The 71,545-nt window shown below is 44.3% G+C and overlaps 2 protein-coding genes across 4 annotated transcripts; both read right to left on the bottom strand.

Moving 5' to 3' along the window:
- Positions 1–13,956: 13,956 nt before the first annotated feature.
- Positions 13,957–34,353, bottom strand: LOC115078098 (transient receptor potential cation channel subfamily V member 6-like). The gene is made up of 15 exons (XM_029580738.1): positions 34,225–34,353; positions 30,239–30,336; positions 29,957–30,079; positions 24,100–24,240; positions 23,688–23,786; positions 21,945–22,117; positions 20,175–20,321; positions 19,711–19,923; positions 19,429–19,515; positions 19,271–19,347; positions 18,714–18,879; positions 18,351–18,417; positions 17,984–18,252; positions 14,990–15,096; positions 13,957–14,706 (listed from the first exon to the last, which is right to left on the bottom strand). The coding sequence occupies exons 1-15, from the start codon at positions 34,347–34,349 to the stop codon at positions 14,478–14,480; spliced, it is 2,121 nt and encodes a 706-aa protein (XP_029436598.1). The 5' UTR covers positions 34,350–34,353; the 3' UTR covers positions 13,957–14,477.
- Positions 34,354–46,346: 11,993 nt separating this feature from the next.
- Positions 46,347–69,156, bottom strand: LOC115078182 (endothelin-converting enzyme 1-like). Of its 3 annotated transcripts, none has more exons than XM_029580927.1 (18): positions 68,734–69,156; positions 64,214–64,352; positions 63,306–63,515; positions 62,488–62,612; positions 61,048–61,194; positions 60,039–60,104; positions 58,500–58,688; positions 58,041–58,183; positions 56,533–56,656; positions 55,268–55,378; positions 53,247–53,345; positions 52,090–52,167; positions 51,769–51,872; positions 50,803–50,913; positions 49,943–50,010; positions 49,488–49,651; positions 48,443–48,538; positions 46,347–47,926 (listed from the first exon to the last, which is right to left on the bottom strand). In XM_029580927.1, exons 1-18 carry the CDS (start codon positions 68,758–68,760, stop codon positions 47,750–47,752), a joined length of 2,178 nt encoding a protein of 725 aa, XP_029436787.1. In that variant the 5' UTR covers positions 68,761–69,156; the 3' UTR covers positions 46,347–47,749. The 3 variants fall into 3 exon arrangements, with proteins under 3 accessions (XP_029436787.1, XP_029436788.1, XP_029436786.1); XM_029580928.1 differs by having other exon boundaries at positions 56,533–56,659; positions 63,360–63,515; XM_029580926.1 differs by having other exon boundaries at positions 56,533–56,659; positions 68,734–69,154.
- Positions 69,157–71,545: the final 2,389 nt, after the last annotated feature.

Genomic DNA, 71,545 nt, shown 5'->3' with positions numbered 1-71,545 from the left:
TACAAGCCTTACAATATTCCTGTATTAGAACAAGGCAACAAGGCTCCATCACCCCAGCCACTGGACATCTCTACAGAAAGCCAAGATGCAGCAGGAGCCTGTGGGGTGTGGAAGCTACTCTTTCTATAGCTTTACCCTGGACCATTGGGTGAGGCAAAGTGTGTGGCGGGAAGTGTTTGAGTGGGAGGTTGCCAAGAAGATCATACTTGATGGTACCCTAGTGAGGAAACCACACCCAGAACATATCTGGCCTATTAAGTTAAACGTTCCTGTCTGAAGGACTGGGACCCCAATGTTTACAAGCAAAGTTTAATATCCTGATTCTGTTTCTATGCTGTTGGTGTGTTGTTTTCTCTGCTTATTTTTCAGGCCCCAATTAAGGGAAACCATTTAAGAGCATTGAAGAAGGCAGTAAGAAAATGAAAGGATATTGAGAGGAAAATTTATATCATATGCTTTTGTCATAAAAAAAGAAACCAACCAGTATATGGCAAAGCAGAAGGAATTGTTGCAGGCTATAAACAACTTAGAGTATCAGCTTAAGAATGATTCTTCTCCTAGGACCTATGAAGTTCTACAATTATCCAGGGATGAGTTACTCAAATCACAAATGTCATTAATTGATAAAAACTTTTACTTCACTAAGCAAAGGTATTATGAGTGTGGAAACAAGCTGGGGTCTCTGCAGGCACACCTGATTAATACTAGAAGTTCCTCCTTCACAAGTAATGCCCTTCAGGGATCTTCTGGTCCCTTCACAGGTGTTACAGAAATGTAAAACTTATTATCAACAGCTGTATGGGGACCCAGGCACAATTCCTGTTGAAGAAAATATACAATTTCTGAATTCTGTTCAACTGCTGTGGCTTTCTGAGGAGGCTAAGGCAAAACCGGGGGGATCCAATCACAGCATTTGAAATCAAATAGGCTATAAAATCCTTGGCAAAGCAAAAGAACCCGGGACCAGATGGTTTTCTGTTGGAATATTATAATTGTTTTAAAGTGAAACTGGTTCCCCTCTTACAGGAGCTCTTTAATTTTCTGGGTACACCTAATTCTCACTCAGGGAATTTGCTAGACACACTCATTACGTTACTTCCCAAGCTGGGCAAGGACCTCTTGCTCTTTGGGTCATTCAGACCTATATCTTTAATAAAGTCTGATATTAAAATATTGGTTCCAGCCATATTGTTGTTCCTGGAGAAATATGGTATTTTGTTTGGATATACAAGTCACTAAACAAAATCTCTCCTTTTGTTCTTATGGCCTAAAGGTGCTCCCATTTAGAGGGAATTTCTCCATGGTGGAAAATAGTATTACATATTTGGGTATAGTGATTCCTTTAAAATTAGCAGAATATTTTTATGGAAGATGTCTTTGATTGTATATCATTTTTTAATTGGTGTTTTGTTATGTGATTGTGTTTTTTAAGTAACATTGTATAAAATGATGTACACCACTGTGAACACTAGAGTGGTAAAGCTGCAGTATAGACATTTTGTAAATATATAAATAAATAGAATTTGTATAAGCTAAATTATCTCAAAATAATCATGAAACTTCATGCTGATTTGGGCCATTGGACTGATTTTCTCCTCTCACTCCTGGGTAGAGTTTACCTGGTTAAAACAGTGGTTGTCGCATGCCTTTTATATCTTTTTTAGCATATACCTTGTAATATTCCACAAAAGGAGTTTCAGGATCTCAACGGAACCATATCCTCCTTTTTGTGGAAGTGGAAACAAATACAATTATTGACTTTATAATGTCTGAAGAATTGTGCGTGGGTGTGTGCGTGTGTGTGTGTGTGTGTGTGTGTGCGTGTGTGTGCGTGTGCGTGCGTGTGCATGTGTGTGCGTGTGCGTGTGTGTGCGTGGGTGTGTGTGCGTGGGTGTGTGTGTCAGTGTGTGTGTGTGTGCGTGTGTGTGTGTGTGTGTGCATGTGTGTGTGTGTGTGTGTGCGTGTGTGTGCGGGTGTGTGTGGGTGTGTGTGTGGGTGTGTGTGTGTGTGTGTGTGTGTGTGTGTGTGTATTTCTTTATTATCTTGCCTCAAGGTTAGTGGGTATCAAAGATTGGTTGGTAAATGTTAGCCCAGCTAGTTGGGTTTTGCTGGAGAGTTCTCAGCTGAGACTTTGCTTCTTACCTTACTAAATTCCTCTCCTAATTATGCTGAATCCTATTAAATCACATACACTTAAAGTGTGGCATCATTAGCCTTTCAGTATGACCCCATCTCATGCCTTCAGGGAAATCGTCCCTGGACCTGGGGGAAATGGGGAAGGGAGGGTTTAAGTTCTTTAGACCACATTTGGGTGGGGAGGTCAATTCAGGAGTTTTCAGGAGCTTCAATCTGAATTTCACGTTGGGGAACACTCATGGTACATATTCTCCCAATTGCAGAAGGCATAATGAAGTACCTGGTGGGCTGCTGCATCCACGTATGGGTCTGGAATCTTTGTTAATTCAACCCAAATTTGAATTCCAGAATGTATATGTTTTTGATGGATGGCATTTTTGATTCAGTGACATGTCCCACAATTATAGAGAAGAGGAATGAGGATTTGTCTTTAAATTTGGACAAGGACAATTGGAAAGACATATGGAGCTCGATTCTCAAAGTGTCCTGCTGTAATAAGATTCAAGAGTTAATGTTTCACTTGTTACATAGAATATACAGATATACCTTATACTTTTGACAGGGATATGGTGAATCTGCTTCTCACTTCCTTAAGTGGTGGGAATGTCTCTCTCTTTTTTTTTTTTTTTTTTTAACAATTTTTGGCAACAAGTTGAGAGTTTTATTGTAAAAATACTGGGTCAGCATCTTCACATTAATGCCTCTCTGTGTTTATTGGATAGATGGGAAGATTTAGATTTGATTAAATCTGCTAAAAACATGCTGCCCGCATTACTATCACTTACTATTGGAAGTCAACTACTTTGATTGTTCATTGGAAGTCGGTAGTGGCCGACATCTCAATAGTGGAAAAGAAGTCCTTCTCTCTTCTTAATAAACAGGAGGCCTACGATACCATATGGAAGGCATGCACTGAGTGATATATCAATGTGTTATCTGCTTTCAACATAAATGCCTTAATAACTTATGCTTTTATTGTACTCTTGTTATATTGCTCATGACATGGCATCCTTCTCTGCAATATGTTTAAATCCTTGTGGGTGTTGCAGTTACTGTCTTATTCTCTTTGTGATGTTATATATTATTGCATCTCTAAATACAGAGATATTAAAAAAAAAAAGAAGGGTCAAGGGTCCTACCTTAAGAGGAGACTGGTTAAAAAATATTATCTGTGTTTTTCACCACCTGACTGGACAAAGCCTTACCAACAATTTGGGGCATTATTCCATGCACCTGAACTTTACTTTATATTTCAGGGAAACACCTGGATCATTCTCTAAGCTGTCTTGGTTTGTAAAATTGTTTATTCTGGGAAAAAAATCTGCCTATTGGAAGGGAGGTGTTTTTGATTTTGGGAAAATGTTGAAAGAAAAAATATTGAAAAATACCTTATATAAAAATAATAAAACCCCTATAAAATGGTTTCTGACTTTCTCAGTCTTATATATGTGTATACTTTACTAACCTCATCTTATATTTCAGGCGTATGGACCTGGAAGCGACTATACCCAGTTGTAATATATTATTTGACTACAGGTGAAATTACTTGATTTATTTGTCTTCTTGTTGTTTCTTCTATTTCTTCCTTGATTTATAGGAGTATGGAAGCCATCAGAGTTGTATGTGAGAAGCTAACGGAGAGCTATGGGGAGATAGTCCCAAAGTAATGAAGTTTTTGAAGATTTTGTAAAGTGATGGTGGAATTTTATTGTGCACCCCTCAGCCACAAGTTTGTTTAGTGAATATAGACCATAATAAAACATCTGGATGAAATGAAATTCTTTATGTTTAGTGTAAGTAGAGATCACCTTCTACTACGTTGAAGTAGTGAGTTTTGTTTATGTTTTGGGGATGGAGTGTTTCTAATGATGACCACAGTGTGAAATATTCTATATCCTAGAGCGCTGAAGTTTCTGTTTCAGGTGGAAACATGTTTTGAAGATAACGAGTGGAGTAACCTTCTTTAAGGAGAAAGATATATCATCTTTAATCTGCTTTGTTCCTTTTCAGGTGACAACTGGGACATGTAAATGTTTTGATTTAAGACAGAGGATGGTGAGAGAATCCTGATGCAACTGGATTGTGGCCGAATCCGTCCATAACCCATCAGTGAGTGTGCTTTCTATTAATGCGTTTTCTTGTGTTTTTGCATGATTATTGGGAGGCTTTGTGATTAAACGGTATCATTGATGAGTAGTGACCATTATGTTAATTTTTTTGTTAATTGTAAATTTTGTTAATTGTAAATTTTTTAATTGTAAATTTTGTTAATTGTAAATTTTTTTGTTAATTGTAAACATTATGTTAATTTTTTTGTTAATTGTAAACCTTTTTGTTAATTGTAAACCGGATTGATTTGTATTGCATACAGGAATTCCGGTATATAAAAATTAAAAATAAATAAATAAATAAATAAATAAATGTGGAGTAATGGGACACCGTTGGGGAAGGTTATGGGGTAAGCCATTTTCCAAGGGGGGGCTGACAGTTTTTTCTTGGATGTTTATGGGGAGGCGTGTTGGGGCCTGTTGGTAAATTTGGATTCTTTGATACAGGGATGATGTGAAAGTATTCAGTCTGTATATGCATAATTAAATAGTTATTTCAGTTGGACAAGAATCTGTGCAACAGAGTGCATATACCAGATGTAGAGCCTGTTGTGATAAGTGTAGTCACAATAGAAATGGGTTATATTTATGCTCAACAACAGAGAAGAGCCATTAAATTCCAAATGTCAAATCTCATAGAAAGGAAGGGAAACAAAACCCATAATATTCAAGAGATAGTCCTAAACAATTCACACAAGGTGTCAGCAAGCCTGTCAATGTGCCCTGTGGTGCACAGACCACCTGGTCAATTCATTCATCCACCCTGGGAAAACAAGTCTATTTTTTCAAAATTTTTAAGCTGCACATTAGAAACATATGTTTGTAGACACATTCTGATGAATGACAACAGTCTGCTTATTCCTAAATGGAACAATAATTACAAGTTATAGCTGTTGAAGAAGCACTGTATGCAAAACATTGGCCATGTTAGGCCGGGTCCATCTCTCTTTCTATGTGTCCCTGGGTTCAGTCTTGGGGATCTGTCCCATAAAGTGGTGCCCAAAAAGGGACCTTATGTTGCAAGTGTACCAGTGCTCTAAAGTGGAAAAACATTTTACACTGTTTCTGACTTTTTTCTCTGTGTTTGGAGTGAAACCACTGTGTTTGGTGAATCTCGACATTGGTTAAAAATGGCTGCCATTCCTGCCATGAGGACCACCTGCTAGAGCTTAAGCACACTAAATGTGCAAGTCAGGGAATCAGCCTGCAGCGTCAGTCAGCGAGCTAATTGGAAGTGTTAGTGGGACAGTGCAACGACATCCCGCTGGTTACCCTGGTGCCGCTGTGCCAGAAACATCTGAAAAATGCCTCCGTTTCCAACAGAGGCCAAACCAGGGCACAAGAACCTGGCAATTACCCAAAAACTAAGAAGATCCCATGCTACTGATGCAATTAATAGCAGTGGCTATTCCCTAAGTAAAATTGATTAATAGCCGTTAATGGACTTCTCCTCCAAGAACGTATCCATTGAATCTTCATTCAATTTATCAACTATCAGTAAAGAAGATGGAAACCACAGTGCTGCTCAGGGTGATTTTTGCTGCTACAGCTGGGGACATCCTCAGTGCTGTTTACAGAAATTGAAGAAAGAGTCTTGGGATTTTGCAAAAGGGCCTGGAAGCTAAGCTCCTCCCCCCCTCCCCAGTGAGCCCTGGAGCTCAGATTTCTAAAGCTGTCCATGGAGGCTGAGAGGAGATCGGGGTCCTCACTCTCTCTGTGCCCCAGGGTTCAGACTCGGGGATCCATCCCGCAGGGCTTGCACATAAGGCATACATTCTCATCCTTTCTCTTTTCAGAGCTATGTTGGATTTGCCTAGGTCCGGCATGGGTTGTTTCCCCATCTATTTCTTTCTTTCTATTTTTGTTAGGAGAAAATTCCTTATGTAAAAACCTGCATTTATTGATTTTTTTTGTTTGTTTGGGATGAGAATGAATTGGAGAGCTGCCTCACTGCTGACATAATCATTTTTTTTAAACTTAGAAACATAGAAACATAGAAATGACGGCAGAAAAAGACCAATTAGCCCATCCAGTCTGCCCAGCAAGCTACCACACTTATTTTCCCATACTTATCTGTTTCATTAACCAAGTTCAGGGCCCTTGTTGGTAACTGTTTCATTCAAATTTCCTGCCATCCCCTGCCATTGATGCAGAGAGTAATATTGGAGTTGCATCAAAGGTGAGCATAAAACTTAACGGTTAAGAGTAGTAACTGCCGCATCAAGCAAGTTACCCCGATGCTTGTTTACCCAGACTGCACAGATCCATGCCTTGTTGGATGTTGTCTGAATGTAAATCCTCTTTTCCACATTTCCCCCTGCCGTTGAAGCAGAGAGCAGCTCTGTATATGCATTCAAAGTGATGTATCAGGCTTAATTGGTTTAAGGTAGTAAGCGCCGTAATAAGCAGCTACCCCCACGTTTATTCGTTTACCCAGATTGTGAAGTTCAGTCCTTGTTGGTTATTGCCTGAATGTAAATCCTGTTTTCCACTTTTCCCCCTGCCGTAGAAGCAGAGAGCAGCACTGTATATGCATTCAAAGTGATGTATCAGGCTTAATTGGTTTAAGGTAGTAACCGTCGTAATAAGCAACTACCCCCACGTTTATTTGTTTACCCAGATTATGAAATTCAGTCCTTGTTGGTTATTGGCTGAATGTAAATCCTGTTTTCCACATTTCCTCCTGCTGTTGAAGCAGAGAGCAATGCTCTATATGCATTCAAAGTGATGTATCAGGCTTAATTGGTTTAGGGTAGTAATCGCTGTAATAAGCAAGCTACCCCCAAACTTATTTAGTTCATTAAGCAAGATCTATGAAAAGTGCAGATGTGATTAGGAAGCATTAGTTTGCTCAAAACCAATATGTCTTAGGGCTGGATTTTCTATTGTCGCACAGCTTTGTGAATCCCGCGGTAATGGGGTTGGGGGGACGAAGTGGGAGGCAGGCCTGCGAAAGCCGGCAGCGATCGCACCACCACAGTGCTATTGCTGCCGGTTTTCCCACCCAATAGCGCCACCGTGAAAGGTGGTGCTATTGGGTGCGCTACTGGTGGCGATAACGGGTCTTACCTTATCGCCTCCAGCGAAGTTACTGCCGAATCTGCCCCGATGCTGCCTGACTCCTCCCATTCTGGTCCCAGCTCCACCCCTATCAAGGTATCACACGCGGAGGGACTTTTCGCGTGTGATACGGATAGAAAATGACTCCTTAGTTGGAGTTAGTTCTGGTGAACCATTCTTATTGCGTTATAGGCCAGATCTCGCCGTTGTGGCCCTTACCAAAGGTGTATTGTACTACTGACTCATCATTGTTGCACTATTTTATTCTGAAGGTTTATAAAAAAAACTGTGAGCCTATTGAGGAAGGAGAGAAGGCAGACTAGACTCATTCTGTTCGATCATGAGGATTGGCAGGTTGCTGGAATATGTCTGGACTGTTTGCTCCTAAACTAGAGCAGGATGGTAAATGGCTCATGGAAACCATCAGGGGATGATTTACGAGATAAACCTCATTAGTAAATTTACATCTCCTGGTATCCTCAGTGGAAGGAGTATGGTATGGCATGGCAGATTATCTTGTTAAGGATGGTCAATACATCCAGCAGGTTTTGTTAACTAATAAGTGTTATAATTAACTCAGAGATTGAGACAGGCATGGAGTATAGGGTCATAAAAATTGCTATACTGGGATGTCCAGTAAGCTTTTCCACCAGTGCTGAATCCAGGTCAGAAATATCTGGCAGGATTGTAAATGTTGAGAAATTCCCCGGTGCTTACGCTCGGGATAATCTGTGGATTTTTCAAAGAGCAACCTAATTGTGCCTCATGGAGATTTCTTCCATGATGTTTTCTAAATTCTTACCTGTACTATATAGTATTAGTTATGTCCTTTTTACTATTGTTTAAATGAGATGTCAGTTTCATGTTGTGGCCTCTAATCCACTTCCTTTTTTTACTGCCCAAGAGCTTCAATAGAACGTTCATTCCCTTCCTCATCTTCTCCTTACCTTTCTTATGCACTCTTTGGTGGCTCTCCCCATCTTCCGCCCCCTCCCCCCAAACCTTGTCCCTTCTTAAATTCCTATACTCAAACACTTTATGCACAGAATCGCCTCTTTCATCATCAGACCCATAGATGAACTCACCACTCGTTGGTATCTCTCTGGACCAGTGCGGCACACTGTGCTATTCTGTGCCCTCCCTTTTCACCAATGATTGCTTCTTTATGATAGTTTCTACCGTTTTGCCTGGCACAGATGTCAGACTCACTGGTCTGTAGTTTTCTGGATCACCCTTTGATTCCTTTTTAAAAATTGGCTTTACATTGGCAACCTTCTAGTCTTCGGGTACCATAGATGATTTTAATGATAGTTTACAAATTACTAATAGTAGTTCCACAATTTCATTTTTCAGCACTCTGGGATGTATACCATCTGGTCCAGGTAATGTGCTACTCTTTTGTTTGTCAATTTTCCCTATTATATCTTCCATGTGCACTAAGATTTGTTTGTTTGAGTTCTGCTGAATCATCATGTTTAAAATTATGAGAGGTCTAGGTGTTTAAAATTATGAGAGGTCTAGAATGGGTAGATGTGAATCGGTTATTTACTCTTTTGGATAGTAGAAAGACTAGGGGGCACTCCATGAAGTTAGCATGGGGCACATTTAAAACTAATCGGAGAAAGTTCTTTTTTACTCAACGCACAATTAAACTCTGGAATTTGTTACCAGAGGATGTGGTCAGTGCAGTTAGTATAGCTGTGTTTAAAAAAGGATTGGATAAGTTCTTGGAGGAGAAGTCCATTACCTGCTATTAAGTTCACCTAGAGAATAGCCACTGCCATTAGCAATGGTAACATGGAATAGACTTAGTTTTTGGGTACTTGCCAGGTTCTTATGGCCTGGATTGGCCACTGTTAGAAACAGGATGCTGGGCTTGATGGACCCTTGGTCTGACCCAGTATGGCATTTTCTTATGTTCTTCTTATGTTCTTATGAATATCATGTCTGGCATGGATACGACCCTTAACCAATAAGCCTTCATACTGTTGATGCAACTTCATCATGGCTCTCTGCTTCAATGGCAGTGGAAAAAGGGAATTGGATTCAAACAGCAACCAATGAGTGCCACAACATTTACAGTCTGGGGAAATAAATAAGCATAAGGATATCTTGCTGATGTGGCAGTTACTACCCTTCCCCAATAAGCCTGATTCTTTGATGCAACTCCAACCTTGCTCCCTGCTTCAACAGCAAAGGGGGTAACAGGGAATTGGATCCAAATAGCAACCAATGACCACTTTTATGGTCTGGGAAACTGATAAGCATGGGGGCAATCTGCATGGCGCAGCAGATACTGGGATAAGCATAAATTTGCTGGGCAGACTGAATGGACCATTTGGTTCTTTTCTGCTGTCATTTCTATGTTTCTATATTTCCTTGTACAGAAAGTGATGAGCTGTATTATAATTGGTCACATTCATTCAGTTAGAACCATAGTATCTTCAATTATTTTGCTTCCTGCAGTGAGCCTCAGATTCAAGCTAGGCACTTTATTGAAGCTAAATTCATATCTAGACTTTCTGACACAAACTAGCATATTTCAGTGAAGTAGCCTGTCCTTCACGCCAGCCTAAAGATTTTCAATTGTTCTAGGTCACTTCAAAGACATTCTGACTATAGTGTTACAAGTTTAGTCAGAGAATAAAATATGTACTAATGCTCATACAGTTACTTCTGATTTCTTTTTCCACTCTCTTTATTGAAGAGATAAATCTTTCTGGGGAAAGATGTAAAATAAAATGTGTGATTACAAATGTTTCCCAGCTCTCTTTCAGTATCACTCATTTCATATGTCTCCTGTACAAAGGTTGAGTAAATTCCTCAAGTTTCAGCCACTGTATTACAATTTGCTGTTCTATCGTGGCTCTTACCTGGGTTTATTCATGGTCTTCCACAATTGTATTTCTAAATTCACACACACACACAATTTATTTATTTATCATAGTAACATAGTAATGACGGCAGAAAAAAGACCAAAATGGTCCATACAGTTTGCCCAGCAAGCTTCCCAATGTAGTAACTGCCGCTCCGTGCAGGTTACCCCCATGTTTCTCTTAAGGGTAATAACTGCCACTCCGTGCAGGTTACCCCAATGTTTCTCTTAAGAGTAGTAACTGCCGCTCCGTGCAGGTTACCCCCATGTTTCTGTTAAGGGCAGTAACTGCCGCTCCGTGCAGGTTACCCCCATGTTTCTGTTAAGGGCAGTAACTGCCGCTCCGTGCAGGTTACCCCCATGTTTCTGTTAAGGGCAGTAACTGCCGCTCCGTGCAGGTTACCCCCATGTTTCTGTTAAGGGCAGTAACTGCTGCTCCGTGCAGGATACCCCCATGTTTCTGTTAAGGGCAGTAACTGCCGCTCCGTGCAGGTCACCCCATGTTTCTCTTAAGGGTAATAACAGCCACTCTGTACAAGTTACCCCCATGTTTCTCTTAAGAGTAGTAACTGACACTCCGTGCGGGTTACCCCCATGTTTCTGTTAAGGGTAGTAACTGACGCTCCGTGCAGGTTACCCCCATATTTCTCTTAAGAGTAGTAACTGCCGCTCCGTGCAGGTTACCCCCATGTTTCTCTTAAGCGTAGTAACTGCTGCTCCGTGCAGGTTACCCCCATGTTTCTGTTAAGGGTAGTAACTGCCGCTCTGTGCAGGTTACCTCCATGTTTCTCTTAAGCGTAGTAACTGCTGCTCCATGCTGGTTTAGCTTTCTTATTTATTCCCATCCTCTAGCCTTTATGGATCCACAGTGTTTATCCCACGCCCCTTTGAAATCCTTCACAGTTTTGGTCTTCACCACTTCCTCCGGAAGGGCGTTCCAGGCATCCACCACTCTCTCCGTGAAGAAATACTTCCTGACATTGGTTCTATATTATCTATCATATTGTCTAGGTGGTTTACAATAAAAGACATCCACGGTTCTCACATTTAATACAAAAGTAAAATAAACTAAAGAATAAAAAAGAAACTGAGAATAATAATTAAAGAATAAAAAATGGATAAAATAAAAGCTCAATTTTCATTCACTTTGAATTATGTCCCTTCCTTTTCTGTGCTTATGCTAAGGTTTTCTGGCTGTTGCGTCCGTCGGTCGCTCTGCCTCACCTCTTTTTTGCCTTTCTCCTCCTCCATGGGTAAGATGGCTGCCTCCGGTGCCGAGTGCCGAAACTCTTGGCGTCTCCAATACAGCATGGGTGTCCCCGTTCGCCATGCTCCTTCCCGTGGCCTCCTAGGGTGTGCACGCGCATGCTGCCTACACTTATCTACACATCATGGCGGGAACCTCGGGGGCGTCCCCACCACATGACGTCAATATTTAAGCCTCCGCTCCGCTCCTAACGAACGAGTTAGCAAGGACTTCGGTTTAGCTACTCTGACCGCTTCTAAGCTGCTCGCTTAGACTCCTCGCTACCCTCCGGGGTATCTTGCTCCTTGGGAGCCTCTCGCTTCCAACTACCCTTTGGGGTTTCTACTAACTACTCAGACAACAGCTCCTCGGGGGTCTCTCTTCTCTTTTCAGGATCATCTGCGCTCCTGGGTACTCGCTCCTCGAGGGTCTATCCAGCTCAGGGTATCCTGCACCACAGACCTCGGGTCCCACCTTCATCATCTACCAGAAGGATTCCTGCTCTACTCTTCAGTGAGTTCCTCTATGCTCCAGCTCTCCATTTCCACCCTTCAGGTTCGGCTTATCCCACTCTGCGGAACACTACCAACCTAGGACATCTGGGTGAGACCATCTACATCTGAGACTGTCTGAGCATATTGGCACATTGCTGGACTTTGGTGCCATCCATTCCTGTGCAAGTATCATCTATCTTCAGCAGTACAATAAAGCTTTTCCGCTCAAGTGTCTGCTCTCTCAGTTCAGCCTCTCGCTGTGGTTCCCCACGGGGCCCCTCCCCATGGGAGGAGTCATCACCACTGCGACTAAGAGTCCACATTATGCCTCAAACCCAACACTGGCACTTTAGAACAGGTTCTGGAAGAGCTAAGGTATAAAACGTGTCTGCTCTCTTTGCCAGCTGTCAGACTGACTGAATTCTCTCTGTAACAGTTTGGAGAGAAGCTTACACTGACGATGACATCAGCTTAAAAAGTCCCAAATGATTTTTTGAGGAAAGTTTTAATATGGTTTTCTCATAGTGGCACCCATCTTCTTTATATTAAATTACTGGAATAAACTTTTAACAATTTTGAGTCAAAATAGAGACCTAAGTGAGACCTAGATTAAACAATTAGCTGAGAACTTCAGCGTATAATTCCACTGGCCTTTTTACTGTAGCCCCTCATCCTCTTCTCACAAAATGATGGGGAATTAACAGCAACCTTCCGTAAAATGGAGAGTGTAGTTTTGAAAACGTGGATTGGATCCGAGGTTTTACATGGAAGGGAGTCTTAACTTTTTCAAAAATTTGACTTATGAACCAATTTTTTTCCCCAGCTCGTACCACTGGACAATTTAAAGTAGTTCCCCAATATCCCAGACCCTAATTTATGTGAAGAAATAAGTCACATGGTCCCATAATAAAATTAAGCTTTCCTCAACAGATTTTTCCCAAATTAAAATCATTTATAAAGTCTTCTAACTTCTCTTAGGTGGACACTGGTGTTTTGTCACAGAATTTTCTTAGTTTTATAACTGTTTTGGGCCACTTTTTACAGCATTCCAAATGCCATCTTTTGAATACTTTGAAACCTTTTAAAAATCTTTTAAACAATTATTAAGAAGGGAATGGTGAATAAAACGGAAAATGTCATAATGCCTCTGTATCGCTCCATGGTGAGACCGCACCTTGAATACTGTGTACAATTCTGGTCGCCGCATCTCAAAAAAGATATAATTGCGATGGAGAAGGTACAGAGAAGGGCAACCAAAATGATAAAGGGAATGGAACAGCTCCCCTATGAGGAAAGGCTGAAGAGGTTAGGACTTTTCAGCTTGGAGAAGAGACTACTGAGGGGGGATATGATAGAGGTGTTTAAAATCATGAGAGGTCTAGAACGGGTAGATGTGAATCGGTTATTTACTCTTTTGGATAATAGAAAGACTAGGGGGCACTCCATGAAGTTAGCAGGACAACATCACATTGACAGTACAAGGTTTGTTCTCAGACAAATTACTCTGCAGTTAAAAATTCAAGATAAATCTCAAATGTTAAATCTCTCCCCCAGGTCTGACAATTGGTGGCAATATGATTTGTTCATGTTCCAGTATGTAAGGGGCAGGGGCTGGGGAATATGGTAGCATGATCTGTCTATGACAGTGTGAGGACTGATGGGAGCAGAGATCAACTCTCCAGTGCCAGAGGAAGGAGAGGAGACGAGAATACAGTTGCATGGTCTGTAGGGATGTGAATCGTTTTTCTAACGAATTGAAATATCGTACGAAATTTTCTAAATTCATTAATATATTGGGTAAAAAAAGAAACGATCACTTTTCCCCCCGAATGTTTGTAAAAATCGGGAGTTAGTGCATGCTAACTTCCGTTTTTCGGGTTAGTGCGCGCTAACTCATGTTAGCGCGCGCTAACAAAAAAACGTTTATTTTGTTACTTTTTGCTATTTTTGTTAGCGCGCGCTAACATGAGTTAGCATGCACTAACCCGAAAAATGATTTTTTCACTAAAAAAGAAAAAACGGGGATCCGCAGTAAAATGAGATTTTCCCATGGCCAGATGATCCCGAAAGCGGGAATGATTGGGCACCCGATTCACATCCCTACTGTCCATGCTGGTGGAAGGAATGTTCCCAAAGGAAAGGAGGAGAGAGGGAGGGTGTGTTAGGAGGCTTCTATGACCATGGGATTTGTCCATAATGCAGTCATTTTTGTAAAAAATAACTCCCCTCACATAGATTACTACTACCACAGATTATGGAATTCATGCCACAGGAAAGAATATTCCACTGAGCAAAGGGATGGTGGAGAGAGATTACGACAGGCAAGAGTTTCCACATAATCTACATGATCTGTTCCAGATCAAGGGTTATTCCAATGGCAATGGAAAAGGTTTGTGCCTTTTCCATTGCCATATGAAGGGGTAAAGCTGGTGCAGGATAGGACAAACATGATGTCCATAATGTTCTGTAGACTTCTACTCCACACCCGCAGACCTGCACAGCTGCCGTTAGACTTGGTAGGTTTTCTCTTCATCCTCAATGGCATGGTTGACCTTCCCTTAAAGATGGTTGATGGCTGCAAGCCTCAGGGTCTGCCAATCTTGGCTGCATGTTCTCATGGAAGATGAGTTCCGGGAGAGCGGTGGTGGCAAAATCTCAGATTCTTCTTTATGATGCAGAGGGCATGGGCAATCTTCCTGCTTTGTCTCTTCCTTGAATTCTGGGGTCAGGGAGGCATTCACATACTTTTGGATTTTCTGTTCGGCAGGGTCTTTGCGATCTTCCATCCTACCATAAAGAGATGAGCACAGAAATTAATTTTTGACACCAGTAGTAGCACTGGCAAGAGACACCCCCTCCTGTTCAGGGTTCAATTTTTCATGTAACAATAATTTCAGAAGAGCCCAAAATTGTATGGAGTATGCTTCTCAATCTCCTGTTTTGGCTCCAAGGACGCAGTTGAGTTGGCTCCAAGGACGCAGTTGAGTTGGATCTACTGTGAAAGAATGGGGCATTCTTTCACAGTACATGGCTTACTCAGCACACCTAGACCCACAGCTGTTGGATTTACCTGAGATACCACCTGTCACCTAGGCCGTAGTCCTTCCCGCAGATCCCCAAGCGAGGCCACAGGCATCGTGGGAGTTTCCTCTCCAGCAGGACCATGGTTGTGACCACCTGTAAAATAAGGAAGAGTCACACATTTAACTTTGGTTAGTGTCTTCAGATGGGTTTATTTTGTGCATACCACAGCAAGAATTGTCCTTACACTTAAACCAAGATATGCTGATTATGATTTCAGTTTCTCTAAATTTACTGCTTGCTGTTCATAATGGGGTAGATTTTCAGACGAGCGCGAATAGCCTACTTTTGTTTGCGCTCCAGGCGCAAACAAAAGTACGCTGGATTTTAGTAGATACGCGCGTAGTCGCGCGTATCGGCTAAAATCCTGGATCGGCGCGCGCAAGGCTATCGATTTCGTATAGCCTGCGCGCGCCGAGCCGCGCAGCCTACCCCCGTTCCCTCCTAGGCCGCTCCAAAATCGGAGCGGCCTAGAAGGGAACTTTCCTTTGCCCTCCCCTCACCTTCCCCTCCCTTCCCCTACCTAACCCACCCGCCCGGCCCTGTCTAAACCCCCATCCTACCTTTGTCGGGGGATTTACGCCTCCCGGAGGGAGGCGTAAATCCCCGCGCGCGAGCGGGACTCCTGCGTGCCGGGCCGCGACCTGGGGGCGGGTACGGAGGGCGCGGCCACGCCCCCGGGCCGTAGCCACGCCCCGTACCCGCCCCCAAAACGCTGCCCACACGCCCCCGAAACGCCGCGACGACTGGGCCCGCCCCCCGACACGCCCCCGACACGCCCCCCTCCGAGAACCCCGGGACTTACGCGAGTCCCGGGGCTCTGCGCGCGCCGGGAGGCCTATGTAAAATAGGCTTCCCGGCGCGCAGGGCCCTGCTCGCGTAAATCCGCCCGGTTTTGGGCGGATTTACGCGAGCAGGGCTCTGAAAATCCGCCCCAATACTTGTATTTTGCCAAAGAAAGCTTTTTTTTTTTTTTTATCTCATAGGGTGTAGATTATCCAGGCAACATATTATGATTGGAAGTTCTTTTTAATCTGGTCGGTGGTACCATAGGCAATTTATACTGTTTCAATATCTTTCTGCCTCATTTTCTTGGTCTCTGATTGCATCTCTGGCATTTGAGGATCTCCTTGCTCTCCATTTGTAATACAGAATAGTCAGTTGACACTGATTCTTTTATTAGCAAATACCATTCTTCTGTTTTTTATCCTTTACTAGTATATCAGCTTTTAGACCTCAATCTTATTTTCTGATGGTATGGAGTTGTCACAGGTAACTCTAGTTCATTCAACTTTGATTATTATTTTCTAAGCACAGAGTCAGGAAATCATCAAGTATCAGAGGATGCAAATTAACAGGGAGAGGATCATGGCATCCAGCCAGAGAAGCCCTAGCATCGTAAGAACATAAGTGCCAAACTGGGACAAACCATCAAGCCCAGCATCCTATCTCCAATAGTGGCCAATCAGGAATCACTTGGAAGTACCCAGCAGATCCTGATCCTTCCTAGGAGAGAAGCAAAATGGCTGCCCATTGAACGACACGCTGAAAACACTCCTCTTGTCTTAGAAAGATTTCCTTGTACTTTTACAGTGATGCCTCATACAAAACAAAAGGCAAAGCTCAAGGGAGCTGAGCCTTTAGAAACTAAGGTACCTGAATTGCTTCAGAAGAAAATTGAGGAATGTTTTTCAGTGAACCCCACTCAAACACCCGGGGGCAGATTTTCAAAGGGGTACACGCGTAAGATAGGCGCGTACCCCCCTGAAAACCTGCCCCAAGCTCCCCCTGCGCACGCTGAGCCTATGTTGCATAGGCTGCCGGCGCGCGCAAAGCCCCGGGATGTGCATAAGCTCCCCGGGGCTTTCCTGGGGGGCGTGTTGCGGCCGGCACATCATCGGAGGTGTTCTGGGGGCGTGGACGCAGCCTCTGGACCAGCCCCCGGACCGGACCATGGCGCACCAGCAGCCTGCCTCGGGCAGGCGTAACTTTCGCGATAAAGGTAGGGGGGGAATTAGTTAGGGCCAGGGGGCAGGTTAGGTAGGGGAAGGGAGGGGAAGGTGCGGGGAGGGGGGTGGAAGGAAAGTTCCCTTCGAGGCCACTCCGATTTCACAGCGGCCTCGGAGGGAACGGAAGCAGGCTGCGCGGCTCGGCACGTGCAGGCTGCCGATTTTGCGCAGCCTTGTGCGCGCCGACCCTGGATTTTAAAGATTTTAAAAGATACGCGCGGCTATGCGCATATCTATTAAAATCTGGCGTACTTTTATAAAATCTACCCCGGTGTGAAAGTCGCTTTGGAGGGGGACTTAGAGTGGAGTTTCCTTGCTATGGCTGATGAGATCTCGTTGACCCCAGGGGCACCGGGAACACCAACACCTCCCGGAGCGGTCATGAAAATAGACGCTCCAGCAACGGAGGAGCTCCAAGTGAGTAAATATTCAATGGGTTACAAGGATTATTACCTAATATGGACCCTCTGTTTTCTGCTTCTCCCCCCTCCCCTTTAGCTTTGTAAAATTTGTGGGTCTCATGATTTGATTCATGTTTAATACTAGAAGAATGTTATTTCTTTATTTCCTGTAAGAGTTGCGTTGAAACCCATATTACAAATGCAAGGTTTTCCTTGTAAAATGTTAAACTGCAATAAAAATAAAATTAACAAAAAAAAGGAAGTACCCAGCAGATCCTAATGGGGAGATCCATTGCCTATTGCTCATTTCCAGAAGTGGTGATCTCCAAGTCTGCCTGGCTAATATCTGCTAATGGACTGGTTCACCAAAACTTGACTAAACCCTTTTTATACCTGGCTATGCTATTGGCTTTGAACATATTAGCTGCTTGTATAAATCAGCTTGTATAAACCAGCACCATGACATTATTTAATAATATGATATGGCCCATATTGTTCCTGGTGAATATGGCAAGCTCCTCTCCTACAACAAATTCCCAGAGTTACCATGGCAGGTAGGCTGTGGTCTCTTACCTGGGCTCTCCAAAGCATATCTCTCTCATGTGCCACTTGCGAGTGAGTGTCACGCATCATGGCAATGAGCAAGTTGAGCATGAGGAGGGTAACCATGATGGCATATGCAGAGTATACAATGCTGAAAATGAACGGCAGGTCCACACTATAGTTGGCTGGAGCATTGATGTCCTTGAGGAAGAGTTCAAAGGTGGTGAAGAGAGACATGGGGTAGCTGAAGTATTTCCCCTGCTGACTGGGGTTCTGAGTCTGGAAAATTATGTAAAAAGCTGGTGGAACAAAGGAAATTGAGGAATGAGAAGGGTTGAGAAGTAGTAAATAAACAGGCCCACACTATCTGTAGGGGTAAATCAAAATTCTAAATTACCTCCAGCAAAAGCAAGTATCACAACAGCCATGAACAAGCAGTACCGCATAATGTCTCTAAATATCATCTGTATGGAAAAATAAAGTCACTATCAGTGCAACTGTGATCCTGTCTCCTAGCCTCCTATCACTACTCCCAGGACCCGTTACTCCCCATGTACCCACTCCCTGGTTCTGCCTTTCATAGAAACATTGAAATATAATGGTAGAAAAAGAAGGTAATGCTTATCTAGTCTATCTATGTTCTCAACCCCATCCTCTACTTTCCTCCCTCCATCCCTTGGCTCCAATCCCGTTCCCCTCCCAGGATCTGATCTTGACTCCTCTTCTCTTCCTTCTCCAAGCTCCCCATCCCCCTTTATACCTTTTGGATCATGATAGACAAGGGTCCAAGCATCTGGAATCCATAGGTAAAGTACGTAACATAGCACCAGCCCAGCACCATGGCCAGAGTCATTGGGGCAACTTCTCCATCTGTATTTGTGAGACGCATGGCCAGAATGACCAGCACCATGCAGGCATAAGAGATGCTAGAAAGACAAGAAATATGCATTGGAGGTGGTGAGGGGCCAGAAATGCACAGGGATCCTACAGCAGAAGGAAACTGTGGCAGGGGGCTTCCTTTCTCTCACCTGCATAATACTCTACTCTACATAGCCTTTCACCTTCTGCAGAATAGAATGTCTTTCTCTCCTTCTCCTACAGAGAGCGCTCTCTCTCTCCCTTCTCCCCTCCTCTGCCAACATAGGCTCAGTCCTGGCACAGGATGCCCCCTTGCTGTTCACTTCCCTACCATTCCCCTTGAATGGCAGTTACAGATGATGCCAACTTATATCATAATGTGCAATGCCCCCCCCCCCCCAGCATGTGGCTATGACCCGCAAGATATTTGAAAGCTAAGAGGAAACAGAAGTAACTTACATTATAATGTGGAATGCCCCCCCCATCACCTTCTTCCCAAAGAAGCGCATGGCTCCAATCCCTAGGATATCTGGAAGCTAAGAGGAAACTGGAGTTAGGAACAGAAGTGGAAGGGAGAAGTGGTGAGGGAAAGGGAGTGCAGAGAAGGGTCTTCTTACCTCCAGAAAAAAGATAGCAATGGCACCAATCAGGCTCACCAGCTCCCCTGCCAGCCGGAGGTTATCCCCGTAAGTGATGTACGCTTCCTACTAGGGAAAAGACGATGACATGGTAACCAACATGTCCAAACCTGACCTCTGTGCCTGCCCGCAATGCCATGGACACCTCCCACTGTCCCTTCACTGGGTTTAGGATGAGTGCAGTGATCGATTTTCTCACCCATCCCTATATCTCCCCCTCCTCTCCTCCCAACCCCCCAGAGCAGGGGAGAGAGAGCGCACCTGAAGTGTTTTTTGCATATAGATGGTGATGTCCCTGGTGTTGTTGAGATTGGGTTGTTTGGACTTCAGTGGCCGATAGATGCAGCACATGGTGAAACAGATGATATACAACAGGTAGAGAGTGGCTAGGCAACTGAAGTAGGGACGGCCAAAGGTCTGCCACTTCAGACTGACCAGTTCCTTCATTGGGGTCATATCCAGGATGTGGTAGGCCTAGCAAGGGGAGGGAACACAGAAAAAGGTTGAAGGGTAGGGAATCAAGAAGTGGGGAGAGAAAGGAGAGAGAGGGAAGAAGAGAAGAGACTAAATTATTAATCATAGTCACTGACATGGAGCTGAGCCCTCCGCAGTGCTAGAGTGTCATAGATGCCCATTCACTGCCCCAAGCTCTTCTACTAGAAATGCCCAGCCTTACTGAAGATGTCCAGGCAGTCAAATTTCTGACTGCTGATCCCTCACTGTACCTCTTTTTTCTTTGCAGAAACAACAAGAGTCAGAACGGAGAGATCGTCCTCCCAAGAATCAATTCCAGTGAGGTCATACAGGGTGGAGGTCAAGGGGCCAAATGTCCACTGTATGTGTTTTCTGTTCTGCAGCAAGTGTTGGAACATCTAGTGATGGGAAAGAAGAGGTGAAAGGATAAAGCAGGCCCTGGTGCCATTAGATGACATATGGATATCATTAATCATATGGATATGGATATCATTAATCACTGGGTCTGTTCTCAAACTGAGCCCTATACTTTAACACTGAGATACTTCCAGCATTTCTAAGTTCAACTAAAGTGTGAAAGGTCTTATAAAGTGCAGCTATCCCTTAATAGTGGGCACATTTCAGAAGGTAGAGGGCAAGGCCAATTCAAGTAGGTGTGTGCAGTGGTGTGAGTGGCATGGTGATGCTGACCAATGATAATGTGTGGTTGATGTGGTATAAATGGAAGTGTTACACATGGGCATGGGGCTGGTTATCTGAGGAAGGGGGGGGGGGGGGCTGAAGGGTCCATGCCATCTGAGTGATTGGATTTAATAGCAAGTGCTTCCTCCAGATTTGCTACAGCTGCTGAAAGTGAACTGATTGAGAGAAACAGCTGGTGCTTCCACCTGAAATGTTACAGTGGCTGTGAGAGGGGAGAACTGAAAAGTGGAGTCATATTGAAGAGAGACTTTTGAGGTGGAAACTGGAGTGGCTACGTGAGAGAGAGAGAGAGAGAGAGAGAGGGAGAGAGAGAGAGAGGGAGACTGGAGCAGTCCATGGTTGCAGAGACCGAGTGAGGAAAATTGTGGACTGGATGCCTACAGGACTCAAGGGGAAGTTGTGCTTGGGAGAAGACCAGATGGGTCGGGAGCTGCATCTGCTCACAGAAGGGGGTGACTTGCCTGGGGAGCCCAGTATGTGGTGTGTGAGTAGTGAAACCTTGGAGGAGAGACTGAGGTGGGAAGTAAAGACCTAAGGAAAGCTGTGTAAAGAGACTGTATGGAAGTGGTGTTGGACCCAGAAAGGTTCTGGAGAATACAGATGAAGAGTACAAATGCAACTTCTAGAGAGTAAAAAGGCTGAACTGTGATTTTTGTGGGTTGACGTGTGTGACTAGAGAAATGCTGAGATGTTTTTCCAACTCCTACAAATGATTTTTTGGTGTTTTACAATAAAGTTTCTCTTTTATGGAGCAAAAGAAAAGTGTGGACAAAGGACTTTGTTTGAGGTGTCCACAGCCCAGTTTGATCCTGCAGATGGTTCTGCCCCCAGTCCATGTCCTGAGAGACACTGTTCCCCACCTTGGCAGATTTGCAAAATTGCTCTCCAAGGCTAGAAAAACTGACTCCCTGGGATGGTGGGGTTACACAAATATGGTAAGAAAAGACCATATGTTTCGGGAGCAGCAGGGACAAAATGTTATAGTTAGTGACATCAACAATCATTTTGCCTAGTTCTGAATATCTATCACATTGTAGATTTGAGTTTGGGTGATATCAACGTATACAAAAGATTGTCCTCATCTACCGCAGATATATGGAAAAAAAGAGACAAATTGAACTAAATATGGTTGTCCAAGCTGCCTGTGCTCTCTTCCCCAGCCTCTGACCAATAGATAAGCTCTCCCAGCTGCCTGTGATTCTTCAAATTGAGTCTAGGAAGAGGGTGTGCATGACCCTGGTTGGAGAGTTGAGTGTACAATGCAGACTCTGCAGGGACCCCATGCTTGGGAGAGGGCTGAGAAGACATCCAACACTTACCACGGTGTTCCCTTCCACAGCTGCCAGCTTCAAGGGGGTCAGGAAGTTGTTGTTCAGGACCATGTCCAGTGGCAGTCCCCTGTCCCCCTTGTCATAGGTGAGGATGAGGTCATAAATCTGTGTAGAGAAGATTTCACTAGGCTGGAGGGTCAGGTTGTGAAGGACGGTGTTCCCTGAGGAGAGAGTAGTGGGGTTAGAAATCCACAGGGCTACATGGCGAGACATCTACTTCTCTTGCTATAGTATCATTACCTGATGCCATCCTATCATCTTTTGAACTTCTCTTTGAACACACATGGTTCCAAGAGATTAAAGATGAGCACATAAGTCCTACTTTGAAAAAGCAGAGGAAGGTGGAGTCGGGGAGCCTCAGATCTGTTAGTTTTACATTGGGTAATATATAGAGTTATGGAAACTCTGCTAAAGGAAACAATAGTGAAAACTGGTTGAAGAAAACAGACAGCATTTATTTCAAAGGGAAGAACCTGTTGGACACATTTGATTGAGCTCTTGTGAGAAGGTGATGAGTCAGGGGTCCAGTGTATGTAGCCTTTCTGGCTTTCAGCAAGGCTTATATATATATATAGCTCTCTGCTTCAACGGCAGGGGAGAAGAAAAACTGATACTTCACGCATATCCAGAATAGCTCTCTGCTTCAACGGCAGGGGAGAAGAAAAATTGATACTTCACGCATATCCAGCATAGCTCTCTGCTTCAACGGCAGGGGAGAAGAAAAACAACCAATAAGGGCTGAATAACATAGTCTGGGTAAAACAAATAAGCATGGGTGTAGCTTGCTTATTGCAGCGGTTACTTCCCCTACTACCCCTAACTAATCAAGCTTGATATTTCACTTGGATGCAGCTCCATCACTGCTCTCTACATTAATGGTGGGGGTGGAAGGGAAATAGAACCAAGAGCTAAGAGAAACAGATAAGTATGAGAGAAAAAATGTGTGAAGCTTGCTGGGCAGACTGGATGGGCCGTTTGGTCTTCTTCTGCCGTCATTTCTATGTTTCTATGTTATATCACTGTTCCATGTAAGACTAATAGGCCAACAAGCCAGTATGGGAGTAGGGCAGGAAAAACTGTTGGGTAAGAAAGTGGCTGAGCAAAGGAACTCCAAAAAAGAGAGGTCAGCAGGGAACATTGGGGCTTAGCGCTGCGGCCAGTTCTTCTCACTGGCTCTATTAGTGACATAGCGGAAGGGATCTGAGGGGAAAATCTGCCTGTTTGCAGATGGCATAAACATCTAACAGGTTAGACACTGGGAGGGGTAGAAAAATGAAAAGGGACTTGAACAATCTAGAGAATAGCTGTGTGAATGTATCAAAGCAATAGATAAAGCTAGCACTATCAGCAGGAAAAAAGGAGGTAGTGTTGTCCATGTATAGATCAGTAAGTAGACCTGACATTGAGTATTATATTCAGTGCTGGACGTTCCACCTTTGCAAGCACATTTCAGATGTCGAGCAGTAGGTTGTGGTTAGAGCCGTGGGCTGCAAACCAGGAAACTCAGGGTTGAAAGCCCAAAGCTGCTCCTTGTGACTTGGGCAAGTCACTTCAACCTCCATTGCCTCCAGTACAGACTTAGATCATGAGCCCACTGGAGACAGGGAAGTACCTGAATATAATCCACTTTGAAGTACTGAAAAGCAGAATATAAATCAAATAAATAACACCTCAACATGAGGTGCACTTACATGCCACACTCGACCCCTCCCCTTAACCCCTTTCTCTTACCTAGAGAGTCCTGTACTCTGAGGTCAGCACCATTCTCAATGAGGACCCGCACTATCATCTCATTCCCCATGCAGGCTGCGAAGGACAGGATGTGCTCACCTGCAGAGAAACCAAGGGAAGAAAAATAAAATATGAAGAGACACAGGACATAGACAGGTCAGCGGATGCAGAGACAGTGCTCTACAGCAGTTTCCCAATCCTCTCCTGGAGGCACGTCTAGGCAGTCAGGTTTTCAGGATATCCATAATGAATATGCATGACAACCAGTGTATGTAAATCTGTCTCATGCATATTTATTGTGGCAATCCTGAAAACCCAAGTGGGTAGGTGTGCCCTCAGGAGAGGGTTGGGAAACACTGCTCTACAGGAAGGGATGGGAATATTACAGGCATCCTCCGCCCATGGTTCTCACCAAAGTAAATGAGATTGTCAGGACTGTATCTGAAGAAGGTACCGGTGGCTCGGGGAGAGGAAACGTCCGCCCCCCTGCTCACCAGCTCCATCACCAGGTTTAGATTCTGATTCACTGCAGCGATGTGAAGCGCTGTCTGCCCTGTAACACAAGGACACAACAGAGAGTTCAGAGCAGTGTCGGAGTATGTTTGGGTCTCTTCCTGTGCTACCAGTTCTGGGTGCTGGACTCTCTGTAGATTGCCTTACCTTAACATAAGAACATAAGAACATGCCATACTGGGTCAGACCAAGGGTCCATCAAGCCCAGCATCCTGTTTCCAACAGTGGCCAATCCAGGCCATAAGAACCTGGCAAGTACCCAAAAACTAAGTCTATTCCATTTAACCGTTGCTAATAATAGCAGTGGTTATTATCTAAGTCAACTTAATTAATAGCAGGTAATGGACTTCTCCTCCAAGAACTTATCCAATCCTTTTTTAAACACAGCTATACTAACTGCACTAACCACATCCTCTGGCAACAAATTCCAGAGTTTAATTGTGCGTTGAGTAAAAAAAAACTTTCTCCGATTAGTTTTAAATGTGCCACATGCTAACTTCATGGAGTGCCCCCTAGTCTTTCTACTATCCGAAAGAGTAAATAACCGATTCACATCTACCCGTTCTAGACCTCTCATGATTTTAAACACCTCTATCATATCCCCCCTCAGCCGTCTCTTCTCCAAGCTGAAAAGTCCTAACCTCTTTAGTCTTTCCTCATAGGGGAGCTGTTCCATTCCCCTTATCATTTTGGTTGCCCTTCTCTGTACTGTCTCCTTTGCAACTATATCTTTTTTGAGATGCGGCGACCAGAATTGTACACAGTATTCAAGGTGCGTTTCCGTTTTATTCACCATTCCCTTTCTATTAATTCCCAACATTCTGTTTGCTTTTTTGACTGCCGCAGCACACTGAACCGACGATTTCAATGTGTTATCCACTATGATGCCTAGATCTCTTTCCTGGGTGGTTACTCCTAAGATAGAACCTAACATCATGTAACTACAGCATGGGTTATTTTTCCCTATGTGCATCACCTTGCACTTATCCACATTAAATTTCATCTGCCATTTGGATGCCCAATTTTCCAGCCTCACAAGGTCTTCCTGCAATTTATCACAATCCGCTTGTGATTTAACTACTCTGAACAATTTTGTATCATCTGCAAATTTGATTATCTCACTCGTCGTATTTCTTTCCAGATCATTTATAAATATATTGAAAAGTAAGGGTCCCAATACAGATCCCTGAGGCACTCCACTGCCCAGTCCCTTCCACTGAGAAAATTGTCCATTTAATCCTACTCTCTGTTTCCTGTCTTTTAGCCAGTTTGCAATCCACAAAAGGACATCGCCACCTATCCCATGACTTTTTACTTTTCCAAGAAGCCTCTCATGAGGAACTTTGTCAAACGCCTTCTGAAAATCCAAGTACACTACATCTACCGGTTCACCTTTATCCACATGTTTATTAACTCCTTCAAAAAAGTGAAGCAGATTTGTGAGGCAAGACTTGCCCTGGGTAAAGCCATGCTGACTTTGTTCCATTAAACCATGTCTTTCTATATGTTCTGTGATTTTGATGTTTAGAACACTTTCCACTATTTTCCTGGCACTGAAGTCAGGCTAACCGGCCTGTAGTTTCCCGGATCGCCCCTGGAGCCCTTTTTAAATATTGGGGTTACATTTGCTATCCTCCAGTCTTCAGGTACAATGGATGATTTTAATGATAGGTTACAAATTTTTACTAATAGGTCTTAAATTTCATTTTTGAGCTCCTTCAGAACTCTGGGGTGTATACCATCCGGTCCAGGTGATTTACTACTCTTCAGTTTGTCAATCAGGTCTACCACATCTTCTAGGTTCAGCGTGATTTGATTCAGTCCATCTGAATCATTGCCCATGAAAACCTTGTAGAGGACCAGCCTAAGACTTTATCCAAAGATGATGTTTTGCATGAACTTCTGGATACCAAGAATGGGTCCGTTCTCCAGGTGTTTAACCTTGAGTGGATTGGCTGTCAAGATCACACCTGAAGAAGGGCCCCGTGTATGGTCTCCACAGCTCACATGCCACATCTTATGTTGATTCAATACAAGATATCAAAACCCTGCAAATTATCCACTTTTCTCAGTGACAAATCTGTCTCTCTCTGTTCAGTTGGGATTAGTGAAAGATACACAGAGGTCGGTATTCAGAGGCTTTGCTTGGGTAACCTTTGGAATCAGCCATTACAAAACCTAAGATTTGAATATTCCCCACTGCTGTCTGGGATAACTCATTACCCACATAAAATTTAGCCAATTAAAAGGAGGTGTTCCAGGGATGTGGCTACATTTTAGCCAGTGAGTGCCGATATCCAGTGCTAGCTGGTTAACGTTCACTGGGCAGGTTTGGTTGGAAAAATATCTCCCTATATGTTACCCAGATATCTTCACCTGGGTCTCTCCTAGTGGATTCTAATCTTGTCACTCTCAAACTTATCTGCCCTATGGGATATGCATGCTTTTCTCTATCTAGAAGAAAGGCAGGGGTGAGGGCTTATTGCTCAGCTACATGGACTGTTGGAAACCAAAGTTTGAGGACCTTAGTGGAAATTTACCTTAAGAATTGCTGTTATTCTCATTTGTTTAGTTTATTGCACCTCAAATTGCTACAATCCAGATTTCCCCTTTTTTGAACGGCTTCTCATAGCTAAAACCGATCTTAATAAGATGCTGGTGATACTTTATTCCCTGGCTTGGTTTCAAATTGTTTCATAATTGTCGCATAAACAAGGTTATTGTTTGGATTTAGAGTTTATTAATGGCTCTGTCAGGCACGACTGTGTCAATTTACTGCTGATTCAAGATGTCCTTTGGTCAGTTCAGTTGCTAACAACAACATTCTTAGGGCTCCAATCGGCCTTTTTATAGACGTAGTCATGTAGACTGTTCTGAAGTCACTGACCACATTGCACCTCTCTTGGTCTTCTCTGATAATACTGATTTGGATGCCAGTGTCGCCAGATGGGATTCTTCAATTCTAACTGTGCTTAATTCGCTAGCACCCCTCAAAGCTATAAACCCTTGTTCTAAAAGTCGACATTCCTGGATTACTCTGGATCTCAAACCCTCTAAGCAAGCCTTGAGAAAAAGTGAGCGCCTCTGGTGCAAAATTCGTACCTCAGACTCTCTCCGCACCTATTAAAAGCTGTTACATGAGTATGAGGTGTAAACACTTGAAGCAAAAAGGAATTACTACTCTGCTCAAATTAGGAAGATTAGCTATAACTCCAAGGATCTCTTTAGTGTTGCCAAATACATTTACAGATTGTATTCCTAATCCCTCTGTGCTTTCTGATACTCCTCCTGACTCCTTCTCTAAGCATTTTGCTCTGAAGATCGAAAAACTACGACTTAATTTTCCCAATGTACCCCCTTAAAGCGAAGAAACACAAGCTGATCGGTATAAAGCAGCCTTTATTGGAAAAAGCCCATTAAAGCACCACACTTGATGATTCCCTCTTGTTGGTACTCATTTTCTAACACATCTCAAATCAAAGTTATGCACATTATTTCTTCCATGAACAATATCTTTGTCCTGTCAGTAGTGGCTCCACTGCTTTGCTCAAAGCAACTAAAGACAGTATTGAGCCTGTTCTTACATCACTTGTCAATTTATCTTTAGATCATGCATATGACCCTGGTCCCTCGAAAAAGCAGCAATTTGACCGTTATTAAAGAACCCAACCTCAATATCTCTGATTTGAACAATTGTAGACTGATTTTGTCATGACCTTTTATGGCCAAGTTGTTGAATCTGTTGTGTTACAACAACTTACTGAATTTATCAAGGAAAAGGAAGTTTTCGACCCCAACCAATTTGGCTTTAGACAAAGTATGAGCACAGAACTGTTACTACCATCTTTACCAGAAATGCTTAAGAGAGGACTTGACAGTGGACACCAATATGCCCTTGTGTCTCTGGACATTTCCTCAGCTTTTGACACGGTCAATCACTCCATCCTCCTTCATTGACTACAAGAGCATGGAATAGCTGGTGTGGTTTTAGCTTGGTTTTCCTCTTTTTTAGACAATCGTGCCCAACAATTCAAAGTTCAGAATCAAATGTCACAATGGTCTTTTCAGGATTCTGCCTTATCTTCCATACTAATTAATATCTATTTAGCTCCTATCTGTAAATTCTTATCTAGCCTATGTGATGCAATTTTTTAATATAGCTTCTGCCCACCTGGCAAGACACAGTTCAACACATTTAAATCTGCATTTCTATAATTAAGCAATGGCTGCTTCAGAATAAACTAGTTCTTAATATGAAAAAAATCTGAATTTCTTCTCATTCAAAGAACATATTCCATGCTTGAATATTCTTCCATTACTCTTAATAGTTCGACCTTTATCATGAGTCTAAAGCATCAAGAGTTTAAAGCATCAAATCAGTTACTAGAGCTTTTTTTTTAAATAAACTTCAAGTTTTCTCTGTTCTAAAGTGTTTGTTACATGATCTGGAGTTTCATACCATGGTTCGAGCATCGATTTTTTTCTCTCATCAATTATTGTAATGGCCTTTATCTTGGCCTCCCTGACACTACTCTGCAACCTCTTCAATTGCTTCTCAATGCTGGTGCTCATTTGAACTGTAGTGTCAAACGGCATATGCACATCACCCTGACACTTATACATTTGCATTGGTTGCTTTAATGAAAGAAAATTGAGTATAAAATTGGTCTAATTGTTTTCAAACTGACTTACTTGAGCTCTTGCCACTGGTTAAATGTCTTACTCAAAATGTACCAACCTTCACAGCAGTCAAAATCTTCCCCGAGAGACCTACTTGATGTTCCATCTCTAAAATGTGTCCATCTCTTTGTAGCTAGAGAGTCTGCCTTTTCAGTGACAGCTCCTACATGATGGAATTCCTTTCCTGTTGAATTGCATCTCAATGTCTGTATTAAAACATTTAGAGGTCTCCTGAAAACCTTCCTATATAAGAAAGCTTACTTTTGATTATACCAGGCTAATTATTAACTTTGAAGTCACCTTTCCCACTCTAGGTTTCGGGTTTTTGTAATCTTTGTTTTGTTCTTTGATTTCTATTGCATTTTATGAAAAACATTTAGATTTTATGAATATTTTATATTGTACATCACTTAGGCCTTTTTGTGTTATGTGACCAATAAATCTCAATAAATGTGAAATGTAAATGTATTCAGTGAAACCTTTATCAGTTCACTGAATATCAATTTCATTGAGCTCTGGGGCAGGTAAGTTTCTGTCCCTCCCATTTATCATATTCTCTCTCTACATCCAGTGCACCTTTCTCTCATCTACATCCCTGTCTGCCTCTTAATATATTTAGGTAGCCATGCCTTTCTCTTTCTATATAATATTCAACCATTGTGCATGTGTGCACGCCAATCACAGCCCTACAAATCTTATTGGCCCAATGGATATCGCTCTCTCTCTCTCACACTGCTCATTTTCCCTCTGACTATGCCTCTGATCCATCTGTCACTACCTCCCCCCCCCCACCCTCAACAAATCACTCACTGACTACTAATAACGCACACATTTATTTATTTAATTATTGGACATTTATAGCCCACATAATGAACCAGTCAAGCTAAGTGGGTTACAATACAAGCTTAATAAAAACAACAATACCCTGAATGCTTCTTTACAAAAGTAAACACATTACATCAATAATCAATCATCGATAGATTCACCAAAGGCTTCCTGGAAAAGAAAACCTGAGGTTTCATCTCTTCATTCTCAGTGAAGAGAAACTTGAGTTCCTTGGCTCATTTTAATTTTACCTTCATAGAGCTCAGATGATATGGGCTCGTTGATGAGATCGGGAGCCACCTCAAGGAGGGCCTTGGCAGCCTCAAGATTATCGTACAGAACTGCCACATGCAGAGCTGTCTCACCCACGGCGCCTGGGGACCAGAGAAACACAGAGGACCTTATTCATCCCATCCTCACTCACTGCACCTCAAGGCCAGAGAAACTGGAAGTGGTCAGAAGGAAGAGAGCCATGCCAGACCTTGGATTGGAAGGGAGTCAGAGGGAAGGGGGAAGGGAGCTTGGACACCTACCTCTCTCGAAGGGGTCAGTCGATGGGCAGTTCAGGAGATTTTTGATGGCTTGGACATTGTCCTGTTTGGCAGCCAGAAGTAGTGGTGATTCCTGTATCCTGTGATGAGACAGCAGTTATTAATAAACCCAGCAGAAAATCGAGAAACGTGACCCCCTCCACTCTTCAAAGTATTGACGTGAACAGATCCACAGGTTAATTAATACCTGAATGTTGCTCAAATGACCACAGGGGGGAAGCATTGCCAAAGAAATTCCCACATCTGCAATTCAGGCATGACCACAAGATGCCACCAGTGAACCAACAGCACAAGATCTCTCTGGTATGGGAAAATCATATTTAGCAATGCCCATCTTAAACTAAGCATCAGAGGCCTGAACCATTGCAGGCAAATGGATTTTGCAGGACATTTTGTCCTTGAAATGCTCACATTTAAGCATGATAAATTGACCTCAGTAAGTAGGGCAGCTTCAAAATTCGGTGTCCCCAGGCAAATGTCTATGTTGCGTATGCCTAAATCTGGGCCTGGTTATAATATCGCCACCATATGAAGTAATGTTGTTAATGTCAAAAACCTTGATTATATGCTCCATATACCTCCCCCTCACAACAGCTCTCCCCTCATTGAACTGCCAAGACTGATCTTTCAAAACCACTATTACTTGGATATTTTAACCTCCATGTAGAAGAAGTAACTGCAAGCGCCAGCTTGTGAAACATTTCTGGAGGCGACGACTGCTTGTGGGTGGGAACAGATCATTGACCGTCCAACTCACAAAGCAGGGCTTACACCATAGATCCATTTTTTCTTAATCCATCAGTGTTTTCTTTTATTTTAACAAATGTATTAATCACTACTTGTTCCTTGGTCTGATCACTTTTTAATCGATATTACAGCTGGTTTAACTGTGGCATCTGCAGAATCTTTGACCTAAGAGTCACCTATGCACAAACAGGGCTATATCCAGAGCTTTGTAAGGACAAGCTTGCACCACTGATGTTGGATTTTCTGAACAATATACTTGAAAATATGATTAATATTTAGCATAATATTATCCAAAGTGTGGCTGACAAACTACCCCCAAATTAAAAAGGATAAGATGAAGAGCAAAAAGCCCTTGGTATACCCACTCATTGCCTTTAAAGAAACAAGTCCTGCTGGTTGAGATCGACTACAGTTGAACAGTCTGGAGCCTACTGGCATCAATTATCTCAATATAGAACTGCAGTTAATGCAGGAAACAAACCATACTTATCAAGGCCTCTGGAAACAAGGCTCAGGAATTATTCTCTACTGCTAAGCAGCTCATCAGCCTGCCATCCAAATCTAATAACTATCCAGCGGCAGGCTCCTTATTGGAACTAAGCTTGCCAAGTTTTGTATTACCTTTCCTGCTAGTAACCCTGTTCCTATGAACAATGATAACACACCACAAATATGCTTGGGTGAATTTGAATAAGTATTCCAGTCTGAAATTCTACACCTGTACTCACCATCTTGTGCCACTGCTCTTCTCAAACCTTTCTGAAACAACATCATTGATCTCATCTCAAGTATGGACACTTTGTCCATGCTTTTGGTAATCTTCCTTCTACATTAAAACAAGCCTCAGTTCAGCACATTTCTGAACAGTCCTCCAGGTACTAGTTTCGACAGGTCTTGCCTACTGCAACTTGTTATAAATAGGCCTTCCACAGAGCGTAATTACACCTCTTCAAATAATCCTAAATGCTGTTGCACGCAAGCCTACTGCAATGACCTCTGCGAGCACGTTTCCCCTGCATCACAATCACTTCACCAGTTACCAGTACAGTGGTGAGAACAACATAAGCCGGCTGTCACAATACATATAATCTCCTCAACATTGCAACCTTTCCTTGGATTAGTTTGAGTCCAAGGCTTTACATTCCTTCGGTCCTCCAGTCAAAATCTCCTGGACATTCCATCTCGTGCAACACAACTTTCAACGACGCATGAAAAGGCTTTTTCCATAGCCGGTTTGGTTTCATGGAATTCCCTTGCCCCTCCTCTGTGCAGTTTAAAAGACTTTAATGAATTTAATAAAGCTTTAAAAACATTTCTGTGTATGGCATCCTTTCCAGAAATGCCTTTGTTCCCAGCAGCGCTTTGCTTAACATCCGGCAGTGCAATGTATTTAATGCAGTTACACTGATATTTCTGTTATTTAAAGCAGCAATCATTACTGTCCATCCGAAAGTGATGTTTTTATCTCACCTTTATTTCATATAGGTTTCTATAAACTCTGTCCCGAACTTTGGCGGGAGCAGGTAACAAGTAATTATAACTAAACTAAAAGAAATAAATAAATCTAGGGATTCACATCTAGTCCAAAGGCATCACCACGTTATAGAGTTAAAAATGCAGCACCATGAATATTTCTTCATCCATGGAACGTGTTTTCATCCTGGCATAAAATTAATTTAGTGGTGGAAAAACCCCCCAAAAATAATTGAAAATAAATTGGGGCCTGCAGGAGAGACAGGATGCATCTGGTCTTCTCATGTGACCCCTATGTCCTTTCATGCTTTCAGGGCAGACCTACTCAGACCAGCAGCTGCCCTCTGGTTGGAGGAGTGTTTGCCCCATCCCCTCATCTTCTCTTCCCCCCATGTTACATCCCATTCTCTCGCTGTCCAGGAGTGAGTCTAGGATGTGAGCATCTTGGGAACTCATCCCCTCTGCTCCGCTCAACCCTGGGAGAGCCGGCATCGGGCAACTGTCCCCATCCGCATTCAGTTCAAAACCTGTTTTCTGTTGTTTACAGACTTACTCTGGGGAATATCACCACACTTAGCTAAATATCTTATCCCGTATCAACCAGCATGAGCACTACATTCTCCCCAACGTGAGCTTTCATCAGGAGATGAGTCAAGAACTTAGTTTATCCTGCTTAGCCCCAACTCTCTGGAACTCCCTTTCTTCGTCTCTTCATTCAGAAAAAGAATTTTGTAAATTTGAGAAAGATCTTGCAGCCTGGCTCTTCAGAAAGTCTTTGAGACCTAGGCACTGGCTCTGTATTGTTCATATCAGTTCCATTTGTACTGATATTTTCTTCTTTTTTATAATGTACATACATTTATTTCATTGGTTTTATGATGTTGAGATCAGTTTCCAGAATGGGACTCGTCCTATTGAAACGTTTCTCAGCTTTAGGAGGTATACAATTCTTTTACAATGATTTAACATTGTGGGGTAAATATCCAGCACCAGTCCAGTTTAGTTTACGGTGAATATTTATTTCTTTTATTATTTTATTTTGTACCATAGTCCTACCTTTGATCTATTTTCAATTTAATTTTATTGTATTGTTTCTTCATCTATTTTCTTTCTGATACACACAATTTGGGTCTTTTTTTTTACCTTCTTTGATGTTTATCACTTAAATGGGTTATAAAAATCACAATTATACAATTTTGATTATTGTTTTAAATATTTTACATTATAATTTATTTTCTGTACATCGCCTTGATTGTATTATGTAAAGAGGATTCATCAAATACAATAAAGTGAAGTGAAGCTTGCAGGACAGGGGGCCAAGCAAGGTGAGAGGTCTCAGGCTGAAGCACCAGGGGATCCTGTGAGGTACAAAACACTGCTGGCACCTTCCTTAACTTTCTACAAACAAAAGCGGGACAATGAAAGGGTTGTAGCTCCCTTTATATTCAGCCCTGCGTGCAGTGCATGCGATTTCCAAAATAATAGATGTTTGGATTAGGAGAGAGGGAGGTTTTCATCCACCCCTTCTCTCCCCCTGCTTGTAGGGGAAGTGAAATTCCGAATATCAGCAAAAGAGACAGGGAACAGAGTCTCTCAGTCTGCAGGGAATTTCAGGAGTCAGGAAAGATGAGCTGAGGCCAGGGATCCTGATCAGCAGGAAGAGCAGGAGACCGGAAAGGAGACAGGAGAGAGGGGGGAGAGATCCGGCCAGGGCAAGCAAGAAGGGAAAATGCTAAAAGCTTGCTCACCTCCACTCTTGCAGCAGATGAATCTTGTCCACATCAGCCCGACGCCTGACCTGCATCTGTCCGCTCACCCCGTTCCAGATGTGGGAGACCATGGCCCGGGGCCTCTGGCTGAAGAACACTTCCATATTCTCGACCACCGCCTCCACCTCAAAGACAGCAACAGAAACAGTGCCCCAGGTGCAGCCAACTCAGGGGTGCAAACTGCACTGGCAACGCCTCTGCCTTCCGTCTCAGCTCTGCTGTCTGGGGAGCCAATCCTCTGCCACCACCACTCCCCACCCCTGGTCTCTGTCCCAATGGGACACAGGCAAAGTCACAGATCCGTCCAGACCTTGCCCAGAGGGTCACTCCAGGGGCAGCTCCTGGGGCACTCTCTCGTCCTGCAGGTGTTTCCAGATGTTCCCTTCCCTCCTGTGGCAGGCAGGTAGCTGTCGCAGTCCTGAGGAAAGCTGGATTCCTTTCCCCAGTGTGTGCTAAACCTGTCCAGATGTAAGGATTATCCACACATGCACATCTGCAGGCTCCTTATGTGAGCTTCCATGAAAGTTTTAAACTGTGGCTCAGGTGTATGTGAAGAATCCGAACCTGTCCCTTCTTATAAAGCTCATCAAGCATGTCACCTGTCAGCAGTTTCAGGAATTCAATATATGCACAGACACAGAGCCTTTCATACAAACTGTATCCCAAAGCGCTTTATAGACACAGACACAGAGCTTTTCATACAAACTGTATCCCAAAGCACTTCATAGACACAGACACAGAGCCTTTCATACAAACTGTATCCCAAAGCACTTTATAGACACAGACACAGAGCCTTTCATACAAACAGTATCCCAAAGCGCTTTATAGACACAGACACAGAGCCTTTCATACAAACTGTATCCCAAAGCGCTTTATAGACACAGACACAGAGCCTTTCATACAATCTGTATCCCAAAGCACTTTATAGACACAGACACAGAGCCTTTCATACAAACTGTATCCCAAAGCACTTTATAGACACAGACACAGAGCCTTTCATACAAACTGTATCCCAAAGCGCTTTATAGATACAGACACAGAGCCTTTCATACAAACTGTATCCCAAAGCGCTTTATAGACACAGACACAGAGCCTTTCATACAAACTGTATCCCAAAGCGCTTTATAGACACAGACACAGAGCCTTTCATACAATCTGTATCCCAAAGCACTTTATAGACACAGACACAGAGCCTTTCATACAAACTGTATCCCAAAGCACTTTATAGACACAGACACAGAGCCTTTCATACAAACTGTATCCCAAAGCGCTTTATAGATACAGACACAGAGCCTTTCATACAAACTGTATCCCAAAGCACTTTATAGACACAGACACAGAGCCTTTCATACAAACTGTATCCCAAAGAGCTTTTTAGACACAGACACAGAGCCTTTCATACAAACTGTATCCCAAAGTGCTTTATAGACACAGACACAGCCTTTCATGCAAACTGAATCCCAAAGAGCTTTTTAGACACAGACACAGAGCCTTTCATACAAACTGTATCCCAAAGTGCTTTCTAGACACAGACACAGCCTTTCATGCAAACTGAATCCCAAAGAGCTTTATAGACACGGACACAGAGCTTGTCATACAAACTGTATCACAAAGAGCTTTATAGACACAGACACAGACAGAGCCTTTCATACAAACTGCATCCCAAAGAGCTTTATAGACACAGACACAGAACCTTTTATACAAACTGCAGAAGGAACCATGTCAGACACACTAAAAGAGGCAATTGTAAAATCTATTTTAAAGAAAAAAAACAGTGATCCGAGCATTGTGAACAATTATAGACCAGTATCTAACTTTCCACTAATCGCAAAATTAATAGAAAAATCTATACAAACGCAGCTAGCAGAACACATAGAGAACAACAATATCCTATACCCATCACAACATGGCTTTCGCAAAAACTACAGCACAGAAACTCTACTGCTCGCTCGCCCTAACAGATAACATCATGAGAGGCTTTGACAGCGGTAAACGGTACATCTTAATGATACTTGACCTATCAGCGGCATTCGATACTGTAAATCATAACATTCTACTAACATAGAAACATAGAAAACAAGGAAATGACGGCAGAAGAAGACCAAACGGCCCATCCAGTCTGCTCAGCAAGCTTTGCACTTTCTTTTTTTCTCATACTTATCTGTTACTCTTGGCTCTTAGTAACCTTGGAGTGATAATTGACACAGAACTTAACCTGAAACAACACATATCGTTAAAAGTAAGGGAAGGATACACCAAACTCATGACTCTTAGAAAACTAAAACCTCTACTTACAACTACTAACTTCCGTTCAGTGTTACATGCTCTAATTTTCACTAACACTGATTACTGTAACGCCCTCCTACTTGGTTTACCATACACCACGATTAGACCACTCCAAATACTTCAGAACACGACCGCTAGAATTCTGACTGGTAAAAGAGACCACATCACTGAAACCCTAACTGAATTACACTGGTTACCCATCGAGCAAAGAATACAATACAAAACCCTATGTACCATACATAAATTAATACATAATGAAAAAGCTGAATGGCTGAACACAGCCCTCCACGTACACGTCCCTCACAGAAACCTGAGATCAGCAAATAAAGCTTTACTAACCATTCCCTCAATCAAAACAGCAAGACTAGACTAACCCAAGAAGGGAAAGAGCGATCTCCATACCAGGACCTATGCTATGGAACTCCATGCCTGTCGAGATCCGCGTACAAAGAGACATCAAAACCTTCAGAAAAAAATTTAAAAACATGGCTATTTAAACAAGCGTACAACAAAGAGAAAGGAGAGTAAAACACAGGAAACCGGGAGGCGATCTGCAGAACACCCAAGCACACTACCCCAATATACACGGGTATGTATTTTTATTTTTATATATTTTCGCTCACCACCAAAAAATAAGATACTATAAGTTCTCTATTTTAAATCTGTCACTAAAAAGAATGGACATGATGTATCACACTCACCTATGAGTAATTATAACAAACTATGTTACTGTAAATTGTTGCCACCTGTTTAGTGGATAGAATTCATTATTTTTTTCCAACATTAATATTTGTGCCTTATTGTAAACCGTTGTGATGGTACCTAACTTAATGATGGTATAGAAAAGTTTTTAAATAAATAAATTAATAAAACTATATCCCAAAGAGCTTTATAGACACAAACAGAGCCTTTCACACAACCTGTATCACAAAGCGCTTTAGAGGTACAGACTCGTGCCTTTCAATAGCAAAGGCATGGAGCTATGGCACTGGTTGAGTCCTGAAGGTCTCACCAAGTTGTCCCAGGCTGATTGGGTGGTGGTGAGGACAGGGCAGTTTGTTTGTTGTTCACTACCTGTATGTACCTCTCAATATCATGTACAATGTTGAACATTGGAGAGATGAGTGCGTGAGAGAAGTTATCGAGGCCCAGCTGATGAAAAATAAAATGTATACTGAGTATTCAAGAAACCACCCAATGTTCCAAGAAACGCTGGACTGCCTGCTGGAACAAATGAACCAAGTTCAAACCATACACAAACATTACGTCATATATGTTTGCCTGGAGGGGCAGAATGTTACACATACGAGAAGATCCTACTTCATGGTTCTCTAGTCAGAAAACCCCACCCAAAACGCTATCTGGGCTATTCAATTGAAAGCTCCTACCTGAAGCACTGGGACTCTAATGTTTAAAAGCAAAATTCAATATCATCATGATGGTTCTATGCTATTGGTGTGTTGTTTTCTCTGCTTGGTTTTTAGTTCTCAGTTACGGGAGATTGTTTAAGACCATTGAAGAATAAAGGAGACTGGTTAAAAAATATTATCTGACCAGACTACAAACCCTTACCAACAATTTGGGATATTATTCCATGCACCTGAAATTGACTTTATATTTCAGAGAAACACCTCAATCATTCTCTAAGCTGTCTTGCTCCCTCATTTATCAAAATGCGTTAAGGCGTTTTTGCATACATTAAGGGCTTATCGCATGCGAAAATGCCTTTAATGCATGCGATAGCACCATATCGTATGGTGTGCTGCAAATCCAAAAAAGAGGAGGAGTTAGGGATTTACTGTTCTGCAAAGTCCTATTGCATGGCTTTAATGCTGATTTTAGCTACGACTTTTTCAGGAGTGTTAAGCTGTATCACCCCTTGTGATGTTTTTTGCAGATGCCAGTTTGAAGCTCCCATCTAGCTATCTGAGACCTTGGGTGGGGAGGGAGGGAGAGAGAGAGAGAGAGAGAGAGAGAGAGAGAGAGAGAGAGAGAGAGACAATAGCCGTAATGCCCTCACACTAGATACGTATTTATATCTCTATGGAAGGCTCACCTAGTAACTTGAGGTGAGGTTTAGGTATTAGTGTAGGGGGTTAGGGGCCACTTTGACATTCAACGTGAGATGTATGAACAGAACAGTGCTCTCTTGTGAAGATCTGATGACCTTTGGAGTGAGGAAACTCACCCAAAGATGAGATTTGTGCAATTTGTGCAATTCGTTCTCTCCAAATAGCTTGATGTTACCCAGGTAGAGAGTCCATCAAGCTAGGCTGAGAGGACATTGCACAAATTGTGCAAAAAAAAGATCACAATTTGCAGTAATTTAGCTCTTTGCATCGGTATTAGTGCAAATTGCAACTAACTTCCTATTTCCATAAAACACGCCCCTCTTCCCATCACATGCAATATTTACCATATTTTGATAAATCCAGGCCTTGATTTGTAAAATTGTTTATTCTGGGAAAGAATCCGCCTATTTGAAAGGAGGTGTATTTGATTTTGGGGAAATGTTGAAAGAAAAAATTATTGAAAAATACCTTAGTATAAAAATAATAAAACCCTATAAAATGGTTTCTGGCTTTCTCAGTCTTACATATATATGTATATTTTACTAACCTCATATTATATTTCAGTTGTAATATATAATTTGACTATAGCTGAAATTAGTGCTTTATTTTTCTTCTTTTTTCTAATATAATCCGCTTTGATATATAGTTTGAAGTGCCAAAAAGCAGAATATAAAAATCTAAATTCAATTCAATTCTATTCTATTTCTTCCTTGATTTATAGGATTATGGAAGTCATCGAAGCTGCATGTGAGAAGTTAATGGAGAGTTGCAGAGAGATCGTCTCAAAGTAATGAAGTTTTTGAAGATTTTGTAAAGTGATGGTGGAATTTTATTGTGCATCCCTCAGTCACAGGTGTGTTCAGTGGAGCATTGACTATAGTAAAACAAAGCTGGATTTGGGGATGAAATGGCATTCTTTATGTTCAGTGTAAAATCTAAATAAAATAAATTAGTAGAGATCATCTTCTACTACATTGAAGTAGTGAGTTTTGTTTATGTTTTGGGGATGGAGTGTTTCTAATGATGGCCACAGTGTGAAATATTCTATATCCTAGAGCGCTGAAGTTTCTGTTTCAGGTGGAAACATGTTTTGAAGATAACAAGTGGAGTAACCTTCTTTAAGGAGAGAGAGATGTATCATTTTTAACCTGTTTTGTTCTTTTTCAGGTGACAACTGGGACATGTAAATGTTTTGATTTAAGACAGAGGATGGTGGGAGAATCCTGATGCAACTGGATTGTGGCCGAATCCGTCCATAACCCATCAGTGAGTGTGCTTTCTATTAATGCGTTTTCTTGTGTTTTTGCATGATTATTGGGTGGCTTTGTGATTAAACGGTGTCATTGATGAGTAGTGACCATTGCATAGAGTAATGGGACGCCGTTGGGGAAGGTTATGGGGTAAGCCATTTTCCAAGGGGGGCTGACAGTTTTTTCCTGGATGTTTATGGGGAGGCGTGCTGGGGCCTGTTGGTAAATTTGGATTCTTTGATACAGGGATGATGTGAAAGTATTCAGTCTGTATATGCATAATTAAAAGGTTATTTCGGTTGGAGAAGAATCTGTGCAACAGAGTGCATATACCAGGTGTAGAGCCTGTTGGGGTAAGTGTACAGAGTCACAGTAGAAATGAATGATATTTATGCTCCACAGAAGATCCCTAAAAATTGGTAAACCAAAAAATATAAACAAAGGGAAAAATAAAAAATGCCTTACAAAATCTTTATTACATTTTTTTTTTTACCATTTTCTGATAAAGGTAATTATCAAAAATGTAATGGGACATGCTCATATCTTTAAATGTCAAATATACCCATAAAAATTCATAAACCCCACACAATATCAAAAAATCTAGAAAACACTGTGGAAAAAAACTTTTTTCCATAAAAACACAGTATACTCTACATCACGCAGGTTTACCATGTCGCATACACATTGCTCTATCTATAATTGCACAATTAAGTATTTTACATATCCAATTATATCAATACAGGGAAAAATGCTGTAGAGCAAATATATATGTAAAGAAAACTATCTGTATCTGTATTATCTTTAATATCTAATCGGTGTCTCTACATTTCAAATAATTGTGTCCTTTGAGATTTCTTCAAGATGTTGTTTAAAACCCCAGCCAGATGCTCCTGTTTCAATGATATCTTGCTTCCTCTGGGTGTGAGCACAATATCTTAAGATATCGCACGCCCAAACAATCCTCATGCTTATGGGAGATGTCAGATGTCATAAATATTCATTTTGTTGCTTTTTTTAATGTTGTGTCTTATTGAATGCAGATCTTCATGAATCCCTAAACTGAAAATAGATAAATACATCTCTTAACTGACTTGTTGTAGCATTTGGCCGGTCGCGGACTGTCCCGCGGCTGTCCGCCCTCACCGGGACATCTTTGCGGCATGAATGTCGCCATCTTCAGGCTCTTCCCACCCGGTGGGCATTGTCTCAGTTTCCATCCCGGTGCTTCATGACGACATCACATGGCAGGGTATTCAGTCCCCCAGCGCACTCCTCTCCTTGCCTCAGCACCAGGTCTCCTTTGCCTTGCCCGGCCTGCCTCATCCTGCCTGCTCTATCCTTGCCTCCTCTCCCTGTCCTGCCTCTTCCAGTCCTCCCTGTCTTCTACCTGCCCTAGCCTCAGATAGTCTTCTCGGATTGGCCCTCGGCCTGGACCTGTTCTACGTTTGCTCGCTGCCTGCCCAGACTTCAGTTTAGCCCTGGACTTTCTCTCTTTCCTTGCCCTGTGGGAACCATCACCGAAGCCCTTCCTGTCCTCAGAACCCAAGGGCTCAAGCTGTGGAGAAAGGGGCCTGGTAATGGTGAAGCTCCTGTCCAGTTCTGTTTGCGGGCCTATGGGGTTCACTCCCTAGACTGCGCCAACCACAGCACAGCACAGCACAAGGGTCAAGTTCCAATACAGTAGTAATGGACCTTGGCTGGACCATATCTGTATCACAAATTCATATTTACACCTTGGCAAACCGATCACTGTATACTTAAATGAAATAACAAGCATACAACATTTTATGACAATCTCCACAGAGGCAATAATGCATCTTCAAAACTACCTGTAAGCTTTGGAAAATCAAGACTCCCCAAATAATCAGAAATTGTATAAAACCTTTACAGAGACAGAGAAGAATTAGCTCAAAACTGAGTGTACAAGGTTTGTAAATGCTTTTATTGCATCGTCTCGTGTAATAGTTCCTTAAGAAGGGCAGGGTGAACATCGGGAGAGCTTGTGAGTTTGGCAATTATTTGCTAGCATGTAAGGGCAGAAGGTCAGGGCAGGTGAAAAGCAATCCAAGTCCGGAACAGGTTAGGAGGTCAAGGCCAGCAAAGAAGAGACAAGAACAGGACTCAGACACAAACAAGGACCCCACAAGGCAGGATCAGGAGGCAAGGAGGCGAGCAGTACAATCCAAACTGAGCAGCAGAAAACACCAACTCATAGTGGCTGCTGCTGATGTCTTCCCCGGGAACTTCCGGTGGGGGCGTTCGGCGTGGAGAGCCCGTCTCACATCACGCGCTTCAGAGAGGAAGCCACTGCGGTTGTTGGCTGCCACGGTCGACGCGACGGAGGAGCACCGCAGACAGGCGCGTATGGTGTTGCGCTCTAACATTCAGACTGTTCATTCTCTCAAAAAGCTTTCCTGCCCTTGGTACTCGAAGCAGGAGATGCACAGGTAGAGCAAACCCAGCAGGCAGCAGAGCTGCAGGACGGAGAGGTCACCATCACAGCGTTTTCATTTTGGCTTGATACAACTTTCTGTGGTTCCTCCTACTTAGTATTGTGTAATACTAAGTAGGAAGAACCACAGAAAGCAGGATTTTTTGTTTATTGTTTAATAGTGCTCCCGTGACGTGCGGCGAGATTTAACGCCAGCTCTGGAGCTGGCAATACATTTGCTGTGTTAAAAAGTATGTGTTGGGCACAGGGCAATTTTTTGCATAGGGAGAAATGGCCAATAGTCTCATCTACGTGGCATTTACATGCGATGAGCGCTATTAGCTACGGGTGAGTTTGGATGCGCGTTTTGGACACGCTAATCCCCTTATTGCATCGGTTGATAGCCTAGCTCATCCAGAACGCTCTTCCAATTGCTGGTTAAACTGTGCGCTAGCCTGAGCGCACCATATTGCATCGGCCTGTTTGTAGAAAGCGTCCAGAATGTAACTGCGCTAAAGACCTGGGGGACGCAAATCTTGAAAAGCTTCTGTTCTGAAGAAGGACTTTGAGCCCTGCCCATGTGTCAGAGAGCTGGAGAAAGAGGAATGAGATGGCGAACGTTTGAAGGGGAGAAACGTATTCTTTGCTGTTGTGCTGCTACTGCGATGCCGTGAGGAAGCCGTGAACCCTGAGAAATCATTGCTTGTTAACTTCTGACTGCTGGGGGCTCCAGAACTGAATTTAAAAAGAGTTTTTATGTTTGAAGATCCCTTCGAGTGAGACCCTTTTTAATCCCAAGGACTAGGGGTTCGAGGGAGGCATCTGCAGGTCCAAGGGGAAATGTTGGGGTGGAAGGACTTGTGTTTTAATGAGGTGCAGGCAGATTGGCCACAAAGGTGAAAGGAAGGATTTTAGTGTTTTATCCACCTGCCCTGCAGGAGAGATTCAGTTGTTGCCTCTGGGTCAGGTCCTCTACACCTCTTGTTTGACTAATTTTTAATGTTTAGTGAAAAATGGTCCATAGAAGGGATGATATCCTCCTGTGTGGCTGGACAGCACTGCCTGGGAGTCTAGTAGGGACCCCCTGAAAGGATGGCCCTACTGATGGACCACAAGGACTTTCCCCTTCTGGCTGTATTCCTCTCTTCCTCTATTCAAACATCCTCCCTCCCACCCACACCACAAAAAGTTTTGTTTTCTTTTAACACCAGAGCACACCCCCCCTAGATATATTCTCTGTTACTTAAAGTGGTATCCACAGAATTCCCATACTCAGCTCGTCATGCATCACTCATCATTGGAGGAAAGGTAGAGGTTAAGTAACAAATTCTAACCATTTATTAAGGGCAGAATGATAATGGGAATGACCTGATTTAGGACCTGAGCCTCACTCTCTGTAGAGTTCCTTCTCAAAGAGTTATACAATCCCCTTACTAATCCCTGCAACAATACTCATCACCAATACCCCAAGCATGGTGGTTAAGGGACATCCCTTCAGGTTTCTACAAATGCAAAATTGTTAATAATAGGAACTTGATTTCGGGCATGCGTGACAGATATTTTGCAGATTTCCACACCTGAGTATCATGAAAATATGTGGCTCAAGAAGTCATGATGACCTCTACAGATGCACCACCCACCCTTCTGTTCAGTTCAGAAATGAATCTAAATCTCCTTCTGTATTTGACTGAGGGTCGTAACAGGCACAGGCATCTAGTTAGATGCATCAGCACTGGGCGCAGCAGTAGATCAAAATGTGGCAGATTTAGGCATTGCACCTATTTAAAATGAGCTTAGGGCATCCAGCATGAGGCTGTGCCTTGCACCCCGCTCGCTCTTTGGGATATCCACTTTGAGATGCCTTTTGTGTGTTTTATATCTGGCTTATTCTTGTGTTTTTAGGCCAGTTTGGGCTGTGTCCCCGTCATGCAGTGCACCCTGGGTAGGAGGCAGCCCTGGCATTTGCACAATGGTGACACCTGCTGGACAGGCTAAGGGTCCTGGGTTCCAGAGAGAGTCACGGTCTGTGGATCCTGTCACTGCAGTGATTGGGATATTTAGGGGGGGAGGGAAGGAGCTGGAAGAAAGGGGAACATAGGAGTGAAGGATCTGTTTCTACATTGCTTCCCAGGTGGTATCACTATAAAAGTGGTCCTTTAATTCCTGTCACCGTGAGCACTTCTTACTCGTGTTTCCCCTCTCATCCTTGAGCACAAAACCGTTGCATTCTGTAGGGAGTGTACGGGACTTTTCTAGTCGTTGCTTGAGCCGGTTTCAGTGCTACACCCAATGGAGTCAATGAATTTATGGAGAATAGAGCAGTTTCCATTCTCCATGCGTGGGGTGAGTTTAGCCTCACCACACCCCTCTTATCCTCCTCTTTTACTCTCAGGACCAGCAAACAAAATCAGTGGGCATCCTAGAAGACTGACAGATTTCCCCACTTTCAGAGGAAGGGATTCTTTACTCATGAAATTATGGAGCATCTTGCCAGCAGAAGTTATGGCTACGTCACTTAATACATCCAGAAATCAGCTGGACAGGTTTTTAGGGCAGGGTTTCCCAAGTGTGTCTGGGCCACCTCACAGCCAGATGAGTTTGCAGGATACCCACGATGCACAATGCACGAGAGTGGCCTGCACTCATTGGAGACCCAGATCAATTTTTTGTCCCCGTCACTACGATAGGTGATGCACTTGACATTGTTGGTAATTGGTTAAGATCTTTCCATAAATTGATGTATGCAAACAAATTAGCTTTACATGTCAGTAAAACCAAGCTAATAATCCTTAGTAGTTTTCCTTCTACAGATTTTACAACATCTTCCAAATTTGAAGATCATACACTAAAAATGTAAATGTCTGTTCAGAATCTTTGGATTCGGTTGGAATCAAATCTATTACTACGAGATCAAATAAAAAGTGTAGCCATGAATGTATTTAGCAAGCTTCATGTCCTTTGGACACTCAAACCATAGCTAATTGTGCATGAATTTAGAACTATCATTCAGCCATTAGTCATAACCTAACTAGGTTACTGAAACTCTCTATATGTAGGCCTTCCAGCTACATACTGAAGTGCCTTTGAGTAGTTCAGAATGAAGCAGCCAGACTCATCCCAGGCTCTTTGACCCCCATAACGCCCATCTTGTAGGCACTGGTCTGACTTCCAACACAATGGAGGGTACAATTTAAGATCGTAACACTAGTTCACCATGCACTCAGCCATGAGACCCCACTATGCGTTAGTCATCTACTTAAAATATACCAACCACTAAGACCAAAATGGATTAGACATTCCATCAGCAGGCCACGTTCTCTGGAGCAATGTACCAGTCAAAATCTGCTTGATTTCCTATTACTCCACCCTTAGGGAACCAATAAAATCTTTATATATGTTTTTTTTTTAACAAGCATTCAGCTCCATGAAATCTTAAGCAGCTGCTTTTCTCTTTGTTTTGTTTAATTTTGTTATGAGTTTGTTTCTGTTTTATTATGTATTTCTTTTTAAGACTGCATTAAGTGAGTTGCAGTTGCTTATTATTTATGTATTGTTTGTTTTATTGGTGTTTTAATTATGTGTGTTTTTTGTAATCCGCCGAGTACTTTAGATCGTACGGATTATAAATCCTTTAAATAAATAAATAAAATAAATAAATAGACAAAGTTAAAGTAGTGCGTATTCGCTGTGGATACTCCTGGAAACTCAGCCAGTTGTGGGGAGACAGCAGGACAAGTTGGGGAGCCGTTGTTTTATGGACAGAAAATATATTGGTGGGATGTTACAGCTTCGCACTAGGAAAGAGAGCTGATCCTGCAATCCTGAGCTGATTATCAGATCTGAGTTTGGAAAGGAATATTTTTCATCACTGCAGAGCTGGCTCCGGATGAAAAGCAGGTAATTTGTTTTTCACTGTTCCCTGGATTACCCTGGCAGAGAAAGAGGGAGCTGTTAGGCAGTCAAGGGAAGGTCCGATTCCAGAGACGTTTGGGTTCCCTTCTGCCTAACACATTATATGACCGTGCACGCCTTTGCAAATAAATAAATCAACTTAACACCAGAAAGAGAACACAAAGTCAGACATTATTTCTTAATATAACACTGAAGGCTGTAGACATCAGTCCCTGCCATGGATCCAGTGACAAATGGATCAGTCCCTGTAACAGTGCTCTGACATGAGATGGCTACGATTTGCATAGCTTTATTACAAAAGTTATCTGTAATGATAATAATTTGTATTTGTACATCGTCTGTCAAAATAGAATCGCAAAGTGAAAGGCATGCAGCCACCTCTGGGGCGGGGGCTGAGCAGGGCACCTTCACTGTCACTTCACTGCATGACGGATACGATAAGAGAGGGAAGGAGGGAGAGGAATGGGGCTGAGAACCAGAGGGACTCGCTGTCTCTGGGTAAATCCAGGCCCCAGCTCTTCCCAGGCAGGCAGCTCTCCTCCGGGGTCGGGCTGGCTGGGACCACCGGCGCTGGAGCCCTGCTCTTTCACGCTGGTTTCTCTAAAGGGACTCGCCAGCGGAGCACCAAGTCAGACCGAGCTGGCCCTGGTTTCGACCCTGTGGCGTTGATGGACTTGAAATTGAAGTTTCTCCTTAAAAAGCTGGAGCCACTGGGAGGGAAAACGAAGTTCAGCTCAGCCTATCCCTGCTGACCAGGAGCCAACTGGAAACCTTAAAATCCAGCAATGACTTACAGCTCAGGGATGAAGGGTGCATCACAGAGTTTCCCACCCGGGCCTGGAGCTTAACTCTATCGGCCTGTAGATTTTGATTTGCTTTGGTTTTTGGGATATATATATTGAGTATTAATGAGTGATAATTTGCATGTGATTTGTTTGGGGGGCAGGAAAAGAACCAGGTTCATTTGCATATTTTAGCCACTCTGAAATCCCATCTCACTTGAGGGAGGAGGAGGAAGGCACTCGATGATCACACTTGGCTCTAAGGCATGGTCCGCTCCTTGAGAGATGCCAACAGCTCTGCTATTTTGGCTCACCAAAGCTTTGCCAATGAACCAATGATTACAGACCTACAGAAGGAGGAGTTACTGTGGAGAACATGTAAAAGAAGATCGGTCTATGAAACCTACAGGAAGATGCTGAGTGGAAGAACCACTCCAATGTTTATGGAGCAAGGGCACCATCTTGAGGACTCACAGGTTGATTGCAGGTCTCTTAGTTTCAACAAATGCCATTTCCCGTGTCAGTTCAGAGCCAGGAAGCAGGAAAATAAAAAACACAGTCATTCAAATTAAGAAAAAGTTCAGGAAATGCTTGGCATTAAACAATGTAGGGATCTCTGTAGACACATCCCTGGGGTTGTGCTCTGAGTAGCGTTACGTACTGTCCATCGCCAACGATGCAGCTGAAGGTCATGCGGAGGCGATGTCAGTGCTTCCCTTGATGCTTTACTGCTTTGGCCCATACTGGCCATCCTTCCTCCTCTTTCAGGAATCACCAGATGCGGCACTTGCTCTCGGGGTTCATGGGGGAGCCTCTTGGACATTGGAAGAGGCCCCCAAACTCCTCACTATTGGCGATAGCCCCCAGGACACGGACTTGGGAGGGGCTGTGGCGGTCCCGGAACAAAGATTCTTGTAGTCCTTCAGTGTTCTCGGTTCCGCAGAAGGCCTGAGTGGCGACAAACGAGAAAGTCCATTTGCAAAACCCATCAACAGAAGGGTGTCGTGAACACAAATAATAATAACTAGGACAGGGATCGGGAACTCCAGTCTCGGAGTGTCGCAGATAGGTCTGGTGTTCAGGATATCCATAATGAATATGCATGAGATAATCTTACATGCAGTGGAGGCAGAGCATGCATGTTTACCTCAAAACATGGATATCCTGAACACCAGACCTGTTTGTGGTGCTCCAGGACCGGACCTACCTATCCCTGATCCAGGAACAGAGATAGCAGTGGTCTCCCCCCCCCTCCCCAGCAGTCCTGTTCTTGCCGCACATGCAGGCTCCACCACAGTGCTGTGGCCCAAAGAGGAGGGTTTGCCTCACGGTGATGGACTTTTCCACAGCTCTTGCCTTTGCAAAAGAAATACAAAATCCAGATGGAAGGATTTTGGCTGCGGGGCATGAGAAACTCGTGCATAGATTTCTCTTGAAGAAAACCGTTCCCCTGCCCTCCGTTACCTGGGCAAAACTGGCAAAGAAAAGTTGAGGGGGGCTGAGCCTGAGCTTCGGTAAGACTCTGTCATGTTTCTGCTTTTGGAGCCAGCTCTTGTAGGCCTGAAAGAGAGAAGGAAGATTCAGTGACGGCACTACAAACGTCCTCCGCTGTTAGGGGCTTTCTGACGTTATTGCATCTCACAGCGGTTTTCCCTATTATGTGCTTATGTTTTTCCTCCCTTTTATTTTAAACATTTTCTGCATTTATTTGGCGACAACCCTGTCAGGCCAAGAAAGCTTCCCGAATCCGAATCTGCGAGAGAAAGAGGATGGCCAAAGATGAAAGGGAGATTCAGAGAGAGAGAGAGAGAGAGAGAAATAAGGAAAGAGAGAATAAGAACATAAGAACCTAAGAAATTGCCATGCTGGGTCAGACCAAGGGTCCATCAAGCCCAGCATCCTGTTTCCAACAGAGGCCAAACCAGGCCACAAGAACCTGGCAATTACCCAAACACTAAGAAGATCCCATGCTACTGATGCAATTAATAGCAGTGGCTATTCCCTAAGTAAAATTGATTAATAGCCATTAATGGACTTCTCCTCCAAGAACTTATCCAAACCTTTTTTGAACCCAGCTACACTAACTGCATTAACCACATCCTCTGGCAACAAATTCCAGAGCTTTATTGTGCGTTGAGTGAAAAAGAATTTTCTCCGATTAGTCTTAAATGTGCCCCGTGCTAACTTCATGGAGTCCCCCCTAGTCCTTCTATTATCCAAAAGTGAAAATAACCGAGTCACATCTACCCGTTCTAGACCTCTCATGATCTTAAAGACCTCTATCATATCCCCCCTCAGGCCTGAATAGAGGCCTTGCTGATTTCCCCTATCAGCAGGAGACACACCGTCTGGACTACTGGTTGCCAATGGCTGGTTTCCTGGCTGTCTGCAAGTTTCTATCCTACTGTGTCAGAGGAGATGTGAGTACGGAAACACCGTCTGTCTCCTTGAGGCAGTGAACCCTCCGGGACCGATTTGCCAAGAATCCCCCTCCCACGGCTGTGGTCACCTGGTGGGCAATGGTGAGGCCGTCGCTGTCTGCCATGTTCTCCAGGAGGGTCACGGTGCCGTTGACAGTGAGACCGTGCAAGGTGTATCGCTCGTACTGCCCCACCAGGCAGTGGGTGCCCTCTTCCAGTGCGTCCCCTTGCTTACTGGCAAGACCCAAGAACACTGTGGACATTCAGAAAGAAAGGGGGGTGAGAACTGGGACCCTTAGGAGAAGGAGCAGGTGAAAGGGTTAGCACACGGAGTCTGCGGGGAGCTGGGGGCTGGGAGATTGTTGCAGACTGGACAGGACTCCTGCAACAAGCAGAGAGCGCAGGGGCTGAAACTGCAGGGGACTCTTTATTAATCTCTGTAATGACAGATGGAATGATTTGGTTCCCTGGATACAGGATACACTTCAGCTCCCACAATCCCCTGGGCCACCACTTGATATCCACGATTACTCGGGATACGCACCATATTCGTAGAAAGCGTGCAGCAGCTCGTGAGCCATAAACATGCCAACGGACCCAAAGTTCACGGCGCTGAAAGATAAATACGGATCATGTTAGTACAGAAAGGGCTGGTCCTGGACCATGCATGCAGGAGTGTGAGTGTACATATCAGTGTGTGTGGGCTTCATACAGGTGATCACATGTGCATGGAGGGGGTGTGGTTCTGTCTGTATCTGTGCATGTGTCTGGGACTGGTGCTTTACCCACAGAATTGGCCTTTTAGAGGACTGTGTGACCTATGTTTAAAATGACCCCCACAATCATGGTATGTACATACTTTTACATTTTCAGGACCAAAACACCTACAAAGGTTTGACAATAAAAGGAGTCTGCGCGTGGCTTCTCCTTTAAGTTTTCTTTAAATTGATTTTCTCCACAGGAAATGAGTCTGCAATCCCACAAGATGGCAGCGTTTCATCATCCCTGCATGACAGATTGACGTCTGCAATGTGTGGTGAGCCTGGCTCCCAGGCTAGTGATGGGTGGGGGAGAGAGTTCAGTTTACGTAAACCGCACATGCCAGCCTCTGGCTCCTGGAAGTACAGGAGCTCTTTATACCATCCGGGCGCTCGCACAATGAATGCCGCCATCCTTTTCCCAGCATGCCTTAGGAGGCTCCTTTCCCAGGATACCTGGGGCGCTCCCTTTTTCTCTACATCTATTGGGAGGCCCATATTCCCAGCATCCCCTGGAGGGCTTCCGTTCCCCAGCGTGTCTCGGGGAACGCCTTTCCCTTGCAGATATGAGCAGTCCCTTTCCCCCACATACAGTCTCTTGCGTACCTTTCCTCCTCCCCCTGAGGAGGTGCTTTTCCCCGCGTACCTTGGAAAATGTCTGTGGAAAAAGGGGCTCCTGAACATGCCTGCAGGGAAGACCACAGCGTTGTGTCGCAGGGAATAGTAGGAATACACAGAGGAAGGGGCAACCTCCCAACTGGAAGAAACGGAAAGAGAGAGCTTCAACTCTAAACTCTACAGTGACTGATAACTGCATTGCCCTTTCCATGTGGATGACTCCTCTTTTCCCCCTCCTCTAGCTCTCCGTTCTTTGATGCTTCGCCAGCAGATCTCGAACTATAAGTCTGTTACTAAACCATATGTTAATTGTTATCATTACTCACTCCCTTTGTAATCCCAGTTCTTTTATAAATTAGCCATGCTCCTATGGAATTTCAAATCTCCTTCTCTGTAACACAATTCCTTGCCACACGCTTTGAACTCTGTTGGTAGAAAAGTGTAACTACAAATAAACGATGACGATGATTTGGATAAACCCCTCTTATCTATAATGCAATCTCTTCCTCTTCATACTCCCTTGTCCGTGCTACACATTCATTCTGTCTACGATACGTACACAACTTGTCTATCATACAAGCTCATCCAGTCCAAATTCCAGACACATCCTGTCCTTGCTATATGCTAACTTTGTCCAGGGTGCACCCAAATTCTGCCAACTGCCAACAACACACACTCCTCCTGTCCTCATGCTGCCCAGGCCTGGATTTCCATGCAGGCCTTCTAGGTGGCTTAGATGGCAAAATTCATGGGGGGATGGTGGGAGGCAGGAACCTGTCACTGCTGCCACCAGGATCCACTCCAAGTCATCACCAGGAGCCACTGCTATGTTTGGAGAGGCCGAGAGCCATGAACTTCAAAAGAGGAGAGGGAATGGAGGTCTAGGTGGACATGGCATTGGAGGTCTGAGGGAGGGGAGGTAGTCCAGCTGTGTCTGCCCAAGTTATTACTCTTCCTATCCTTGTTACATACTCATCCTATAGAGAATACATACTTCTCCTCTCCATGAGTGTCCATAGGCCCAAGGTGAATCCACTTCCTTGATGATCGCAGGAACTCCAGTACATTTGCAAAAAATGTGTCTTCATGGGGTTCAAACTGAGGACAAATGAAAAAGGAAGGCAAGAAAGAGAGACACACATACATAGACAAGAGAATGAAAGAGAACAGAAATGGTGGAGGAGAGCTGGATGTAAGGGGGATGTAAGTAGGGAATGGTGGAGGAGTGCTGACTGTGATGGTGGGGGTGATGGGGGCAGAAATAAGAATTGGGGTGAGGAGCAAGGGCTGAGGGAGAGTTTCCCCTGGGTTTTACCTCTGCGTATTCACGATCCAGTTCTTTGGTGTTGAGGATTTGGGGCGGGTATCCAATCTGCACCTTTATGGACTCAAGCTTGAAAAAAACCCCCCAAAACATTGAATTGATTTTGGTAATGAAAATATCTGCCACTTGAACATTTATTCCAAAAGGACCGTTTCTCATTCTGTGTGCTATGGAACAATTCTTATCTGAATGAGAATTTCTAATCTACTAAAGTGAACCCAATGTTTGCAAGTCATTAACGAAGACAGCTCAGCGTCACACACAGAATTAAATAACTAAACCAAATATGAAGAGCATAATTAAAATGTGCATTAATTTCAATAATCCTCATGAAGGACATTCACATAACGAGTAGGAGAAGGGGTAGGATAGGGTTGCCCAACCATTTCATAGCTGACAGGCTGAGTTTTACCCCATGTCTCTCTTGAGTGGCAACTCCCACTTTTCTAAGAACTACAAGACCCAGCATGCAATGGAGAGTGGGGGGAGGGGTGTATAAAAACTAGATCTGACGTCACCAGACCCAGAGAGCTCTCAGATAAGCTTAATGTAACTGTGAAACTGTGAGTCCCCTTTCTCTTCCTCTCCTTGTTCACCCACCTACTGTATGAACGTAAGTAAAAATTATTTAACCTCCCTTTCCCTTCTCCTAAACTCCAACCAGATTGTATGGTGGGTGACCAACTGGCTCCTTTTTCTCAGGTCAGACTGATTCAGTCCTGGTTTTCTCTCATTGCTTGCATGGATTCAATGAGGTCTATATTCAAAGGGTTTTTCTGGATAACTTTTGGAGTTAGCCAGATTATCTAAAGACACTGTTAAACATTTCACATCTGAAGAATGGACCTATTTGGTCTCAAAACTCATATGCAACTCCATGTTTAGATAATTTTTACTTTGGATCAAAAAGGGCATCAATTTAGGATGAAGTAGTAAAGCCACCTCAGCTGCCATTTGGGATGCCCTCTGATAGTTGGCGGCCATTTTTGATCACCAGATTCTAAACTGAGCTTAGTATTTTTATCAGAGCCTGCTTGGGTCTCCTTAGGGTGTTATGGAATGCTGCAGAGGTCCCATGTTACTCTAGAGACATGGGAATGGGTGAAAGTAGACATGAGAGATAGATGATTGCGTGCACAAGATGTCACCTTATCTATCGCCTCCTGCCGTGTCAGCTCATCCATCCACTCCAGGCTCTCCAGCCGGCTGCGGAGTGTAGCTCGCACCTCTGAGAACATCTCTTCTGCCTAGTAGATGTGACATGACCATGAAAAGAGTTTGCTGGTGAGAGATAGGACAGACATACTGACAGAGATGCAGGAATGAATCTAATAAGAGCCTGTGACCGTCTCTCCTCAGGAAAATGCAGGGTTTTGATACCTTGCATGGGACCACCGTCTGGGCTGATCCTAACATATTGTAATACACAATATTTTTGGATTGCTGATGACAATCTGAACAAAGAAATTATGTCATTGGGAAAGTAAAGAGGACAAAAAATGTTAAGAAGCTGAAGACTTTATCATTTTTCTCCTCTCATCTGTTTCAAAAGCCAATGAAACTGTTTTAAATTTGGCGTACTGATGGGGATTAATTTTCACAGTGAAAAAAAAACGTATTTTCATAGCAAAACCATAAACAAAAGGAAGCCTGTGATTTAAGACAGATGTGGCATTAAAATGGTAAAACATTGCTGCACATACACATCAGGATAAGATTATTTCTCATAGGCAATGGGAGGAGAGGTGTGGCACTGGAGTCTGAAGCAGAGAGACACTGACACTGGAGAAAAAGATGCCACTGCCTGTGATTCAATTATATGGTAGGACAGAGAGGAGAAAGCAGTTAGAAAAGTGGGGGGAATGGGAGGAGATAGAGAGAAGTCTTGTATTGATCAACAGGGAATGGATCTCCCCTTTTGGATTAGCTGGTTTGGATACTACCAAGTGACCCAGATTGACCACTATCAACAGACAGGATGTTGGGTTTGATGGACCATTGGTCTGATCTAGCATGGCACTTCCTGTGTTTTTAGAAGAGCAAAGGGGAACAAAGATAGGAATGGAAAGGTGTCCTGGGACAAAGAGGAGACAGATGTTAGGAGAATGTGGGAATGGGGGTAGGAACGGTGAGATGTCTTGAGATAGAAAAGAGAATGAATGGAGGTGGTAATGGGGGAGTTCGAGAGAATACTTTTAGGATAGAAAAAGGTTAGTCACCAAGGCTAGCTGGATTAAATGATGAAGGCATTTTTCCATTTGGTATCCAAGAGAAAAACTACTTAGTACATCTAGCTAGAAATGAATTGTCCAAGAGGAAGGAGGTAAAGCAGAGAAGTGGCTGAACAACTGAACCTCAAGGTACGCCCCTAAACATGAGGTGTACAGGTGGAAAAGAATTCATCACAGGGAAGAAAGTAGGAGTAGAGAGAACCAAGGCAGAGAGGAGCCTGACGACTAACAGGATGCGATAGAGTCAGGCAGGGCTAAGGTTGAGTTAGACTAGCAGGACATCAGAAGCACAAAACCATTTACCATTCCCTGTCTCAGTGCCATGTCCTGTAGAGAAACCAGGACAAAAGGAATAACGAATTTTTAGTGGAAAGGTTTTTTTCTCATTCTTTGTTTCCTAGTAGAAGGAGGTGGAGGTCAGGAGAGAGACAGGGTTGCAAACTGGCTGTATTTCTTTTTTAATCTGGCCAGGCTAGCTGCCAGCACTATAGAGCAGCTTTCACACTCAGCTGTTACTCACCCCTCTCTCTCCCAGCCCATGCTGCTTCTTACCATGGGGGCAGAAGAGGGAGGGGGCACAGCAGACAAAGTGGCTCAACCAGTGCTACCAACAGAGAGGAGGAGGAGGGAGCCACTCACCCCAAGCACCAGAAAAGCTGTGAGTGATTGGTGGCGAGAGAAAAGAGCTGAATTCTGAAAGTGGGAGAGGCGAGGAGCGGGTAAGTTTGACAGTTGAGTGGGTTGTGACATGGAGGGGAGTGAATATTGGGAAGGTGACAAGGAAAAGGTGAATGCTGGAGGGTGATGAGGGGATCAAGGATGGGTGGATGTTGGAGGTTGCTGAGGGGGGCAAGAGTGGAATAAGTTGGGGATAGGAGAACATTTGCATTGGTGCAACCCTGTGGAGTGATCCTAGTTGTACAGAATTTGAGGCCTACCAGTTTTTTGGTCTTGGGTTCGAAAGTCTCTCGAACAAACATGGCTCCCACGACAGGTTCATAGAAGCTGCTGGTTTCACTCACACATTTCTTCCAGCGAGGAATCAGCACCTAAGCAGAGAAAGAGAGAGTGCGTGTTTGTGTGAGTGAAAGAGTAGGAAAGAAAGATGGAGACAGAGAAAGAGAGGGGAAACATGAGAGAGAGAGAGAGAGAGAGGGAGGCCTGAGAGAGATAGAAAGAGGAGTCTACATATCAACAAGAAAAAATGTGTGTGTGTGAGAGATGGAGAGGAAGTCAATGAGACACAGTGAAAGAAAGGTGGGGGAGAGACAAACAGGAAGAGAGAAAAAGAGATCATGAAATAAAAATTCAGAAATTCAAAGATAAGGAGGCCAATTTTCAGTGCTACTTAGCTGGATAAATAGGACTTAGCCAGCTAAGTAGTTAGCCGGATATCTAGTAACCAGGCAGTGGGTGAATCAGGGTGGTGCTACTTAGCTGGATAAGTAGCAATTACTGGGGGGTAACAAGGAGAACTTAAATTTTTATTTATTTATTTATTTATTTAATTTTATATACCGACAGCCGTTTGCACATCGTGCCGGTTTACAAGTAACTTACAACCATAAGATATATAGGCAGAAGCCTTTACAAATAACAGTATGTAACATAAATGCAGTAACAGAGCAAGAAACTAATGCAGAGACAGAGCAAGAAACTAAATAACTTAGGGAGGGAGGGGTAGGGGTAGTCATGACAAAGGGGGGGGCGGGGGGAGGGTGAGGACAGACACATGGGGATAAGATATGTACAAGGGATTCAAGCAATAAATTGATATGTATAATGGTTTTATACAAAGTTGTATAGACGTGAAAACAAAAGTCATTGGGGTGAGGTGGTAAGTGTGACTTGTACTAAGTAACATGTTTTAAAAGCAGGAAGTTAAGTGAGAGGTTTGTAATTCCTTAATTAGTTAAATGCTGGAATTTAATTAATTAAATGCTGGAAGATGACAAGGAGATGGAGGGATGAATGCTGGAGGTGGTTTGTGGAACCATATCTAGTGACAACATGACTTTAAGTGTACTGGTCAATGAGAATGATGGTCTTCCTACCCTCCAAGTATTAGAAACTATCCCTTGCTGCTCTATTTTACCACTAAGTAGGACTTGTTAAGGTGGGAGGGGTGAGTTCTTATGTGTGGGAAATGGAGTCACATGTGAAAGTCTCTGAAAATGGAAGAAGAGAAGGACTAATGTCAAACCGTTGTCTGAGTACTGCTTCCCTTCAGTCTTTCATTCAGCTCCCTGCGGGCCCTCTGGAACCTATCATCTAGAGCAGGGGTCAGGTTCTGCACCAGGCACAGGATCATGTAGATCTGCAGGAAACTGCTGGAAAAGAGACAGAGACCAAATAGCCCATGATTACAAGGAGCTCCAGGCTCCAGATTCATGAACAGAGTGACCCGTCCAACTGGCAGCCCCATGAGAAGAAAGCCCTGCTTGGGTCCAAGCTCATTTATAGAGAAACCCAACAAGAAAGATGAAATCACATAGGATCCATAAGTCCATCCAAACTCTAAGAGAGGAACCTGACTCAGCAGAAAATGCAGTGGTAGAGCACTCAATCAATCAAAGCTCATCAATGGAGAATCTCAACAAGAAACCTGATGACCCGGAATATCTTGAGTCTGTCCTCTTCAACAGATGATCAACACAATAAGTAACACAATTAAAAAGATCATATGGTAGAGTACTCAACCAAACCAAAGCTCATCAATGGAGAATCTCAACAAGAAGCATGATAACTGAGTGCATGCTGTTTTCTGTTCTCTATAACACACAAACCAACTCAGCAGGAAATTCAATGGACCTACAAGAGAACTCACCCAACCTAAGATCTTCCAAAAGTGACCAATCGAACAGAAAATAAACTCATGGTAGAGAGCTGCATCAATCCAGCTCATTGGCAAAGAAACTAACAAGAAGCACAATCATCCAAAGAAATCTTGAATCAACCTAAGCTTCTGTCAAGGGAACAATGCTCCTTCCTAAGGCAATGTCAAAGAACCCTGAAAGGGCACATCTATAAACATTTTGTTATCCTTTAGCAGTAAATGAGAAATTTGTGAGCACTGCCAAGATTATGTGAAGAGATGAAGTAGCCATATTGCTCCTGGAAGAAATGGGAGACTATGTTGTTTAGTGATACCTTTTGAAGCACCAAGAAAAACAATGTGATACATGAACTATCAAGACCTCGCAGGTTCTTCCTGTAGCTCAAAGTGGTGGCGGGAGAGAATTACATTACAGATCATGAACAACTCACTGCTCAGCACACAGGATAGAGGGAGGCACAGGGGGAGATGAGAAGGGTCATTTGCTACACTGAAAGGGAGTAGATGAGCATGGAGCATTGGAAAGTGCACCTCTGTGTAATTCATTACTTTTAAAAGTTTCCTGATAAAATAACATGTGAACAGAACATATAAAGAATCAGGATTAGTTACTGTCAGCTGGGCAGGCTGAGCCAGTCCCAGTTACACCGCGCTGCATCTGTTTATTTGCAATTCCTGCTTTCCTTACAGAAATTGGAAGAATAAGGCCATAGATTCACTGGGGTTAAAACAGGACTGGCTCAGCTGCACCACATGACCTAGAATCTATTAGTAAATCCTAGTGGGGAAGAGGAGGCATAGAAGAGCCTGCACCCCAGTGACACTGTGCTAATTAATCCATTGAGAGTTACTTGGTGTCAGCAATCACAGCTTACGTCTTCTGCCACTGCCCCAAGAGGCGAGAAATTCCCTTCAGGTACTCCATGTCATGCACCAGGATTGACTGAGAGGTATTCAGAGCCAGGGGGTGAAACACGGCTCGGAGGCTAGACAGCCAATCAATGGAGGGTGCCAACTCCTAGGTAGAAACAAGCAGGAAACAAGGAATTGTGAGACAGAAAAAGGAGTCATTTTTCAATCACTTGCAATCTGAGGAAATAAAACATCTTCCTAGTATCTGCACAGGATCTTTCTCAGTAGTGCAAGGGGAGTGGATTCCCTGGGACTGGGAGTATAGACAATGGAAATGTCTCCTTGGTAGCAGTATGAGGAGTTTCTACTATGTTGTAATCATTAACAAAGGGAAGTAGAAGTCCTCAAACCAATGTTTGTGGTCAACTGGAACTCTTCTTGACACATGTGTGGTGAACTGTTGACCTTAGTTAGCACTCTACCTGTAACTCTTGAATGGTGGTGTTTTGAAAGAGCATTCCCCTCGCCTGACGCTCCGCCAAGGGCGTGACCTCATTCAGAAGCTTGGACATAAAGGAGAAGACTGCTGGGATCTGGATCGATGTCATATTCTCCCTCCCACCCAGGAGTTCTCCGAGGGTCATCAGGTAGCTGAGATAGATCCTCAGACCCTACAAAGGAAGTTGAGGGAGACAAGATACATGTTTTTTGCTGAGGAACCGAGTTTCACCTACGCTGCACAAAAAAAATCCTACTCTTCACAATTTTGGGTATTGCTACAGTCAAAATAGAAAGGGAGCGAGAAAGAGAGAAGATAAAAAGTGATAGAGGAGACCTAAAGACAAAAGACAAGAAAGAGGAAAAAGGAAAGAACTAAAAAGGAATGAGAAGAAACATGGAACATGAAACAACTTCTAACAAGAAAGGGAAAAGGAAGAAAACTTTTTAAAGAGAGAGAGAAAAAGACAAAAAAGAGAGAATGTCAAAAGAAGGCTAAGGAGAGCATTTTCCAAAGGGAAAGAGGCCTCTTGGATTGTTACCTACAGCGGACAAAGAATCACAATTGTATTTGCCAGAACCCAGAGAATTCGTTTGCATATGTGGAAATGTGGATGTTTTGAATTATCACAGCCATGACTGTGTTCTGTGGGAGGCATTTCAATCCCACAGAATAATTAGTTAACAGAAAACCAGCACAGCAGTTGGGTAGATGCCCCCATTAAGGTTAATGATTATATCCAGATGCAGACTTTTGGGACTGCTGAAGGTCCCATTCATTGCCTGAGGAAGAGGGTGCAATAGTCCTAGATGCTCACATCTGGAAATATCCCTTGTTTCGAAAGCTATTATTTCTACCCAGGTCCTTAATGGTTATCATCATTGTAACCTTTCGTTTGGCAGGCTACAAATTTTGAAGTAATGACATTTCTAGTTTGCTTGCTGAGGAATATATTTTTAGGAGGACAGTATAATATCACTTCTTTCCAGCTAATTTCTGTGTATTTTTACTGGTGATCCATGAATGTTGACTTGTCTTGTAAAGCTGGGATGTAATCAACATTACAGCCTCCTTGCCTAGTGCAGATGGCACGATCTCAGTAAGACTACAGTCCATCATATCATGGATAGGTGACTGAAACCACATAGATCCCTCCTTCAAGTGACCTTGGGAAGTTGTGATATTTGAACAAGGAGCTTGGACCAAGATGGCTACCGGAACTTTCAACCATTGTAACCCAGGAAAGACATGTGACAAGCACAGATGATCCTCGGCTGTAGAGAAGTGAGAGTAGAGCCAGAGACCGGTAGGGTCAACGGTACTGCAGTGGAAGGGGAGAAGAGGTTGAGACTAGAGGATATTTCTGGTCTTTACAGCCTATCAGTTTCTGAAAAATTAAAGATGCAGCTTTTCATTTTTTTTGGAACTGCAGACATTTTGTTGAAATGTTTGGTGATTTTGGACATCCCACTGTTTTGCTACAGGTAGGAGGAGGACTCCCTTCACCCAGAGCACACTATACCTTTGGGTAATCCATTTCATCTGCAAACTGGCTCTTTGAGGGCATATCAAAATCTGGGTGGTCGATCTAAGAAATAAAAGTGACAGCAATGGTTGACCCAATGTGAAATATGATAGAAGCAGCCATCCACATCTACTGCATAATCCCCACAGGTCTGGCATAAAATAACCATGTACTTAAGGGTTTACCCCTAAGGTGGGTTTCCCTGAGTTAAAGGACGTTCAGGCTGAAGAGGTTAAGAGACCTAGGCGGGCAACGGTAAATAACCCCTGGGAAAAGCGGGCCTATAATATCAATAAACCTGCTGCCGATGGAGGGAGGTAAGGGATGAGGTGGCCTAGCTGGGGTTGGCTGTAATTTGGTTAATCTCAGCTCAAACGTGATCTTTCTTACGCCTCCTCACTTATAAAAGGCTAGTGACTTATTCCGTTAATGAGCCATGGTCACTTATGCTTCAGATAGGAGGAGGAACAGCTGCTGCCTTACGACCACCATATTGGGTAAGACTGTGACCCAGTGGCCAAAGGAGAGAGTGGAAAGTGATGTGCAAATCACTGGGTGACTCTTCTGGACCTCTATTTGGTGGAATTAGGGTAAATCCTCCTCTAATTTCTGAGCTGATGTGTTCTAGTGGCCTTACAGAGGACAGTCAGCCATACATCTGCATGTACTTTGCATAGCACGTAATCCTACCTCTTCACTTTTGCTGGCATCAGTCTTCCCAGACAGCTACTTGAATGGTGATTATACAGTAGGAATGTGGATCTAGAGAAGCCACAGGGGGGCAGAGAGCATTCTAGTTATGGATGGATGGGGGTTTCCACAGATCTGTCTTTAGAGGCCTCAGGACACTTCTGTGTCCTGAGGCCTCTTTACCTGGCATTCAACTCTTTTTGAAACCTTTAGGGTGCAGTGCCATCTAATGACCTGGGGCATTACCCCATCACCTTCCCCAGAGGAAAACATCCAGCCCCTAGCCTCTTTTGCTCCCAGGTCCTATATACAGCACCTGGATGATTCTGGCATTGGGGTTCCGTGGACTGGAGTCCAGATAAGCTTTAAAGAAAGGGAAGGTGTTATACTCCCCCATCAGAACATGCAGAGTCTTATTGAAGTCTGTTCGGTTCCAGGGTCCCGCGACGCTCCAGCCTCCAAGCTGGAAAAGAGAAAGCTATTAGGAGAACAGGTTTAAGGTTCTAGGTGGGTTCCATGCTTTCAGAAGTGAAAATAGCCTTTAAAAGGTAGCAGGCATGGGATTTTATTTATTTATTTATAACATTTCTACCTGCTTAATCATACAATTCTAAGCAGTTTACAAAAATACATGCAGAATTCAATAAAAAAACCTTCTAAACCAAAAAACCTCAACATGACACACTAAAATGATCAGCAAAATAAATACTAAAATATAAAACCATCAGTTTCTCAATGGTACATCCCCCATGCCAGGCAAATGAGTAGCAACGCACTAGAAAACAGACCCTTGATGTCCCAAAACAGCTCGGTTTTGTATCAAAGCTCTGAGAGTGAACAGAATCGTGGTTGACCCTATCACTGGATTCCCAAACCAGCCCTATCCTTCCTCATCCTGTCTTTTCCCATCTCCAAGGGTCTTAGTAGAAGGGCTGTGTGAGTCCCTGTGTCCCTGTGTCTGCCCCACTCCCCTCCTCCCCCAGAGAATTCAGGGGAATATTGGAAAACAATTCATCTCAAGAACTTTTGAGTTTGTTAAATTAGAAAGCAATGGGCTCCCTAGAATTTCTCTAAATTGGAAGCTCTAGGCACCCGCTCCTCGGGGGTCTCTACTTCCAACCACCCTTCGGGGCCTCTACTAACTAGACAACCGCTCCTCGGGGTCTCTCTCTCTTATTCATTTTAGGATCTCCGGACTATCAGGTACTCGCTCCTGGAGGGCCTACCAGTCTATGCATCCTGCACCACGGACCTTCAGTCCCACCATCTCATTACCAGGAAGACGCCTACACTCCTGTGAGTACCTCTATGATCCGGTGCTCCAACTCCACCCACCAGGCTCGGTGTTGCCTGCACTGCGGGTGCCCACCTATCTTGAACATCTGGGTGAGATTCTACATCCAAGACTGTTGAATGTATTGGCACCTCGAGGACCTCAGTGCCTTACCTTCCTGCTTCATATCATCTACTGCAGTACAATAAAGCCTTCCATTCATTCCTTGTCTGCTATATGAGCTTAGCCTATTACTGTGGTTCTCCATGGGGCTCCTCCCTGTGGGCGGAGTCATCTCCACAGCGACCAAGGGTCCACAATGCCACAAACACAACACCTTAGTTGAATGTTGGATCAAAAGGACATCATCTCTTTTCCATTCTTCTGTAACCTCACCATCACTGTCCTACGTTAGGACATAAAAGAGAGGGGCAACCTGTAGGCAGAGTAAGTCTAGGATGGGAGAGCATAGCATTCACTGACCTTGTTAATCAGCTCAATCATGGGCTGTGCACCCAGCTCTTGGACCCTTTCAATATTCATGCAGGACTGGTAGAACCTGTGGGCCTTCTCTTCTGCAGAGCTGCCGTTCCCATGCTGTGAAGTTTCTGAAACCCAAATGGATTGAACATTAGTGTTGTGAGGGCACCACACTTCCTGGCCTGTGTGGAGAGCTAAACATCCCAAGGTGGACACGGCAGCGCAACATCTCAAAGGAGGACAGAGTCGTGGAGTTAAATGCATCATTGGTTCCTGGCCATAGATGCATCAAGCCATGGTGAGCCGTCCATGGACATGGATGGGGTGAGAGGCAGTGGACATAGCCAGCTTGTTTTTTTGGTCTGTTATACTTGGACGTGCAGTCTAGCTTAGGTATGAAACCATTTTCTTGGCATTTATGTGGTTAAGTAGACGCCCCACTCCGGTGTCTGATTTGATGCTCCAGACAGTTTTCCACATCTTAACCTGTCCCTGTTTTCTGGGCGTATAATCTCATGCATGTCCCTTTCTTGTCACTCAGCTCCATTTCTCGGCAGGGTCAGGCGGATCTGGTCCTGGTGTTCCCGCCAGTGCGCACAAGACCCTGCAACTCTGATTTCTCCTAAGGGAAGCAGGAAATACACCTCCCTGAAACAGGACTGCATGATGCCAGCCTCTCCTGCTCCTCTGGAAAATTTACCTTTAAGGGTGTTCTAGGGATAGGCTGTGATGTCACAGTGCAAGGGAGGCGCTGTGACATCACAGCGCAGGATGGTGTGGTTCCATCGTCTCCCTGCTGGGCAGTGCAGCATCCACATTACCTAGCAGATCTCTCACGATGCGCTGGTTCTCCTCCCATAAGTTGCTAAACGTACTTGCTGACCCTGTGCCCGCCTTGACAGGATGCCTGGAAGCCCAGTTGCCACACACGTAGCTGAAGAAGTCCTGGCAGGGGTCAGCGGCCAGGTCCCTGGAGCCCAGGAATATCTCTTGCAGGCTTTCGCACTCATGGGCGTCGCAGTTTCTGAGACCTGGAAGAGCAAACAGAAGACAGCGAACTCATCAGGACGTCCTCTCGGTATCGCCAAGAGCGTTGCAGGCCCCTTCTACCACAGATCTGCTTACAGCTTCCTTTACCATTTTGCCAAGAATTGTCCATAATATCTAAATCTTGGCAAGGTGAATCTAACTGCTGATCCCTCGCAGCCTGCAAATTCCAGAAGAAACATTTTAATTTTAACTTTTAAATTATAGATTAGGGCTAACCTCCCCCTCCCACTCCTCAAATGGGCAGATATTTAGCATGAGAGGTTTTTAATACACCTCTGGCAGGGAGGGAATCCTGTCCATCGTGCAGTGGCCACAGCTAGTGGCCAGATTTGGAGCCTGGGATTGCAGGCTTGGAGAGAGCCCTTGTGTCTGGCTGCCCCAGCTCTGCTGTTGCAATGACCAGATTGGGCATCTTGGGTATTTTTATAAAATAGAGGGGAAATATCCCTGAATAGCTGCGAATGAAGGCTCCTGGCACCATGTGCCAGGTCCGGTTCCAACCGAGCTGAAAGCCCAAACGACAGCAGGAAACTGCAGGATAAAAAAAACAAAACAGCAAAACTTCTTTTAGCCTTCTGTGGGAGGGAAAATGATGGAGGAGGGTGGGAGATCAGCAACGTATCAGCAAATCATCCTGATGTGATTCCAAGGGCAATGTCCCCCTGTCCCCCACCCATACCCCGGCTGCAGCTCTGCACGGTGAAGGTGAGGAGCACCGCAAAGGCGATCAGGACGGCAGTCAGCAGCGCACTCAGGGGCAGGAGCCTCCTCAGACGTTTCTGCCACCTCTCAGACAACTTCTGTTCTTCAAAACGAGCCTGGGAGGAGGAAGGAAAGGCAGGATGAAAGAGTGGATAAAAGAGACACAGAGGGACCTGTGTACCAACACAAATGAGGAGACCAAGTAATGTGTGCTTAGCTTAAAGTTACAGAGCATAAATCCTGCATGGGGACACTGAGGGGATGCAGTGTTTTATATTTAATGTAAAGAGCTAGGGAGTAACTCATGTATAGTGGAAAGGAAGGGGACTAGCATTTTGTCCTTAATATAAAGTGATAGAGAGTAACTCATGTATAGCAGCCAGTGAGGGGAGCTGGCATTTTGTCCTTAATATAAAGTGATAGAGAGTAACTCATGTATAGCAGCCAGTGAGGGGAGCTGGCATTTTATCCTTAATATAAAGTGATAGAGAGTAACTCATGTATAGCAGCCAGTGAGGGGAGCTGGCATTTTATCCTTAATATAAAGTGATACAGAGAAGCTCATGTAAGGAGGACAGGAGGGGAGCAGCATTTTGTCCTTAATGTAAAGTGATACAGAGTAACTCATGTAAGGAGGACAGGAGGGGAGCAGCATTTTGTCCTTAATATAAAGTGATACAGAGTAACTCATGTAAGGAGGACAGGAGGGGAGCAGCATTTTATCCTTAATATAAAGTGATACAGAGTAACTCATGTAAGGAGGACAGGAGGGGAGCAGCATTTTGTCCTTAATATAAAGTGATACAGAGTAACTCATGTAAGGAGGACAGGTGGGGAGCAGCATTTTATCCTTAATATAAAGTGATACAGAGTAACTCATGTAAGGAGGACAGGAGGGGAGCAGCATTTTGTCCTTAATATAAAGTGATACAGAGTAACTCATGTAAGGAGGACAGGTGGGGAGCAGCATTTTATCCTGCCCCAGTTATAAGAACTGAGCCTCTATTGTGCCCAGGAAGGGTTTGATTTGCCCCTTCCACCTTGCCCTTCACTCGCCCACCCCATTTTTTGATTTTATTAAATAGATTCTTTACTGGGGCAGAGACCTTATGTCTTGCAGCATTTCCTAACTACATAATGTGGTTTCTGTCCTCAAAACTCTCCCCCCCCCAAAATAACCTAGAATAGGGGGTAAATATAATCACTACTATTAAGGAAACGCAATACGGAGACCCAGCTTTTAATCTGCCTTTGTAACTTAAATCTCATTCCTTTGTTTTCTTCCTCCTCCCACCTCTAATTCTTGTCTCTCTTATTCATCTGTGTGGACCTTAAGGTCCAAGGAGCTGGGACCGGCTCTCTCTGTATCTGTACAGGGCTGCGTACATCTTGTACTATTATATACATGTTTCATAGCAGTAGTTCTAGGCCAGGAAAATGAAACCTGCACATTTTGCCAACACAGAAAAGTTCACAGCAGCATTTCACATCTTGCAAATTTTTTTTCACTGTAGAATTTAATGTAAAATAGAAAAAGAGTCCACAGGTGTGAGAATCCTTTCTTGCCAAAGTCTTTTCCTCTCTTTAAAAAAAAAAGTTTTTTATCTGTCTAAATATCCCTTTAAGACCACCATAAGGCCATGGAACTGGTACGTTTTGCTGCCTCTCATGTGGACCCTTTTTTCTGTCAGTGCAGGTGGCAGCATCTCCCATTCCCGGCCGCTGGGATCTTGCAGGAGCCTTCAGGAGAATCTCAGCTGGCGTAGAGATGGACTTTCCACCTGCCCTTATCATGGAGCCTGCTGTTCCCATGGCCATTGAAAAGGCTGCATCCGGCAGGGGGTGAGAGAACAAGGGGCACCGCTGTCCCCGTGGTCAGAAGGTTGCAGCTCAGCTCTGAAGATTCCTTTGGTGAAATTATTTGGAATGATAAAGAAAAGCAAAACTGGGATCCTGACATCAGAGAGCTTTCACTGACTTATGACTCTGCTACAAAAGGCATTTCTTTTCTAGATTTGTCCTTTCTCTTCTCTGGCTCTCATTAGAGGCCCGGGTCATGTGATCACGTGTGACTTCCTCTCTCTCTTGGATCTCAGAAATGTCTTGAAACCACAGGTTGAACCTATACCCTGGTGGAAGTGTGTGTTTGCATCACATGCAGGTCACACACACTGAGTACAATTGTCAGAACGACTGTATATGTATATATATATATATATGTGTGTGTGTGTGTGTGTGTGTGTGAGGGTCTCAGTACTAGAATAGCAGGGGGTGCTGCAGGGCAGGAGTGAGGGCATTGGCAGAGCTGTGTGTGAGGGTCTCAGTACTGGAATAGCAGGGGGTGCTGCAGGGCAGGAGTGAGGGGCATTGGCAGAGCTGTGTGTGAGGGTCTCAGTACTGGAATAGCAGGAGGTGCTGCAGGGCAGGAGTGAGGTGCATTGGGCAGAGCTGTGTGTGAGGGTCTCAGTACTGGAATAGCAGGGGGTGCTGCAGGGCAGGAGTGGGGTGCATTGGCAGAGCTGTGTGTGAGGGTCTCAGTACTGGAATAGCAGGGGGTGCTGCAGGGCAGGAGTGAGGGGCATTGGCAGAGCTGTGTGTGAGGGTCTCAGTACTGGAATAGCAGGGGGTGCTGCAGGGCAGGAGTGAGGGGCATTGGCAGAGCTGTGTGTGTGTGAGGGTCTCAGTACTGGAATAGCAGGGGATGCTGCAGGGCAGGAGTGAGGTGCATTGGCAGAGCTGTGTGTGAGGGTCTCAGTACTGGAACAGCAGGGGGTGCTGCAGGGCAGGAGTGAGGTGCATTGGCAGAGCTGTGTGTGTGTGAGGGTCTCAGTACTGGAATAGCAGGGGATGCTGCAGGGCAGGAGTGAGGTGCATGGGCAGAGCTGTGTGTGAGGGTCTCAGTACTGGAATAGCAGGAGGTGCTGCAGGGCAGGAGTGAGGTGCATTGGCAGAACTGTGTGTGTGTGTGTGTGTGTGTGTGCAGGGGGGCTCCTACTGGAACAGCAGGGGATGTGCAGGGCAGGAGTGAGGGGCATCTGAGGGTCCCCCCAGTCACTTCTGTTTATTCCTGGCTTTCCAGATCCCTTTTGCAGAGCTGGCATTACTGCGAGGTACGGATGCTGTGGTGAGGAAGCAATGTTAGTCTTTTAGCTGCAAGCATTCCACTCACAGACTTTAATATTAATAATCTGAGAGCCTGTCTGTGCCTCCGCCCCCTGCAGCTTTCACATCTCCTCTTTGTCTTCAGAGCAGTTGGGATGCCCAGATGCATTTTATTAAGAAGACAGAAGTTTTATGAGTTTCGGAAGGAAGGCAAGAAAAGAAGACGCCCCCCCCCCCCCCCCACTCCTCGTCCGGCTCCCTCAGGCACAGATTCCCCCTGGCTCTCCCCTGCTGAACGTCTTCCTGGACCGCAGAGTGGGGCAGATGTTTTTTTGGGATCCAGATGAATTGGGAACAGGGAGGTTATGTGAGCAGAGGCTCCAAATCTGTCCTGATGTTCCTCCCTAGCTCCACCCCAGGATTGTTGAATTTTCCGGGAAGTGGAAGTGCCGTGATGGTGGTGGGGGCCCGATCGTAGCGCAGTGAGAGAGAGAACCATGGGGCCCCTCGGTTCCGCCATAACATCAGCAGCAGGTGAGCTGTTTAGTTAGGTTACCTATGACGTTGTTTTAAACGAGGTTGCCACCATTGGCCATCATAAGAAGGGACCCGTGTGGTGCACTAATCATACACAGAGTAATCTTCTGGGCTAGTCTTCTGTTTGCTAGCCTACAAGGTAACCTTAGAGCAGGCTGCGCAGCAGGGAGATGGTTAAAGGAGGGATGGAGACGCACACAAGGTTCGAGGTCTGAGAATGTCCGAGTTGCAAATCTGACGCAGGCTTGTGGCTGCCCAGAGTGAGCGAGGAGAGGCAAGAGATGGGGTAAACATGGATTGACTCGGGAGCTCCTGGCCGGCTCATGGTTGATTACGTAGACTGGAGAGCTGCAGCAGCAGCAGCAGATGCATCCGTTATGGCCAGGACGCCCTCCCCAGGGTTGACCCAAGCAGGCTGATCCGGACCTGGTTCTTGCCCCACTGCACGCATGGACGTGTAACTCCTGTGTTTCATAGGGAAATCAGGATTTACAGCCCCCTGCAGGCAGTAGGGAGTAAAACCAGAATTGGGTCAGCCCATCCGTAGCTGGATGCCAGCCTTAGACGTGCGCCATGAAGGACTCAGCCCTGAGACGCTGAACCCCGAGACCCCTGGCACCAAGATTGCAAACGTTGTGGCCTGGAGCCCGGAACACTGTGACCCCCAGCACTGAGAGCCCCAGCCCTGAGACTCCCAGCCCTGACGCCCTGAACACTGTGACATGCAGCCCTGACATCCCTGGTCCTGCAAGCACTGAGACCCCCCCCCCCCCCCAGTCCTGGACGGGCAGAGAAGGTAACACACAGTGAGGAAATTAAAATGAGAGAAAGAGAGATAGACTTTGTCTGTGGCTGTACCTGCTGCTGGTGGCCGGAAGTCTTCATGACTCTCAGGGGACAGATGTGCCTCCGTCTGACACCGGCTCAGAAGTGAGAGTGATCAGGTCCCTGGCTGGGGAAGAGCCTTTTTAACGGACCACCTGAAGAGGGGAGTGGCAAACACAGCCCTCATCCCCCGTGCAAAACAGGAAGCACTGCCACACATGCAGGATACCCCATGGATGAAACTTAGACAGAAGGGATTCTCTGGCAGCGCTGCAGAATCCAGATGTTAGAGGGAAGAGCATAAGAGCCATGAAGAGAGGGTCAACAGCTGCTTTCTGACAGGGACGGCTGCTCCCTCCCTCAGGCAATCAATAATAACAGGAGAGATGAAGAAGGGGCAGCGCAGCAGGGAGCCCCAACTGCCTCTAGAGAGGTCTTTATCAACTCAGGGGGGTGAGTACATTTTATTTCTGTGCCTGTGGAGCTCTCGAGAACGCGTGTCGCATGCAGGCAGGTTGCAGGAGCTGCCTTATCATAGCCCCGAGTCCTTATCGGGGCTTCACAGCTGTGAGAGCTGCTCCCTCCAGACCAAGACGGCTGCTCAGCAGGACCCTGGGAGAGCAGCTTCTCGCCCTCTCTCTCTGGCACGCTAGAGTGCTCTGCTGGGACCATGTTGTGGAGATCCTGTCCCTCTTCTGTCCGTGGGATGCACACTCACCCTGCTGCACTCTGCCGGGACCACGTTAGGGAGGTCTCCTCTCCTTCCTGTCTCTAAGATACACACACACTCCATAACAGGAGGTTGGGTGACATCTTATAGACTAACCAGTTTATTGAATGAGCTTTTGAGGACGGTGTCCACTTCATCTGTCCTTGAAAGCTCATGTTTCAATCAATTACTGAGTCAACACTGCAGTATACTGCTATGAACATATCAGAATCCCAATAAAGAGCATTATTTATGTATAGACATTGATATGTTGTATTCTTCTAAGCTAGTCACAAAGCATATTACATGGAAAGATTTCCTAAATTATCTGAAACTTAGAAGACTGAGTGGTCAACCAGTCATTCCTGCCATCATGTACAAAGTCTCGCCAGATATATCAGCAGGATGGTGGTTATTTGTAAGGATTTGAGTGAGGTGTTTCATTTTGGCATCTTATTTAGAAAATACATGTGCATACATTAGATAAAACAGGATGACACACTCTCAAAGGGGTTGAATTAGCAGAAGTGTTAAACTTGTGAGTAGTAGTGCCTATGATCGTCAAGGCTTCAACGCTGGCTACTGTCCATTCACGTGTCTCCGATCAGCATTCATAACTCTCACTCGCTCTTAGGTCTGTGAGAGGAGCTGGACGGACAGGCTCTGAGCTCTCCAAGGGATTCCACTAGGAAATGTAAATCTCTCTGTCGTGTAGCCAAGAATAATTTTTCGACTGGGCTTGAGGTTGAGATGTAGATTCAAGTGGTGAAAGGAAACACAGGGAGGACCCTACGGTAAATATATAGAATAAAGTTCAATCTGTTATTGGCCCTGACTGTGCCTGCAGCATGGGTGACTGTGTCTTTCGTATCCTCCCATAGCGCCAGATAGGTATAATCTGAATTAAATGCTTTACCCTCGCCTCGCCCCAGTGATGGTCCAGTTACAAAGCACAGATTAATCTGATCCCTCACTGCTCTCCCAGACACTGGCAGATTCAGTCTCTCAGCATTTACTGACTCTTGCATGCTCCATGACGCTGTCCGCCTCCTTTCCCCCAGCCCAGCGTTCAGCCCATCACCCTCTCACCCCTGGCTTGGGAAGGGACAGCCCTCCCTCTGCCTCTTATTAGAGCAGCTGAGGGAGAGAGGAGGTCCTGCCCCTCTGCACTCTGACGATGCCCTGTTACCCCAGGAGCCTGCTCTGGCACTGACTCTCAGCACTCCTAGGAGGCAGCTGCTCACTGCTGACTGGGGACTGTGGTACACTCTGTCAGAAAGGGGGCAAGGCAAACACATGCTAACGGCATGTCATGGTATGATCGGCACTTACACTCAGTTTAATCGTTTACCCCCTCAGTCCAGAGAGAGGGTTCCTCTGTTTGTACAGCACATAAAACAGTTCCAAAGAAATCTTCTATCCCACTCGTTTTGTGTAGAATTATTACTTTAATGCAATGTACAAGTCAAGGCCCAGGGGTCATGAGTCTGCTTCATAAGTTGCCCCATGTTGGGTGCTGGGTGGGTCTGAGTTCATAGTGGGTGGGTCAGGGCTCACCTGTGTTGATGCCCTGGAAATATCCACGCGGGCCGAAAACTATGGAACTCCATCCAGAGGATCTTCAAACAATAACAGACAAAAAAGAAATGTAAGAAGGAGCTGAAAACTAAGGCTGTGCAAAAATGCCTAGCGTTTGACAGAAACCTCCAGCTCTCCATGACTCAGATAACCAAGAACAAATATTATCTGGAGCAGTTCCCCTCCACTCCCAGCCCCCTATGATCTGGTTATGTTTTCATCTTGTGCGTCTGCCTCTGATGTGCACCTGTATTTATAGCGTTCACCTATTTTACTAACCGTGTGTATGCGCCTGCCTATGCCTACCTGTGTAGCACATCATATACCTGTGTAGCACATCATATACCTGTGTACCACATCCTATACCTGTGTAGCACATCATATACCTGTGTAGCACATCATATACCTGTGTACCACATCCTATACCTGTGTAGCACATCATATACCTGTGTAGCACATCATATACCTGTGTAGCACATCCTATACCTGTGTACCACATCATATACCTGTGTAGCACATCATATACCTGTGTAGCACATCCTATACCTGTGTAGCACA

The sequence above is a fragment of the Rhinatrema bivittatum genome, chromosome 16 (assembly GCF_901001135.1).
Source record: "Rhinatrema bivittatum chromosome 16, aRhiBiv1.1, whole genome shotgun sequence".
Lineage (NCBI taxonomy): Eukaryota > Metazoa > Chordata > Amphibia > Gymnophiona > Rhinatrematidae > Rhinatrema > Rhinatrema bivittatum.
The sequence above is the reverse complement of the archived record's forward strand: the minus strand, read 5'-3'. Positions and strand labels throughout refer to the sequence as shown.

Coding starts and splice junctions, on each gene's coding strand:
- LOC115078098 (XM_029580738.1), bottom strand. CDS start 34,349: ATGGAAGTGTTCTTCAGCCAGAGGCCCCGGGCCATGGTCTCCCACATC. Junction 19,516..19,710: donor ATATGCAAAAAACACTTCAG/GTGCGCTCTCTC, acceptor TTTCCCTAGTAG/GAAGCGTACATCACTTACGG. Junction 18,880..19,270: donor GGGGCATTCCACATTATAAT/GTAAGTTACTTC, acceptor TTGTCTTTCTAG/CATCTCTTATGCCTGCATGG.
- LOC115078182 (XM_029580926.1), bottom strand. CDS start 68,760: ATGAAGACTTCCGGCCACCAGCAGCAG. Junction 64,353..68,733: donor CTTCCGGCCACCAGCAGCAG/GTACAGCCACAG, acceptor TCCTCCTCCCAG/GCTCGTTTTGAAGAACAGAA. Junction 58,184..58,499: donor CCACCATTCAAGAGTTACAG/GTAGAGTGCTAA, acceptor GTTTCTACCTAG/GAGTTGGCACCCTCCATTGA.